The 72,089-nt window shown below is 35.2% G+C and overlaps 2 long non-coding RNA genes and 2 pseudogenes across 5 annotated transcripts; 1 reads left to right on the top strand and 3 right to left on the bottom strand.

The window, feature by feature from the left end:
* Positions 1–2,730, bottom strand: part of LOC147410710 (senescence-specific cysteine protease SAG12 pseudogene) — a 3,218-nt pseudogene extending 488 nt beyond the window's left edge.
* On the bottom strand, positions 2,517–6,156 carry LOC147410709 (glyceraldehyde-3-phosphate dehydrogenase GAPCP2, chloroplastic-like; annotated as a pseudogene). Its single transcript, XR_015170992.1, has 7 exons — positions 6,112–6,156; positions 5,969–6,014; positions 3,441–3,538; positions 3,211–3,354; positions 2,979–3,062; positions 2,759–2,855; positions 2,517–2,614 (listed from the first exon to the last, which is right to left on the bottom strand). The product of XR_015170992.1 is annotated as a glyceraldehyde-3-phosphate dehydrogenase GAPCP2, chloroplastic-like (transcript).
* Positions 6,157–18,116: 11,960 nt separating this feature from the next.
* On the bottom strand, positions 18,117–19,515 carry LOC147410708 (uncharacterized). Its single transcript, XR_015177530.1, has 2 exons — positions 19,393–19,515; positions 18,117–19,310 (listed from the first exon to the last, which is right to left on the bottom strand). It is a non-coding gene; the product is annotated as an uncharacterized LOC147410708 (long non-coding RNA).
* A 22,647-nt stretch (positions 19,516–42,162) lies between these two features.
* On the top strand, positions 42,163–46,234 carry LOC147410707 (uncharacterized). 3 transcript variants are annotated; one of them, XR_015177526.1, is made up of 4 exons: positions 42,163–42,683; positions 43,538–43,945; positions 44,054–44,114; positions 45,907–46,234. It is a non-coding gene; the product is annotated as an uncharacterized LOC147410707 (long non-coding RNA). The 3 variants fall into 3 exon arrangements; XR_015177527.1 differs by lacking the exon at positions 45,907–46,234 and having other exon boundaries at positions 43,555–43,945; positions 44,054–44,685; XR_015177525.1 differs by lacking the exon at positions 45,907–46,234 and having other exon boundaries at positions 44,054–44,685.
* Positions 46,235–72,089: the final 25,855 nt, after the last annotated feature.

Below are 72,089 nucleotides of genomic sequence, written 5' to 3'. Positions count from 1 at the left end.
CCCAGTAATTTTAGCTGCCGATGAGGCTGTCTTCTTGGTGTTGCAAGTAGCATCAACTCCCTTGTAAGGATAGTTAGTTTCAGTGGTGGGGCCCTTGTTGTGTTGGATGAATTTGAAGGCATCGTCCATAAGACCACCCTCACATCCTTGGTCCACTCCACTAGTATTGCAGTCTACTAGTTCTTGTTCAGATAGAGAGATCAGCTTACCCATTGTGAGCTGGTTAATGCCTTCCATAGCTGCCACTGCTGAGAATGCCCAACAACATCCTACATTTCCATACAAGTTAGAAAACAGAGAGACAGAAACCAAATTCACATTCTTGGGTTGTGTATATAACATTCTTATACCCATTACGAGATGCTTTGAATTCTTCATTAGTTTGATCTGCAAATTCATTCACGCTCAACTTATATAGTCGGTCCCCAGCGTTGTTGAGCTATTCAATTTTTTCCACATTAGCCTTAAATATCTGGAAATGCCTCTCCTTCTCCATGGAATCCTCGTAAACACGCCCATAACTAGCCATCCTTTGTTCATGCCTCTCCGACATAGACGTCTCATGAAGACTACAAGCCAAGGCCAACCAACTTACACACCCCATGTTACCTACTAAATATTCTGAATGGTGTACAGAATTCAAAAACAGAATCTAACAATAATCTGAATGCAACTTACTGATTGAAAAAGCTATACGAAGATCATCGAAATTGGAATTCAAGCAAGGATTACAGAATTCAAACACAGAATCCAACAATAATCTGAATTAAAGCAGTATATGATATATAGGATTCATGTTGCTGACCCCAATAATTGGGATGAGGGGTAGATGATGATGTGTGTATGTCATTTGGAAGCATAGCCACAAAATTCGATGTTTTTTACAATTGAATTTGGGTAAATCTGCCATGTATAAGAATTTAATAGAAAATTACTTTAAAGACCATGCAATAGGGAATTCCAAATTACTTTAAAGGCCCCATAGTTGGGACTTTCTTCTAAATGCACACGACTTGTCAATCTTTGTTTTTCCCTTAATTCCCTTACTGCAATCTATTGTGCAAACTCTAATCAGTTGGTTTTAATGACTATCATAACTCTTCTACTTTTACCAAAAAGCAAACCCATATTTTCACAAAACAACGAGCAAGCTAAAATATAAGAAGTAGACATAGGTCTTTTTTCTATTCATCATATCCAAGCTGAATTGTTTTTTATTTACTTGAATCATGAGCAAAAGTCTGGATAGTGGACAATCCATCCTAAAGTCAATATGAAAATTTGAAATGCTAATCAACATTTGAAACATGCATTGAAGTACATCAATTCTATTGTGAACTAAAACTTATAAGGCTATAAAGGAGTATAAGGCTGGTTTAAAATTAAGTTTGCCTCCTCAGGACCAGGTTAAGGCTAAACAAAACCTGTCCAAAAAATTTGCACCTAAAACTGTGCTCACAGAAATCTGGGATCCACCGATCACGTGTACCCACGTGTATTAATGGCATTCCACCGATCAAGTAATTAGGATTCTATATGACCTAATCCTCAAAGACTCAACATAAGGGCCTGACTCCGGCTTGGCTTGAGATAGATAAAACAGATGATGGGAAATAGGAGTTGAAGAAGAAATTGGTGAAGCATAAAACTGCATGTGTGATGGGGGACCAAGTTCAATACATTCAAGTATTTTTCGGTCAAAATGTCTCTGAAAGCTACCTAAGTGTTAGTAATACTCTGCAATCTATTTTGAGTTGGTTGTAAACAAAGCTGGTTTCTCATTCGCTGTTGCCGGTGCTTGTGCAAGGGAAGTTCCCAATCTTGAAAACAAGAGGTAGGCTAAGATAGAAACACAACACCATGAACCCATTTTCTAGAGATGGTAATGGGAAGAGAGAGAGAGAGAGAGAGAGTATTATGGAGTTTATATGAACCCAGCGAGAGACAGAAACTAGATTTGAATTTTCTAGATATGTTATTACTAGCTTTACTATGTTTCTTCTTGATATTGTTCTAGTTATGATCTCATATATATATATATATGTGTGTGTGTGTGTGGTATAATTTTAGGAGGTTAATTAATATGTGTGATCATTATCATTAGTTAGCATTATAAAGTAAGTTTCATAATCTTACAAGAGAACTGAGATAAGTATTTTGGAAAGCAGTTGGGGGACCACTTCTCCATCTTCGTAATGGCCATAATCTAACTACGATGATATACTCAAAGTATTTTGAATGGTGTGTAGTTGTGTCCAGATTCTGCTATTGTAATGGCCATAATCTAACTACAATGATATACTCAAAGTCAAAGATGCATGATGGAGCCTCTCTTACAGTGATAGAGAATCAATCAGGTATTAAGTTTTAGTGTTAATTCTGTGCAAGAAAAAAATAAAGAAAGAAAACTCACTGATTCTTTGTTCGTGGGCTTTGAGCTTGAATGAGGTTTCTATAAAGCAAGCCTAAACTGACCCAATCTCATAATTTGGACAATTAAGGATAGAATAGTTTAGGGACAATCATAGTGAGCCAAAATAATTTCTTAAGACCCAAAATGAGCTTGGCAGCCATGTTTCATCTTCTTCGTTGTATGCATGTGTATCTGTGCAGCCTACTCACTAAAATGTCATAGCCAATTTGCAGATTTGCTATCCATAGGAACAACTTCCCTATACTTGGCAACCATGAAACATAACAGAATTATAAGAAAGATAGTTATGACTTTCTATTTTGTTTCAAAGCTAATATAGAATACCTCTTTCAGTGCAAGTATAATTTCAGTCAAGAAAATGACACATTTCCTTTGTTTTGATTGATCCTGTAAGTCACATTTCCTTTGTGTTTGATTGATCCTGTAAACACAAACAAAAGTTCTTGCTTTTAGATGCAGGTGATTTTCTAATGAAATATTCAATGCATCCAAATCCAAGTTTATTCATTATAGAAAAAAAGAGTATTTTAAACAGGACTTCTACCTTGAGTCACCAACAAAATCATTGGAAACAACATCATCCTCCGTGTATCCAAGGATGCCTTTCAATGGACCCTCTGATGCATACCTGGGAGAGAATTTAAAAGTTCATCAAAGTTTACTTTGAAATGAGTATGAACGTATTAAGGACCAGAAAGGTAGAGGGAAAGAGTAATATTGTAAAGGATGATTCACATGACATGAGATCTCTGTTTAAACTATTAGAAATGACATACTTTATGGCTGCTTTGACATCTTCATATGAAGCACTTTTCTCAAGTCGACAGGTTTAAGTCCATGACTGATACATTCGGTGTTGGAACACAGAAGGCCATTCCTGTGAGCTTGCCATTAAGTTCTGGAAGAACTTTTCCAACAGCCTACAACCACAGAAGCATAATTACAATTCACATAGAAAACTCCAAACCAAGAGAAGGATTGTTTAAAAGTTAATTCGGAGTAATACCTTTGCAGCACCAGTCGAACTGGGTATGATGTTTTGCGCAGCTCCACGACCCCCTCGCCAGTCCTTCATTGAAGGGCCATCTACAGTCTTCTGTGTTGCTGAACAAGAAAAGGAAATTGATATTACCAGGGCCACAAAAACCAACCAACCCGAGCTCGACAGATCCAATCTAACCTCAGGCCAGACTTGGGCTGATTTATTTTAAGTTCAGGTTGAGCTTAGGCACAAATTACTAAGCTCAATCAAAAGTTGGGTTGGGCATGAGTTGAGGCTTTGGCAACCCAAGCCCAATCCTCCTGAGTTGCACCTTATGTGTTACCATGATTGATGTTTACATTTCCACTCAAAAAATAGTGAAACGAAAATAACAAAATGGAAAAGAAAAAAAAAACTCACAAGTGCACATCTATGTAACAAGGACACAGCACTGAAAGAATTTTGGCATATACCATACATGCATCGCTACAAGGATCCAGACTAATATGCATCTAACATATAAATCAGTCACCCTTGTTTTTCAATACAATAAGGTGGTTTCACAGTTTATTGGATGACTAAGAGTTCATCATTTGATGATGGAAGAAAAAAAATCTACTTTGATGCCCCCTACTTTCTGCCAAGCACCTTTTCTTTTTTTCTTTCATCAGTGATTACAAAGAAACATCTGAATAATGTTAAGATAAGATGAAGCCCATCATGTTGTACCCTAGATCAGGGATCAAGGTGCGGTACACTCCATAGGTCTATTTGCCATGTTGGTCCCTACTTTTCAACAACAATCATGTTGTCCACAATCCTATCTATCCAAACCACTCAATTGATGGACCACTTATGGAACAGAGCATAACCCTATAATCACTTTATTTCCCCTCTGTGTGACACTTTATTTTGATATAAAATAAAATAGTATCACCTTTTATTTTAATGACTTTCTATGAAACATGGATTCTAAAAAGAGGATTGGTGTAATCCCTCTTCCTTACCTAATTTATAAAGTTCTTAAACACAATCATGATCTGATATTAGAAGTCTACTGTTATTTTTATTTTGTTTATCAATAGAAATGTTTGTTTATTAGGTTATGGAGTACACAAATGTTTATAGATCCACAGATGTTTTAAACAACAACTCATACTCTTCTTTCCTATCAAACGAACAACAACAAATAAAAATACAACTAATATAATGTCTTTTGTCAAAATAATAGTTTTTTGTAAAACATAATATTCTCAATGGTCCATGGGTTATTACGTTGGATGCTCCATGCTTCATGGCTGTAGTGCCACATGCAAAGAACCGATCTTTGCGTGAGGAAGTCTATCGTGCCTATGTAACTCGTGCCTCTAGTGGAGATCTCGATAATTCACCAATTATAGAACTCCTGAAGCTACTTCAGAAGAATTCATCAGAGTCGTTCGAAACACACTTTCTTTTGAACTGAACATGAGAAAGCAGAAAATTTTACTCGCCTTTCAGGTAGTTTTTAAAAAAATTTATAATTGATTGAAACTTATTCTTTACCTGGCCTTCTTTTTCAGTGTCTTGCTTGTCAATCCAAAGATATAGGTAGCTGGAACTGTTTTGCCTGATTTGCTTTAAATTATCAACTATCTAAGCCTTGTGCCAACAAATTGCAGCTGGCTACATGAATTGTGTTCTGTTTCTCTATTCTATCTAGTGCCATATCGCCCTTGACATATGTCAGTGTTATTGAGACTGCTATCAATAGCCTTTCCTAGTTGACTATTTGATCAACCCCTGGCTGCTATTGGTTGATACTCCGATACAGCAAAGGTATGAGACTGTACTGTATGTATACTGCATTTACACTTAAACTAGAAGTAACCAATAGTGACATCCGTTTTGAAGTTTCCTGGTATCATAGTTTGTAACTAAATTACCTCAACATCTTCCTCTCAGCATTTAGTATATATACATGTAGTGATAAAATTTCTTTGTTATTCAATATTTTGCTCTATGTATTTGTCCCTATTTACGTAAAAATTTCTCCTTGACATAATATTGTGGTAGGACTTAAAGATAATTTCGGGGGACGAAATACTTCAAATCAAAATTAGGGGAGCAAGGACTGATACCAACATTACAAGAGCATGGTGAGAACCAGTAATGAAGCAAAAAGAGTAGAGAAAACACAAGGTCGATCCCTCATATTATGAATGTTGATACTCATGCCAAACAAATATAACAAGACAAAATCAATCTAAAAAATTACTTCATATATGCATGTAGACTTAATATCAATGGGTTAAAACATATGCTTAATTTAAGATATGCTAGAAGTAGAAGATTATGAACAACAACCAAATCCATCTAGAATGGAAGTCTCCACAAACTTGAGCGCATTTAAGGTACACACCATCCAACCACTTTACATATTAAACAGGTCATCCTCAATTGCAATGGGCTCAAAAAAAAAAAAAATATATATATATATATATAGCAGGTTTATACAATACAAAATGTATTGATCTACTCAGTTATAGAAACAGTGTGAGTAGTCAAGATACCTTTGGAACGAGGTGCCAATACTTCAATGGGGAAAAGACGCAAGAGCTATAACCCATTCACGCTGATAGGAATCCAGAACCCTTTCATCACCAACAAATGCCAACTTTGATCTTTCAAAATCACTAGTAAGAACCCATCTTACCTTTTTGACAAAGTCAAAGTTTGAAGACGATATTTGCCTGTTCATATTGTTCTAGTTTAATCCATTTGCTTCACAGGGCTTAGAGTTATCCAAAGACTGTAAAGGAAACACTATTGCATGCTAGTTAGAAACCATAAAAGGAGCAAATTCTTGATGGATCTGCTAAAAAATAAGGAGTTATTCCTCAGCTCACCACAATGTTAGCTTTAGCATTCTTTTTTTTCCCCTTGAATGGATGAATTCCAGTTTTCACGTAAAATTCCATCTCTTTCAATGACCTAAATTGATGGTCTTCAATTGGATCATAGTAAAATTGCACAAAATAATAACATTTTCTAAGCTTCTTAAGCACATTAACAATTGTAAAGGGAAATTTTACAAGATTTGGACATTTCTAAGAGTAGAAAAAATATACAATTGAGTGTGATATGAAATTCCATGATGTTATGCCAAGCTAGAAGAGTAGTTCCTTGGGAGGCACCACCTTTGTATCCAACTGTAGAATGCAAGACTGTCAATCAATATAAGTATAGGTATGAAAAAGCCTTGAATGTTGCAGCTGCATCAGATTCTAGCAAACCTATAATTTTTTCTAGGAGTATAAAAAGTGAGCTTGGGGACAACTTATTCTCCAGTCTCCACAGCCCTCACAAGTACAATGATCATTTTTACTGATATGAGTTTTTCCAGCAAGGATAAGTTGATCTCAAGGTATGTGAGTATGTGTTGGCATCTATTAGAGAATCATGCAAAAGATCCTCTCCGTTTTCACCAATTAAATGTATGATTGGTCACATAATTTTGACATCATTGCATGAGGCTTGTTATGATTTTTCTATATGTATTTATAATAAACCTTTAACATGAGAATCCTATATAAGCTTTAATTAAGATTATTTGATTCGTCGAATGTTTGAGGTTTTAATTGACCAAGGTACCGGGCATTTTGGGGATCTAGTCGATCACATGATGGTGACAATATGGGATTCCACAAGATGGTCATCTCCATGTATTTCCATATCTCAAACAATTTAATACTTGATGAACAAGTAAAAAAAGCCAGCCAACAAGTTTTTGATCGAATTTTTTTATGTATTTACTTCTATTTTTAAAATAGAATTGAAATGTAGTTTTGGTCAACCACTGTAAATCATATAGTTGAGAAGGTAGAAAAACTCCTAATGATCCTAATCATCATACTTGAGCCTTGTATTTGGTTAACTAAATTTGTGGTATATTGTTTATACTCCATTTGGTAATTACTTGTCATAGCAGTGAATAGGATATTTTCAGAAGAAACACAAAAATGTGTTTTTGGCAAAAGTCATGACCCAGCATGTCATGTTATCTTCTAATAATCATAAAAGATACAACAATCTGAACCAAGATAAATAAGCTTATTTGCTCCTAAGAAAGATTATCAAATAAGCTTGCCAACATCACTACCAAGAACACCCAAACCCGAAGATGGTTAAAGACAATAATAGAAGAATCCACTAGTGATACTATAAATGAAGGGAGTAGAAATCTAAACAAATTACAAAGTAACACTATAACAGCACGGGAATGCAGAAAATAGCATCATGTTTATGATGTTTTCAAAGACAATAGAGTACGAGAAGTATTGAAACTTATAATTTAAAACACCGGTTTAAAAAGCCTCACCTGAGAATGGGAAGAAGTTGTTGGATCATCCTTTTCCGTCTTCTTTTATCCGGACTTGGGACCAATAAAGAACACTAGTCACCAACCCTTATTATAACCAAACTAATGAATCAAGAAGCCATCTAACACTATGATACCCATGAAAGCAATGGAAAAATACATATGAAGCTCTTGGCTACTAGAATTTTGCCTCAGTTGGTGGGCGCAATAGCCTATATTGAGCAAAAAATAAAAATGATGAAAAGATATTAGACTTCTAATTCAAATAAAAGAAGCAAACTTGAAGAAGATCAAGACTATATAAATAGAGGAACTGTTTGTGTAAGTTGGGAATCATTTAACAATTACATACGGAACCAGATCAGAATAGATAGTGCCTCCAATTCACTTCAACAGAATACTAGCACGCAAATAGCGAACAAAAACATATAATAAAAATCTAAAATACATAAAACATCACATAAATGATCTATTTTTATCTAAAATATTAGTTAGAGAAATGCAATTAATTTCTAGAAAATCAACAAATCTAATAGCAACGTTAAAACAATGAATCTTATGATCATCAACGAAAAAAATATATGAAAATTAAATAAGGAATCAAATAACCCTACAACATCCATCCAGAATCATCGACATATCACCAAACAACCCTAAAACATGATAACGAAGCAATTGAATCGAACTCTTTTAGAGATTAAGAACATCAACAGACGATCAAAATCTCGCAGATTTCAAGAAACTCTGAAAAAGATCCACAGGGAAAGAAATAGTGTCGATGTACATGTATCTCACTATTGTAAATCAAATTAAAATGATATGAAATCCTAATCGGTGGAAAAAAAAAATCAAATAACAAAATTACCTTTCAACTTGAAGAATCTGAAAACAACTCTTCTGTAAATACATCAAATTTTGTTTTCTTCTTAGGTTTTGTTTCGTGCAAAATTAACACATTTGGGAAATAGAAAACCAAAACTAATATGTTTTGTGGAATCAGAAATCCTAGATCTCATCTTCAACAACCTGAACAGAGTTATGGATCCACGAACCTAAGAGAAAGGAGAAAGAGAGACTCACCTTAAAAAATAATAGAGAGCTTCTTCTTCACTCCATTTTTTCTAATGTTGAAAGATCGAGAGACCAATTCGAGAGATCAGAGAATGAGCGATCAGATAGAGAAAGATCGAGAGATCAAATAGATGGATAGGTGAGATCGATCAAGAGACGAGATCTAGGGAAATAGGGAGCAACAGGGATAAAGAGAGAGGGAGAGAGAGACATTCGAGAGAGATCTGAGAGAGACACATATAGAGTGAGTGAGTGAGAGAGACGAAGAGTGGCAATCGCTGTGCTCTGTGGAGACGAAATTTGTGGTTCATGGGCCGCGGAATTTGAGTATTAAAATTCGACGGGCCCGGCCTAACAATTTTTTTCGTTAAAATTTGAGAATTTCACGTAGTGGTTGTCAGGAAGATAAGCTGACCTTAGCTGATTTTGAAAGCATTCTAGTGGAGAGACCTTTAGAAAATGGAAGAGTGTCTCATCGTCTTGATCGGTTGTTGACCCTTCAAGATTCAAATATTAATGTCAGAAGATCTAACCTTAAAAATTATTTTTCCAACATCAATTGCTTCACCTACATCAGAGTACCTTGGAATTCTATACCATCAACGCTAATGAGCCTATTTGTTGACCTTTCTGAGTTCCCAGGAAGAGAGAGATGCAATAACGGTGTGCAATTGCATTTTTTGTATCGAAGAATCCAGAAGAAAAGGCTAGTGGTGGAATAAGATATGTCTCTCTCAAGGACTCATGAGTCGCAGACTTGCATGTGATCTGGCAAACCAAAAAAAAAAAAAAAAAAAAATTTCTTGCTTGACAGACCTTTAATTTTTATCATAAGAATCTGTGGCTTTATTGAGTTTGCTACAGAGCAAGACAAACCCGCTTCTTTGAAGCAGGCTACATTGGACCGCCAAATAAGCTTGTGGTCATTCTGTTATTTTTTTGGAAAGTATTAGTAAAGTAGACACACACCCCTCATAGAAAACTAAGGTGTTAGTCATGAACACCTCTCTCGCATGTTGATCACTCCTAATATTGCCGCTTAGTATTTAAAAAAAAAAAAATTTCTTCAAAAAAGATAAAAATAAAAATATTTTTTTTTAAAGTTTTGTAACTCCAAAAAAACTTTGGATGGGACCCCCTTGTTGGTTTTTTTTTTTAGATTAAAAATCCTTCAAATATGATTTTTTAATAGATATTTAATTCTTTACAATACCGTGGGTCCTACCCTAAACTTTGGGAATCACATTCTTTAGAGGATTTTTTTTTCACAACGGTATAAGCTAACTCAATAAGATTTTACATTTACTATAGGTCAAGCTCACACGTGGCATGATCCAATGTCATCAATTCAATGAATTTTCAAAGAGAAGTTTTCAATGTATATATTATTTATCTTTCATAGATAGGACTTTGGTCAAAGTCAATAGCTATATTTTCAAGAAATCGAATCTAACACTACTTTTTTAATATTATTTTTGGATCCAAACATTTTCCTTGAAATCTAGAAAGCCGTGGTATTGGATTATCGATCACGTTGGCCTAATGACTCTTTGTAAAATTTGAAATCTTAATGTGTAAGTCGAGATAATCTAAGTTCATCACTCCCCATTTCCACAACTCTCATTCTATCCTTAGTTCAATATTTGTTGAAATCTCGATGTGTTTTGGGTCACCCAAAGTGATCTTTGATTGGACCAAACAAATAAAAAATAAAACAAATTTGTACGTGTTTCAATCTGACTGATTATTCTGTGTTATATCTGATGTATTGCCTAGCTAATATGCCATGATCTAATTAATATCTCTCTATGATGTTCATGCTTTAATCTCGAACTGAATGTTATGGATGTTGTTTGTATTTCTTGATCAATATGTGAAATCCATACTTGTGAAATATGATCTGGCCCACCGGCCCATTTATTTGAAAAATGCCTCGGGCACACCCAACCCTACTTTGTACACACCACAAGCACATTTATATTGTTGCATTGCACACTTGCATGTCCCTTCTAGCCAATGTGGCATTAGTATGTGGCCCAGTCTCCTCAGAGATGCGATATCATTCATGAAATCCACAACTCCAGTCACGTACCTTAGGGTATATAAAATTGGGGCATCAGTACCGTTTGATCAGGTGACACTGAAAGGTATATCGATGCACCCATGCTGGAATGACCTGAGTCTTTGTCCTATTGTAAGTTGTAAAGTCACATGTCCTAATCGCCAACCCTGGACTAGTACCTACACAGTATATCAAAATTAATCTAAGATCACCAACTGCATTTCTTGGTTAAAATCAGTGCCTAAGTGAAATCCTGTCTCGATGTACTACGGTACAAAGGGAATAGACTACGTCTATTCTAAAGGAGAGGTGACTTAAAAGTGCCCTTGCTCAGCATTATGCGCTACCTCTCATCTAGGGATTAAACTGGCTTCTTTTGACTTTAAAGATTTGAGTTGGAGTCTTAAATTATCACTTATATGTATATTAAACTAAGTTACTACGTACCGTTCGATTGAGTACGCTCGAGTGGTATATAGGTGCACTTGGGCAAATGTGGCCAAATAAATTGCATTGCACATAGTAAACCTAGAGTCTAGAAACCTCCCTATACTCGAACTTATCATTGGTGTTCCTTGGTTATTTTTCAAAAATGGATATTACAAATTGTTGAGATCAGGAAGTTACAGTTTTATCCTCAAGATACCAAACTTTGGTTTAATTTGATTCAAGGCTATCATATCACTGGGTGCACCAACCCAATAAAGAATCCATTCTAAATGTGGTAAGGGATCATAATGACCCAACCCATCTCGATCTAACAATCACGAAGGGTCGAACTATTTAAATCAAAGTGGTATTCAAACTTTTTTTCTAATTCGGGTCTCAACCCATTTTTAAAGAAGGAAAATATTTTCCAAAAAAAAAAAAAGAAAAGGAAGGAAAAATGATTTACAAAAGATCAATTTTTGCATAGAAAACTTTTGAAATATGTTTTTCCAAAGAAAAAAGGATTTTTACAAATAATCTATTTTTTGCATGGACCTTGAAAAATTAATAAAATTTATTTTTTTGAAAAGAAAATAATTGCAAAAAATAATCAGATTTGTAAAAGTTTTTATTCAATGAAAACATTATTTGTCAATAATTTTCTAGAATGCAATAAAATTATTTTCCTTCTGAATAATCATTGCACGAATGAATTGTTTAATAGATTGGTGCACATAATTCAATAAAATCCCAGGATTTATTAAAATGTTATCAAGGGGATAACACTAGAATTCACTTTTGATAAGGTTGTCATTGTACCTAACTTCAATTGTTCACTGTTTTGCTAGGGTCGTAAGTTTGGTCAATTAGAATGAACGTCAACACCAAGTGAATCATTAGAAATGACCTCAAAATCTTTTAAAATTACACAGTTATTCCCTGAAGATAATAGTACCTCAATCATGCCAGTTGTAAGTAATGTCTCAGTCCTCAGTCCTAATCAAGCCTGTTGTGGGTAGTTGTCTTGAGTTTTTATGAGTCATTTGGGTTAGCTCGAGTCCCTTTTTTCCAGCAAGGTCATGTCTTTTTTAGATCGAGTCTACTCTTTTCCTGTCGAGTCGAGTTAGTTTGCCAAGTCTAAAACGGCGTCTGTCACCCCATTTGAATAAATGAAAATTTTGAATACCTCAAGTGCATTAACAAATTAACTAATAATTTGACTTCAAGGATAGATTTGTTTCCTAAATGAGAATATAACAGTTGGGCTCAACCCTTAGGTCATTGACCTCAGAACAAAAAATTTCCAAGAAATTTAAATAAAAACCATCCTATCCCTAGAGGAACACAATGGGATAATGAATTTACTTAGAAATTTCAAAAGACTTGTTCACGTGACCCTATGAGGATACGTTTGGTGCAAGCTTGAGTGTTATCCGACACAAAATAGATACTCGCTCGATAAAATAGAAATATCAATGAAATCAAAGAAGATGTTACAAAATGTATCAATGCTGTCCCATTGTCTTTCTAGTTGCAAAGTTCATCCAAACAAATATCATAAGTTGAAATAGGGTGCCTTTGAAATTAGTTTCTGATGATGGGTTACATTAGATATCACTCTGCGTTCAAAGTTCAAGATCCGGCATGACAAATCATCTTCCTACCGTCCTTAGACTAATGGAGTGGTTGAAATAGCTAATAAGAGTCTCAAGACAATTATTAAGAAAATGTGTCAATCGCACCAGGATTGGTCAAAGAAACCATTCATACTATGGGGGTACAGAAATAGTCTTACTAGTTGAAAGGGAAATCCCATATCTCAAGGTATTCATGGAAAGTCAATTGTTAGAAACATACTAGGTCCGCCATCGGTACGAAGAACTAAATCGGATTGAAGAAAAACAACCTAGACGTTCTGTACCACCTGTAAACTTATCAGAGAAGAGTCACTCATATGTTTGACAAGAAAATCAAAGTTTGCCACTTACAAGTCAAGAAATTAACCATCAGACTACAAAGAAAATTGAGCACTCATCCTCGACCATAGGAGAAAGTCTAAACCCAATTGGAAAGATTCATTCATTAAGAAAATTCTGCCTGAAAAAATCGTCAGATTTTAAAATCATGATAGAATTGAACTACTAGAGTCAACCAATCTTGATCAGATCAAGCGGTACTACATTTAAGAATGCGATCTTTGGTCAAATCAATTTTCCTGTTACCTAGTTCAATATCTCATTTCTTAGCCCTTTGCAGCATTTTCAAAATAAATAAATAAAAATGTATTTTTTTTCTCAGCCCGATCACCCAATCTAGGGGAGGGAAAATTCGAACTATGTTTGGGTCTAATCCCAAAATTCTGGGGTACGTAGGCAACTTGAGAAGTTACTTCAGGCCCGACCATATCAAAATAAAAAATAGATTTCCCTACAAAAAAAATCAAAATATTTTTTTTAAAATATATTCGAAATGGGGAAGAAAATTAAAAAATAAAAAATAATTTAAAAGAAATGCCACACAAGGGGCATTTGGGTTTTGGAGCCTCAAAATTCCTTTCATTTTATGCTCAGCCCTAAGCTTACCCATGAAAGTCCTCTTAAGTACCTTGTGAAAAAGTCAAGGAAGGTAACAAATCATGATCAGACAGTAAATCCAGAAGTTCAAAAATGAAGAAAAAGAAAAATGGGACCTCTTAGGTTGAAAATCCGAAAGGGTGACTTAGGCAAAAATTAAGCTAGCAAGGTTGAAAATCCAAAAGGACGGTCTTGGTAACAATTAGAGCAAAGGAAAAAAACCTGTTAAGTTGAAAACCCGAAAGGGCGAGTTAGGCAAAAATTAAGCAAGTTCGCAAGGTTGAAAATTCAAAAGGACGACCTTGGCAACAATTAGAGTAAATAAAAAAGAAAAATTATAAGCTCGCTAGATCGAAAACTTGAAAATGAGATCTAAACAAAAGCTAGAGCACGCTGGCTAGATTGAAAACCTGAAAGGGCAATCTAGGCAAAAGTTAGAGCAACAAAAGAAAATCTCTATTGAGTTGGAAAACAGTCTGAGCTGAAATATCATAAGTCCGAATGACCATGTTTTAATACCCAATTTACACCAGGCAAAGACTCAGAAAATTTTCTACTTCTCCAAGTGAATCAAGAGGGAAAATGGTGGATTTTGCAATGAATCTCAAAGGAAAATATTTGGTTTTCTTGAGCCTGAGTCAAAATCTTCAATGTAAAAAGTTGAATATTTATTGTGCTTGTGGTAATCAAATATTTCAAACCTTCATAACATGGGGCACTTTCTTTTTTTATATAGCATGTAGTGTTCCCCCTTACACTAGGAGTATTTTTTTTTTCAAAAAACTGTGTTCAATTATCTCTAATGCAATGTTTTCTATCAAACTAGGGGCATTTTGTTCTCAAGCTTGATCAATGTTAATCCTAAAAGATAATGGAAATCCTGAATTTAAGGTTACACTTTTGATAGCAATTTTTTGAAAACCCCTGAGGTTCAAAAAAATTTAAAAATTCATAAATTTTTTGAAAGACTTTGAAGTTCAAACAGAAGCATTTCTGATCTCATATTTGGTTTTGCCCAGAGATTAACTCATTACCCTTTCATATAGAATAGGAGATAGGACATTTTTTCTTTCTCAGATTCATTAAATCCTTTCCATATTCATTATTTCTCTCCCAGATTCATTAATTCCTTTCCAAATTTATTCATTCCTTTCCAAATTCATTAATTCCTTCCAAGATTTACACATTCTTTTCAGATTCATCCATTCTTTCCCAGATTTATTTTTTGCTCAGATATCACTGAAGATTTTCTCAGAATTATACTCTGATATCGTCGAGGGTTTTCTCAGATTATGCTCAGATACAACCGAGGATTTTCTCAAAATTATGCTCAGATACCACTGAGGATTTTCTCGAAATTATGCTCAGATACCATCAAGGGTTTTATCGAAATTATGCTCAGATACCATCAAGGGTTTTCTCGGAATTATGCTCACATACAGCTAAGGATTTTCTCTGATTATGCTCAGATACCACCGAGGGTTTTCTCAGAATTATGCTTAGATGCCATCCTCGGAATTATATTCAGATACCGTCAAGGGTTTTCTCGGATTATGCTCAGATACCACCGAGGGTTTTCTCGAAATTATGCTCAGATACGGTTGAGGATTTGCTCAGAATTATGCTTAGTTTTACGCTCAGATTATGCTCAGTTTTATGTTTGGTTTTATGCTCAGATTATGCTCAGATTTTACTTAGTTTTTGTTGAGATTTTGCTTAGACCTTCTGAGATTTATCTCAGATTTCAAGTACACACACTTGCATATTTTTAGTTAGGGATAATTTTCTAAAATTCAAGGATCTGATGCCAACAGTGAGAGCTCGCGCTTGAGGACCTGACATTCTTTTAGTTTGGGAAGAGTTTTACCCTCAAGGATTCAAATGCCCTGACGAATTACTAAATCAGGCTGCAAAATGAACTGTCAATAGCTTTAGCATTCGGATATCGTACTATCTACCAAAATAGATTTTTTTATCTAGTTTGCTTCAACCCTCTATGAAAGAGGGGCATCTGTAGACACCCCATTTTTGTACTTGCCTAATTAATCAACTCGTCAATTCGATCGCGATGATTCCCAATGATGGATGCTTTATTTGTTACTAGATATCTTTCAGAATTTCAAATGAAGTATCTCAAACTAACAAAACTGTAGAAAGCACACTACGCTAGGAAAATATAACCCCAAAAACATAGAAATCGTTATTTTTCAAACAAAAAGAAGCTTTACGACAAAAATCACTAAAAAATGACCCAAATTACCAAATACCCATAACATCAAAACATCCTTAGAGCCCATATTACACTTAAGAAAATCCTTTCGAACGCATAAAGCAACAAATTGAAACCAAATAAATCATTTCATCAATTTTTACCAAATTCGACAAAATTATGAAAATGCCCCTCATAAGGTTCACAATTGTTTCATGCAAAAAATTCGTAAATGATACAAACCCATAATCCCATTGAATTCCTTATGAAAAACCGATTAAAAAATATTCTGGAACATCGAAAAATGACTTGAAACGCAAAAGTTCTCTTCCGGGTCAAAATAGTAATTTTTCAATTTTAATAATTTAAAATTCTGAAATTAATAATTAAAACATTAATTAATGTAAAGTGAAACCTTAATAAAATTAATTTAACAATTTGAACTAAGAAAATTAATCAATCAAGCCCTCAGGCAAAATTGTTAATGGTTGCCCATTTATTTAAGTGGAGCCCCTTGATATTTATTAAAAGACCAAAAATATATTATTTCATTATACGTAAGAATTAAAATCCTAATATAAAGAAACCTAGTCAATCAAATAAGACCTAAGTCAAAACCTTAATTAAAACCTTAATCTAAAGAAACCTAGTCAATCAAATAAGACTTAAATCAAAATCCTAATCTAAAATGAGACCTAGTCAAATCTTAATTCTTCCAAAAAAATCTATAAATTGGAGTCTCCACAACCTAATTTCGCAGGTCAAAATAAATCCTAGAAAAAGTAGGTCAAAAAGTCTCCCTAGCCTTCCCCAAATCTTGCTTTTGAAGTTTTAATTCCCTACTTATCATCCAAACCCTGGGTTTTGTAGAAAAACTTCCAAAAATAGTCAGAAATCCATCAAAAAATTTAAGAAATATTCAGATCTAAGAAGGAAGTACTTCATCTTGAAGATCCGAAGTAGATCGAATGACGAAAACAAAGCGAGGAATATTTTACGAAGAGCTATTCTACCAATTCTGAGGGAACAAATTGTTGGGGATCATCGTATAGGTATATTTTTATTCTATTTGTTTTAGTATTTTGTTTTACATCTTTTAGCAATGTAATCATTTTTTGAAAAATAGTAGAGGCCAGTGTTTGTTGGGCGGGGTTGGTGCCTAACACCTTCCAACCCCATAACATGATTCCTGGACCATAGTTTCTTTTTATTCGTAGATTAGTTGTTTTTAGCTATTAGAGTCAATACTCGATTCCTAGACTGTAATAACAAGGTGGCGACTCTCAAACCTTAAAAATCAAAAGCAGATCAACACACCTCGCGGATCGAGGGCACTTTCATCTACTTTCGAAAATAGACGAATTGAGTAAGTATCTGGAAAAGGTGTTAAGGTTCTATATTATTGTTTGCCACTTACACACTAAATTTCTATATATATATATATATATATATATATATATATATAGATATTGTTTTACAATCAAGAAGAGTTGAAAATCCCACAATAGAGATTTGAAACAAGACTCGATAATTAAATTTCCATAGAAATGAAATGGAATTAACATAATATATATACTTAAAAAAAAAAGGATACAAAAATGTCAAGAAGAATGCATCCTCCTACGTCTACCAGCCATGGTAGATTTGGTCTGATTTTATACCAGTCCAAGCTGCTTACAAGAATGCTACAAAAAGATGTAAATATATATATTGGTATATATTTCATCCATAGAAGACTGAAATCATTTTATATACAACTACATTGTTGTAATTTGAAGTTAAATTGAAAGGGAAGAGCCACCTCGCTACATACGTCCCATTTCCAACTAGCGCAAAGCTGAACATTAATGGATTAAGCCCCTGCATGTTATGGTAATATCAGAAGTTAGAAATATTCACAGCTTCCGTAATACACATGAAAGAACTCAAGATTGAAAGGAAATACCTCAACATTGCCCTTTCGGATTTGCAAATTGATTAGAAACCAAACATCAAGTTATATTCAATCATATGTTTTATAAATGACAAGTTGTATACAAAATTGTAATTTTATTGGTGAAAGACTTAAAAAATATAAGCCTCACATTTAAGTAAATCTATGGAAGCCGTCCTCTGAAGTAAATAGCTGCCATTGCCCAACCAAGGAAGCTTCCAATCTCATTGCTTCCTTTGGCCCCTTGTCTCATAATTAGTACACCATTGTTCTGAAGAACCCAGACAATTGAAAAGAAAAGAAAAGAAAAGGAATCATTATTACTAAATTTTCAGCAGCATTACCAAATTCCTATCATTTGAAAACTCATTGTCCAAAAATTCTTAATTATCAAAAAATATGTAGCAACTTCAAGTAACCAAGACAATTAAAAATCTGAAGGAATGTTTGGAAGACAGAGTTGGAGCTGCAACTTCTACGACTCAATTTCATTTTGCCACTTGAATTGCAAACCCTCATCGGTCGCAACTCCCAAAACCCCTCTAATTCCCAAATTTGTGGAGAAGCTACTCCCACAAAAAAGAGATGGAGTTATTACTCTCCATCCATGCCCATGCCTCCAAACTCCCAAGCCATATAGGCTCATATCGCCCCATGCCATCACTTAGGCCGACTGTGCTACCTAAAGCACCCCGAAGTGGCCGATGCTAACATTTGCATTGGGCACTCTATGATGACTCCAATGCCTACTGAAAATTGAACACTAGAGTTCATTTACGTAGTTTTTGACAACTCTCAATAGTCTAAATTGCATTTGGGAACGTAACACAATATGAAAATTTCATGCTTCCTCTACTCCAACGTGACACAATCAAATCCAAACTGACCAATTAATGAGTCACTTATTGAATTGGCCAAAGCCCAAAAATCAATTGAGTGGGATGATCCTAATCATCTAATAAATTGCATTATTTCTTGACAATTAAACAAGGAGGAAAAAGAAAAATAAAAGAATGTGACCATTTGAATGGGGGAGGAACCATGATGTTTGCACAATATGGTTCATAAGAAATATTACCTCATCTAGATTCGGCTTGATATTTTATTGAGAACTTTATAGAAAGATCAGATTACTGTGTTTTCTTACCTGCAAAAGTGTTCTTCCTACTTGGATTACAACTCCTTGGGGTGGTTTTTCTAACACCACATAGAAAAGTGGAGATTAAAACTGCTAACAACGAATGTCACTGCAGAGAACTGCAACAAAAGAAAAGTTAGAAGATAATAAAATAGAAGGAATGCCAAAATAGATCAACATGCCATTGCCTTTTAAGCTCACCACACATAGCAAGCTTTTGGTGTTAAATGGTGGTGCAGATTGTGTAGAAAGATGAACATCAAACAAAGGCTCGTTAACGAAACGTGGATTGTGACATGGGATGGGAGTTCTCTTCTGATCATGCTATAGGTGTGTGACTCTTTGCAAGATATCTCGCTGACCTGACAAATTCATTAAAGTCCAAATAATAGAAAATTGAAAATTTGGAGAAAATTACTATGAAATGAACAATTCCACATGGTGCACATGCATACATTTGGATTGGCACTTATCAGGGTCCCGAAACAGTTCATAAGTAAAAAAAATCCAAAGAAGAAAATAAATGAATTGAAGCATATGAAACTATTCATAGAAAGTTCATTAAAATCAGATGTTAGATACAAGATACAACATCAAGTGGACCCTTGATTTTCTCAAATGTTTCAAGGATTTCTTAAGATATAATATTTTGCATAAAAAGCCATATAGAACTTCCTAATGCCATGTTCAGTTATTTTAACAAGCTAAGATTGGAAAGAAACCAGAAATCTGATTTGGTGAGTCACCAAATCAGTAAAAGTGCCATCCATTTCAATGCAAGGAGACGTCAAACTCAAATGTGTTGAGTAATAGCGAGGGAACAGAAATATGCATTTGCAGCACCTATATAATAGTTAAAGTGTAATAATTATATGGAGATGCAATCATCCCCTAAAATCCCAACATACACACAAGCACAAAACTTGAACTTGTTAGGATAAACTGAGATAATAAAATTTACAATAATGATGGACTAAGCTAAATACTTAGTCTATTACAATGAAGATTGAAGTTTCAACATAACAAGAACTAAATAAAAACCTGAGTATTAGATAATGAAAAAGGCTTCATGAAAGGACATAGTACATGATTTGTTACCAAGCAGTCCAAAACAGATCATCTTTCATATATTAGTCCATCTTCATTCATAATTCTCGAAACACATCTTAAGCATCCCAACTTTGTGAGAAATAGCTAGACGACACACTCCCAAGCATCCTTCATCGACTAGTTTAGCAAATATTTCCCAACTAACCCAATGAGTTTTCATCCCATAAACACCGTCACCCCCAAAAATATTTTGCAAGGTATTGTTTGTAACACATTTAAGCAAGGGAAAAATAAAGAGCAAATAAATTGGAAGAGAGATCAATCTGATCAAATAGAGTGGGATAAACTGACGCGCTAAAATGTACGTGGTTAACATCGCAAGTGCATAGTGAAATTGCCTCGACCCATTTTCCACCAAATTGTGGATAAAGGTCCGATTTGTAAATTAGGGACTTTTTGGGAATAAGGAGTCACCACCTAGTTTAGGTCTAAGAACCAAAAATAACTCCAAAATGGATCGGGTCGGTCCACAGATCAGAGAATTGGGTAAGGGGTCTGATTACGGGTTTCGGAAGGTGTTAGGCATCGAACCCGCCCGATCGAGATGATCGGTCTCTACTATGATCCAAGCTATCCTACGGTCAACGGGTGGAGACTAAAGTCAAGATTATGGTCCCATCATCATCACCATCATCATCAAATTATCAAGGCCAATATTCCCCAAATATCATATAATTTCTCGAATTTCGCATAAAGATGAAAATATTTGAAAAAGCCTTAATTCCGGTCTATGCTTCAAAGTCCACATGACAACATTTCAATTACAAATCCAAATATGTGAAGACTTTCCAAATCAACCAAAAGGAATTTGTGAAAACTTTCTAAAATGGAAAATCGAGAATATGAAACTTCTAATTTGGAAATTCACGAAATTTCTAAATTAAAAATTAGAAATTTCCTAAATGAAGAGTTTATAAAAATATGGGAAGCTTCCAAATTGAAAACCTGGAAGAATAAACTTCTCAAATAGAAGTTTCCAAGTATAATGAGTTCCAAATTAGAATTTTATAAAAATGATTTCCCAAAATAGAAAATTACCACATATGATAAATTCATAAATTAGGAATTCATGAACTTACGAAAATGATTTTCCACAATAGACATTATGAACATGGACTTTTCAAATTGGGTAACTTGCAAGTATGAATTTTCTAAAATAGAAAACTAGGAGCAGGCATTTTTCACTTTTACTTTAGAGAACCAAAAATCGTTATGAGGGCCATGTGCCAATTTTATGGAAAGCATTAACCGTGAACTCCCTATATACACTAAAAATTAGTTCTCAATTCCACTTGTAACATCGACTAATCAACCCATATGCACCCTCATATAAAAATTATCCCGACCCTCTCCACATGCACGATAATTAAGGGATCACCCATTAGATTTTCATGGGATAATTAATTCACCAATGATCTAGGAATGAATAATTACAACACCAAATTCACGTATATCCTTCTTTGAAATCAAGATTAAATTGACCATAATGCATGGATGAGTTATTTTGAATTAGAAATAGGAGGTGAATTGATTAATCACGTAGTTTCAAGGGGAAACCAACAAGCCTAATTTGTTATCAAGGCATAGACATCCCGATCATTCCCTGCATGTCAATGTTAAAAAAAAATTACAAATCGTCTCTTGATTCGAATGTCCATGCCTTGATATCATATGTATACTTCCCGAGTCCTATTTTTTTTCCATAGAATATACGCCGCCACCCACTTTTATTTAACCTGCTAGGATAACAAGATAATCAGCATCATTAAACAAAATACTAAGAAAAATCTCACCTTTAGATAATGATGGTTGCTAAATTTCCTTCAGAGTTCGAGAGTGTGCGTGAGACTAAACTTGAATCAACATGAGGTCGACATGAGTCCGAGATAAAAATGTTGCTATGTCTGTGGAGACGAGGATAGAGTAGAGATGTCCTTGTAGATGGTGCTGGTTTTTAAGATAGATAAAAGATAGCAGGCTGAAGTGAGGACGTCAGGGAGAGAAAGAGAAGTCTGTGAAAAGAGCTCGAGTTCAGGAAAAAGAGAGAGGAAACGTGGGATTGTTTGCTGGTTAAGGTGTGGCAACACCAAAGATTAACGCGGGGTTAAGGTGCTGTAATGGTGGTGTTAGAGGATAGTTGGAGAGGAAGGGTGATCGAAAGAGAAGGATGAAGGTTGCTGTGTGTTGGGACTGCTAAAGAAGGTGACAATGGGGCAGTTTTGAATGGTAGTTGGGGGCTGCTGGAGAAGGTGATGATGGGGGTGTTTTGAATGGTGGTTGGGACTGCTAATGGTGGAAATAATGGGGCTGTTCTACAGACTGAACAACCAAGGGAATGGGGGCTGAAAACGTGAGGAAGGAAGGTTATTAATGGGGCTGTAATGGAAGGTGTTGAGACAATGAGGTTGCTGGTTTTTGGGGCGGCAAGGGAGAAGAAAGGGAGGGTGATTGGGGTTATTGAAAAGAAAGGAGGAAGAAGGTAATGGGCTGGAGAGGGGGCTAAAATGGAAGTGACGTGGGTTGCTGTGTGGGCTGAACGTGAGAAAGAAAAGAAGAAGGTTGGGGTGTGCTATGGGTACTGTAATGGAGATGGGGCAGCAATGGCATTAGAGATAAGGGTTGTGAGTGGTAATGAAGCAGAAGAAAGTGCTGGGGAGAGAAATATGAGGGTTGGGAAGGTTGGCTGGGTAGTGGGACATTGTAGGTGCTGGAATGGGGAAGAAGAAGGCTGAGAGGCTGTCGACTGCTCCAAGGAGAGAAGACCGTCAGAAGAAGAAGACAGGAGGAAGAAAAACAGCTTCTGAGTTAGTAGAAATCAAATTAAAAAATAACAGCTTTTTCCTTTTGGCTGTTATTTTGCTATTTTTATGCCAAAATGTCAGCCCTTCTTTTATGGTTCAAAAACATCTCTCTTTGATCGGTTTAAAAATGTCCCCCCCTCCTTAAGAGAGAAAACTCTCTCTTTTATAGCAATCTCTTGCTATTTTTTTTATTCTATATCTTTCTCTCTTTTATTTATTTCTTTCTCTTTTTGTTTGTTCTACTTTATTTGTTTCTTTTTTTTATTTGATTCCTTTTTTTATTTGATTACTCTTTGACCGAACCCAAAGAGAGAATGTCTCTCTTTTTGAGTTTAGAAAGAACGGGACCATGATCCCACGCTTTGCAACCCATGGTACGTTGGTGGTGAATTTTTGATTTTTAATGTTGGTTGATGGATTAAGTTACAATTTTTAATTTTGGATTGATTTTAATTTAATGGATTAATTATGTTTCACTTTTCAATCTTGATTGGTTGATTAAATTAAGATTTTAATTCAATTGGTTGCTTGTGTTTTAATTTCAAGTTGATTGGTTGATTAAGTTTTAAATTCAATTTGATTGATCGATTGGGTTTTAATTTCGATGTTAATTGGTTGATCGGATTTTAATTTCAATTTAATTTAAGTATTGATGGGTTGATTAAATTTTAGATTGAATGTTGATTTAAATTTTAATTGTTTAATTTTAATTGTTTGATTTTTAATTTGAGTTTTATGTTTAATTGTTTGAATTTGAATTGTTTAATGTTTAATTCGAATTTTATTTTTAGTTAGATTGGATTTTTAATCGGGTTTCGATTTTTATTACTTTTTCCTAAGGATCGGGATCTCTAAGTCGAATTTGGATGTTTAAGGGGCATTTCGGTTATTTTTTGATTTTTTTCATAAATTTCTCTGATTTCATCGATTTGGGTCCTGTTAGACTCGAAATCCTATTCTTAATGCAATGGAAATACTTTCGAGACCTTTCGGAGGTCCGAAATTTATGAGGGGTATTTTCGTCATTTTTTCAATTTTTATTCATTTGGGTGAATTTTGGCATGAAGTTTCTTTCAATCGCAACATGATTATTTCTAAGTGTCGAGGTCATGTTTTCCTAGCGTAGCGAGGTCTCTGAGTTGTCCAAATGTGTAACGAGCCTAAGTGTACGTACTTGCTAAGTTGAGTGTATGGTGTAGCGATCTTAAGCGTGCGTAATTCTATGTCGCGTGGCAAAGAGAAAGAATAGAATAAAATTAGAAGGCAGAAGGAATTGGAAGGAGACTTCTCACAAACTTTCGAGTTTTTTTTATGCTCATCATTAGGAATCCACAGCAACCGGGTGACGGATTGCCAAGTCAGGCGGATGCAAAAATGAGGTGTCTACACATAGAACCATAGATCTTTTCCTTCAAGATATACAAGGAAAAAGATCTAGCGTTTTGTGCACTTGCCACGTCAATTGCATACAGACCGCATATGTTTTAACGCATTAGTTTATCATTAGTCTTTACTTCCTAAAAGACCTTCAAAAACTTTCTTTATTTCCTAAAAAATATTATTTCATAAGTGTATCAAATGCATCTTAACATGTGTCCTTAGGGAGTCGTTAGCCGAACCCATCTTTGCAATATTGTTAAGGGTATTTCAAACATTATAATATTACTTCGACGAAAGATCTTTGTCGTTGCTTCACGTTAGTTGCGTGTACACAAAAAATCATCTCTACCATATATACGGCACATGGGAAAAAACAAGAAAAAGAGGAAGACGAACGAGATGAAGAGACAAACATGGGAAAAACAAGAGAGTATGCTATAAATCGCTTAAACAATACAGTACAAGTATTAGGGACAATGTATTATTGGCTTATAGACACTAAAGAGGCCCTGTTTCATGGATAATGAACCCAAGCTTTAATCTCTGCTTGTACATGACTTCCTGATATGATACATTTGGCCATCAATCTGGACCATCAGAATGTGCCTTTGGATTGTGTTTCGACCATACTTAAACTATCTGATTGAGAGTTTTATATCAAGAGAAAATATGGATAAACAACTCATATCTGGGTTCCTCTAGACAAACTTACATTTCTCAACCACAAAATATACTTGAAAATAACAGTAAAAATAAATAAAAATGATTTTATTGTCTCAATCAAAAGGTTAGTGCAGTGGAGAAAAGACATTAAACAATAGGTATGTAAACTTGTTGATCATGAATGAAAACCAACAAACAAAGAATTCAAAAGATACAAATAAATCTCAATTACCAAAACTTTGAATAAATAACGCAGTTTCATGTGATCAAGCATTCACCTTAGGAATCACTCTAAAGGAATCCATAACTTGGTGAAAATCATTTTCCTCTTCTAAGAATACATTTTCAGGTGTTTGCTCTCTTGTGACCAATCTGATCACTTCGGACAGGTAGCGAGATCGATAAGTTACTTCGAGCTATTAGATCTAGATCGAGATCGATCGATCAAATAGAGTGGGAGATGAGATCTATTGAGGGAGATAGATCGAAAGAGAGATCGATCGAGAAAGATACTGTGAGAGAGAGATGGAGAGGTCGATCGATCGAGAGAGCGACTGTGAGAAAGTGATGGACTGCGAAAGATCTATCGATCAATGATTCTGAGAGAGCGAGACTGTGAGAGAGAGAAAGCATGAGAGGTCGATCGATTGATGATTGTGAGAGAGAAAAAGAGAATAGTGAGAGAGGCAGAAAGAAAGAGAAACAGTGAGAGAGAGAGAGAGGAGAGAGAGAGAGTGAGTGAGAGTGAGAGTGATCGACCGAGAGTTGAAATGTGGTCCACGGGCCGTGGATTTGGATTTAAAATTTTACGGGCCAGGCCCAACAAATTTTTTTTAATACAAATTTCGAATTTTCACGTAGTGTACAAAGACCTCTCCACCCATCATCATCTGCAAAATCAGCTACCTTAGCATCGAAATGACTATTCATTTGGAACACTGGTCTCCTAAACTTAATCTTTTTGCTCCATCGAGGCCTAGGTGATTTGGAAGCATTGGTTTGGATCTTAAGAGTAAGGGGCAAAACCCAATTTAATTAGTGAGTCTACGAATTAATTTACAATTTATTGTTAACACCATAGATGGTAACATTTTTTATCACTCAACCTCACAATGTTATTTACTTCAACCTTCAAATCTCAGGAACAAGATAGGATTTTGGGAGGTTAAAGATGATGGGATGGTTTTTGGGAAGAAACACAAAACAACAATGTGTAGTCCCTTTTCCCAAATATTTTACGAAACTTTCTTGAACTTATCTGAACGAAATTAATTGAACTAAACTCCCCATCAAATAGTTACCGAATAAGAACTTGATTACTGGCTCCATAAAGTAAGTTAAATGTGTGATTTAAGAAAAAGAAACAGATTCAATTAGCATCTAGATGCTTAATATGTCCCCAGCAGGAGGAAACATTTTTCCTTTTATTATGAAGTGTTCTCTCATTAAAACCGTACGGGTTAAATTCAAATCCACCTTTAATATAACCTAGGGAAAAAACTTAAAGGCCTTAAATAAAAGTCAATCATTAAAAGATGGGTAAATAATAATTAATTAAGAGATGGGTGATGCTCTTGAAACTTAACTCTGGATTATCTTATGGGAAATTTGGTTGATTAGCAACCTTACAATTTTTGAAAATAATGAAGTTTCTTTTAGGTTTATGAATTTAAAAGTTCTGTCATTTATCAAAGAAATTGAGTATATGATCTCTTCGAATATGGCCATAAGTCAACAGGAAGATAACATAATTAGTGAGTTGAATTTCCATTTAAAATTCAAGGTAACAATCTAGTCCAATTTGTCTATCTAAACCAAGAAAGGAGTGGATTAAGTAGAATATTGACGATTCATTGTTGGGAAGGGTGTAATGGCTTAAGTTTTACATATGTACCTCGGGGAAATTGATTCTAATATTTTGCGTATCTCGAGTAACTTTACTTAAGATTGGCCATATATAGGTTTTTTTATAGGAATTGATTTTGAAATATCCAAGGACACCATTAAGTTTGTATTGAAAAATTACCCAAAATGGGCAATAAGTTTGTTAAAATCAAAGCTCGGCGCATGGGGATTTTAAATTCAAGAATATTTTTTGAAAATGACCCTTACATCCCTAAGTCACTATAAATACCAAATTTATAAAAAAAACTTATAGATTTTTATCTCTTCTTTAACAAAAAAAAACCTTAACCCTAGCCTCCTAAGAACTTCAAATGTAGATCTAGAGACATAGAACAAGATCTGAGACCTGACGAAAGAGAAGAAATGTTTTATCTCGCCAAGGGCTTCACATTGATTGAAGAGAATCGTGATTTCTTAAGAGAGGAAAAACGAAAAGTGAACAAATAAAGCCATTGGGTGTTGATCTTGGTGCTATTGTATTAGAGAAGATGGTAAACAAGTAGGAACTCTTTCCTTTTATGATTTAGTTATAAAATTTTTAGAAAAAATAACTAGATTAAGGTTTCAATATAGAGTTAATGTTCTTAAAAAATCATGCATGTTTAGTTATTTTGCATGCTTAATATTTTGATTATATGTGTTAAATTTATTAGAAAATATGTGATTTTCTAGAAGTTTCGATGAAATTTAGTTCTAAGAACTCTTTTTGTCTACTTTTTATTTGATAAGTTTTACTAGAAAATCATTTTACATTAAAGGATTGATCAATTATTCAAAATATATTGAAACGATATCTCTTTGTCGATCCAAAAAGGTTTGGTCGATCCAAGAATGTTTGATCGGTAGATCAAGAGCTTGGTCGCCCGACTGGTTGCCCTAGAAAGAAGTATAAAATATGCACTTTGTAGGTTTGATTGAACGAAATATACATGGTCTCCCCAAGAAGAAAAGATGTTGGGTCAACTGATTGATCACCCTGTGAAGAAGTGAAATTTGTGCATTACGTGGGTTTTGTTGATCGGACCTATGTGGGTCGTCCAACTTTACGTGAATAACCTTTGAGCACTCATAGAGCTCCATTTCAACACAGTATATTCTAGCATATTTTGAAACAAAGAAACTATATATTAGTACACAAATAAAATATTTATGTGCTCTTTTCAGGGTCACGATACACTTTTTGTAAACTTCTCAGAGATAGTTGTTCTTTCATTGCCAACGAACATTTGTAATAGAAGTATTCTTTTCAAATCATTTCTCGATTAAAGAAGACTTGATTTTAGGATGTAACGTGAATAGGGTTGAGGTTCGCAACAAAATGGTATAGGTTCGAAAATGAAATTTTATATAATGGATAGGTTGAACCGGGGGTTCGTCTTTTATTCTCTTTTTTTGTAAAAAGAAAAATTAATCTCTTTTTGCATGAGGTAGAACTCGCTTACACACTTTTGAAAGCATCAAATGGGATAGTAGATTTAAAAGACGACTATCCAAACACAAGGTTCAACGAGGTTTAGCCTCTTTGAATTCTTTGATTTCGTGGCACGGAGCTCATTTGAAATCTTGGATTTGATGAAATTGAATGATTGATGGAAAATGGCTACCTAAGCACGAGATCTGATATGGTTTACCTTATTAATTCCTCGATTTCGTGGTGTGGAGCTCATTTGAAATTTTGGAATTAATGGATTATGGGATGATTGATGCTTTAACCATACTTCATTGAGTTTGATCCAGGTTACTTTGAATGTCATCTTTTTTTTTATTTGAAATGATATTTTTTTTCTTCAAAATTACCCCAGTATGGGGTGGCATGCCCTGGTTCTAGGTAATTGAAGGATAATGAAGGTTCGAGTGGGTTGACTAGCAGTATGTTAGAGTAGTAGAAGGAAGTCCTCTTATTATTTTGAGATTTTATTTTTCAAGAACATCTTTAGATGTCACTTAATACTTGTCGAATCCAGAGACAGAACTTTTGCATATTTGAATCCTTAACGGTAACTGATTATTTGTAATTAGACTTAAATCTTCTCCTTACGTAAGGGCCAGACTATTATGCTAGACTTTCATTTGATGTTCTTCTTCATTTGTTGATCATTTTCGGTAAGCTTTCCACAAATGCATAGGACTGTTCATTTAGATTTGCCTATGAATCAGCACATATATTTCTCATTATCTTCTTCAATAAGTCTTGTGAGAAAAAGCTTTAAAGAAGAACAAATCATTATATTGTTGACATGAACTTCTTTCCAAGTTGCGAGTTCTATTTATGAATTGAAAATTGAAGTAAAAGTGGTTGATTGAAATTGGACTAAATGGTTTTACAATGAAGGCTTTTGGTGGATAAATGTCATTTTTGAGTATCTTAGACTGAAAAATATGGGGGATGCCTTAGTTTAAATAGATTTTCTTTTGTTTGTTGTTCACAATTTATACTCATGTGGGCTAGGAGTAATCAAAATGGGTCGAAAAGAGTATGACGATAATCTTTAGGTTTTTGGATCATCTTTAGTTCTTTAATCGAATCAAGTCTAACTCTTCAAAATTTACCAGAACACTCATATCGTTCATAAATTCCAAATTCTTTGTAGTCATGAAACTCATAATTTAAAGATGTTTTTGAAATATTTTAATTTTTTTAAATATATATATATTTTTGTTTTTGAGATGAATAATTATAAATTTTTTTTTTTGTTGTTTTTAAAATAAACCTTATATATTAATACCCTTCTTAAAGACGAAGGTATAATAAATATTCCTATGAACGGAATGCATATTTTTTTTTAAAGATATACATTCTAAATTAATACCCTTTTTGAGGACGAATGTCTAATAAATATTCTCAAGAAGGGAATGCACTTTTTTTTTTAATTTTTTAATTTTTATTTGAAAGATGGACATTCTAAATTAATACCCTTCTTGTGGACGAATGTCTGGTAAATATTCCTGGGAAGGGAATGCAATCTTTTTGAATTTTTTTTTGTACTTTTTGACTTTGTTTGGGTAGATCATAATGCTCATACCTCAAAGTTTGCAAAATCAAAGATCAAGTCTGTTCGGATCCTGTCCACAACTTGATCTACCACTTGAACTAAAGTTGATAAATTAGTAGTTGTGTGACCCACAAGTTAGGTCTAGAATGAATGCGCTAATGTAAATATAAACGTGGTGTTCATCTTTTGTTCAATCATTGTTGGTTTCATTTGTGAAGCTGACTCTCGCCATCTCTGAGAGTACTATTTTACTATTTTATTTTGTTTCTGTGTCATTCTTGCCATGTAGTTCCAATCCATCCTCACATCCGTATTGAACCTGTAGTTGTGCCAAAATATTTCGGCCAAGTCTTGCCAGGCTTTGATGAGTGTATGGTCCAGTCCCAAGAACCATTTTAGGGCTAGCCCTGTCAACTTTATTTGAAATAACTACATCAGTAATATGTCATCCTCATCATGTTGGCACATTAATCCGTAATATAATTTCAGATGTGACAGAGGGCACCCTACCCCGTTGTACTTCTCGAATTTTGGGCATTTAAGTTTAGTCGATAGTTGCACATAGGGATAAAAATAGAAGTCTTTGAACCTAGTTCCCCCCAATGTGTTGATGCCTTTGATTCTCCTTATCTCTTCGTAGAGAGACTCAGTCTATTGGACCATCTTCTCATATGTCGTACATTTGGCTTCTGTGGCCCCGTAATCACACTTGTCATCGTGAATGACCACAGAGGGTGGTCGATTCTGTAGAATATAGAGAGAGGGTCTTTGATATTTAGAAATTATGGAGGGTAGAGTAGTCTATTGCCCTTTTGGTGGTTGCTCTAGGGGATCATGATTCGATCCTGACACTTGGTGTGGTACTGTCTAGGCTTGTATGAAGTTGGTGTTGGCCAACACGAAACTTAGCATCTTCTCTTATCATTCTGTGATTTTCAATAGTGTCACAATCCTTACGTTGATGTATGTTACTTCAACTATTGCTAGTTGTGGTGCTTCAAAGGTATTCATGGTGGCTAAAGATAAGAGGAAATACGAAAGCTCCTCTAGTTGTTTATACTTCTTTCACCTGACCATATGTGGACACAAGAAACTAAGTGGTAGTATATTGTCTACAAAAAGGTAAGATGCATGATGTTTATTAAGTCGAGTTAAGTTATGTATTTTAAAGTAAGTAAATTTTAAAGAAAAATGTTTTTCAATGCGGAATCGACATCAATATGGAGTTGGCATCAGCACAGAGCTGGATAGCATACTCTTAAGAAAAAATGTTACATCAGCATGGAGCTGGTATCAGCACGATGTTGGCATCAACACGAAGTTGGATTGTGTACTCTTGAGAGAACGGGTTACATTAGCATGGGACTAGCATCTACACAGAGCCAGCATCAATGCGAAGTTGGGTTGTGTATTTTTTAAGATGATTACATTAGCACGGAGTTAGCATCAACACGGAATTGACATCAACACAGAGTTGGATTGCGTACTCTTGAGATAGTAGGTTATATCAACACGTAACTGGCATCAACCCAGAGCTAGGTTGCGTATTTTTTTTTTAAGATGGTTACATCAGCATGGAGCTGGCATCAATATGAAGTTAAAAATTTGATTACATCAACATGTGACTGGCATCAACATGATGTTGGTAAATTTTATTTTTTGGATTACATCAACACGGGACTTGCGTTAACACAGAATTGGTATTATTTTGAAAAAAAAGATTACACCAGCATGTGACTGGCTTCAACATGAAGTTAGTATTTGAAAATTGGATTACATCAACATGAGGAGGGCATCAACATGGAATTGAAAAAAACATTTTTGTAAAAATAATTTATTATGAACGAATTTAGTTGGAAAAATACCTTTTTTTTAAAGTCTCTAATCTAGCTCTCTGAAATCAAGATTGGCCAGTCACATCCCTAGGGAAGAGGTGTCACACAATGCTTTAACAAGGGCACTTCTAAGTCATCTCATTTCCTTGAATAGATATTGTCTATTCCCTTCATTTCAACAAGGCAAGATTGTTATTAGGCATCGACTTTGATCAAAAAGTGCAATTGGTGCTTTTAAATCTTTTTATTTATTTTTTATTTCTTTAAAATCTAATTTACTAGAAAATAATTGAATTCATTTCGGTTCATTGGCTAATGTCGAACTTATTAGATCGCATATGGACCATAGACACGATTCAGGTCGAAATTGGAGGATGTACCTAATTCGGATAAATTTTTTTTGTTGTGGACCTAATTTGGGTCGAAATTGGATGGTAGACCTGATTTGGGTCAAATTGGATGGATATGGACCTGATTAGGACGATCGTGGATGGAGTCTCGATTAGAGTCAATTGGATGGATGTGGACCCGCTTGGGTCAATCATGGATGAAGCCTCGGTTGGGTTGATCGGATGATGGTTGACCCGATCGAGGGCAATCGTAGATGGTTGCCCTGTTTTGGATTGATTATGGATTGTGGACTCAATCTAGGTCGAATTCTTGAATTGTGGACCCAATTCAAGTCGAATATGGATTATGGGCCCTGTTTGGGTCAAAATTGGATCTTGGACTATGGACCTAGTTTGAAATGGATAGGAGTCGTGGATTTAATTCAAAATAGACTTGGTTGGGGACCCAATTTGAGTTGATCCTTGGTAATGGATGATAGTGGGTTTGATTGTGACTATGGTTGATAGTGCATCACGTTGGGTCAAGATCAACTTTGATTGGTAGAGAATAGGCGGACTTAACTTGGATTATATATGGATACTTAGGAGAGTTGAGTTCCTATTTAAAGATAGTTACTGAAAGTGCCTTCGATCCGCGGGGTATGCGGATCCGCTTTTGACCCTTGAGGTTTGGGAGTCGCCACCTAGTTATTACGGTCTAAGAACCGATCAATGACTCTAAATAGATAAAGAACTAAACTAGAACAGAAAAAAACTGAATTCGGGAATCATGTTACGGGGTTGGAAGGTGTTAGGCACCAACCCCGCCCGACCAAAGTCGGTCTCTACTAATTTTCCAAATAAATTACATTGCTAAAAAACCTAGATAATAATAAAAAAATAAAAAAAAAAAAAGAGATTATACCTTTCCGATAGCAAAGACTTTGTTCCCTCAGATCCGACAAAAATTACTCTTTCTACCGTACTCCCTTGCTTCGTTCTGTTTCCGGATTTGATTTCTGATCTCCGAGGCAAGATATCTCCTTTTTTTTATCTAGATTCTTCAAGTTTGTTATGGGTTTTGAGGTATTTTTGAAAGGCTTTTAGATGTTCTTTAAGTTAAAATCGAAGGAGGGATGTTAGGTAAGGAGTTGGGACTCCAAAACTAGGGTTTATGAGAGGCTAGGGGGGCTTTTAGACCTACTTCTCTTAGGATTTTTGACTTGATACGAAAATAGGGTGTGAGTACCTCTATTTATAGATTTTTTTTAGGGGTTGATTTAGATAGAATTAGTGTTTGATTGGAGTTCTTTTAATTAGAGTTGTGTTTTAGTTAGACTTGTTTTAGGTAGAGTTGTGTTTTAATTAGAACTGTTTTAGGTGGAGTTATGTTTTAATTAGAACTCTATTAGATTTTGACTTTTGGTCTTATTTGATTAACTTTTAATATTTTGACTTTAGTCTTAATTGATTGACTTTTAATATCTTGACTTCAGTCTTGCTTAATTGACTTTAATTTTGACTTTAGTCTCACTTGATTGACTTTAATACCTTGACTTTAGTCTTGCTTGATTGGCTTTAAATTTTTGGAGAACCCCCTTCTATTATATCTTTAATTCTTTGGACCCCCAAATGAAGGTGTCCTTAAAGAAATATGTCACGAACCCTCAATAATTTTTCCTGAGAACCCGATTGATCGATTTCTTTAGTTCAAAATTTTAAATTAATTTCATTAATGTTTCACTTTAATTATTTAATGTTTTATTTATTAATTTTAAATTTTTTAATTATGAAAATTATGAAATTACCGTTTTACCCCTGGAGAGGACTTTTCACGTTTTAAGTCTGTTTTTAATGTTCTAAGATGTTTTAGAATCGATTTTTCATAAGGAATTCAATGAAAATATTAGTTTGTGTCATTTATGGAATTTTTTGTGTGAAATGGTTGTGAACTTTATGAGGGGCATTTTCATAATTTTGTCGAATTCTGTTAAAATTGGTGAAATGATTTATTTGGTTTCGATTTGTTGTTTTATGTGTTTGAGAGAGTTTTTCTAAGCGTAACGTAGGCTCTAGGGTTGTTTTGAGGATATGGGTATTTTGATAATTTGATAATTTTTTAGTGATTTTTATCGTGAAGCTTCTTTTTAGTCTGCAAGATGATGATTTTTATGTTTTTGGGGTCGTATTTTCCTAGCGTAGTGTGGTTTCTAAAGTTTTGTCAGTTCGAGATACCTCATCTGGATTTCTGAAACATATCTGGTAACAAAATAAAGCATTGGAATAAACATCCATTATTGGGAATCATTGTGATCGGGTTGACAAGTTGATTAATCAGGCGGATGTAAAAATGGGATGTCTACAGATGCCCCTCTTTGGCAGAGGGTTGAAGCAAACTAGATAGCAAATCTATTTTGGTAAATAGTGCGATATCCGATTGCCAAAGCTAGTGACAGTTCATTTTGCAGCCTGATTTAGCAATTCATCGGGGTGTTCGGATCCTTGATGGTAAAGCTCTCCCCGAACTAAAAAAATGTTAGGTCCTTGAGTGCAAACTCTCACTGACGGTGTCAGATTCTTGAATTTTAGAAAATTCTCCTTGACTGATGTAACAACTGTGCAAGTGTGTGACTTAAAATCTATGATAAATTTCAAAAAGTTTAAGTTGGAACTAAGTAAAATATGAGCATAAAATGAATATAAATTGAGCATAATTTGAGCATAAACTGAGCATCGACTGAGCATAATTCTGAGAAAATCCTCGACGGTAACTGAGCAAAATCAAAGTTAACCCTTGGCGGCAACTGAGCAAAATCTAAGATAACCCTTGGTGGCAACTGAACAAAATCCAAGATAACCCTCGACGGTAACTGACTGAGCATAATCTGAGCAAACCCTCGGTGGCATCTGGCTGAGCATAATTCGAGCAAACCCTCGGCGGCAACTGGCTGAGCAAAATCCAAGATAACCCTTGGTGGCAATTGAGCATAATCCGAGCAAACCCTCGACGGCAATTGGCTGAGCATAATCCGAGCAAACCTTCGGTGGAAATTGGCTGAGCAAAATCCGAGCAAACCCTCGGCGGCAACTGAGTAAAATCCTAGATAACCCTCGGCGGCAATTGACTGAGCATAATCCGAGCAAACCCTCGGTGGCAATTGGCTGAGCAAAATCCAAGATAACCCTTGGTGGCAACTGAGCATAATCCGAGCAAACCCTCGACGGCAATTGGCTGAGCATAATCCGAGCAAACCTTCGGCGGAAATTGGCTGAGCAAAATCTGAGCAAACCCTCGGCGGCAACTGAGTAAAATCCTAGATAACCCTCGGCGGCAATTGACTGAGCATAATCCGAGCAAACCCTCGGTGGAAATTGGCTGAGCAAAATCCAAGATAACCCTTGGCGGCAACTGAGCAAAATCCGAGATAACCATCGGCGGCAACTGGCTGAGCATAATCCTAGCAAACCCTCGACGGCAACTGGCTGAGCAAAATCCAAGATAACTTTTGGCGGTAACTGACCAAAATTCGAGATAACCCTTGACGACAACTGAGCGAAATCCGAGATAACCTTTGGCGGCAACTGGCTGAGCATAATCTGAGCAAACCCTCGGCGGCAGCTGGCTGAGCAAAATCCAAGACAACCCTTGGCGGCAACTGAGCAAAATTCGAGATAACCCTCAGCGGCAACTGGCTGAGCATAATCCAAGCAAACCCTTGGCGACAATTGGTTGAGCATAATCCAAGCAAACCCTCGACGGCAACTGCCTGAGCAAAATCCAAGATAACCCTTGGCAGCAACTGAGCAAAATTCGAGATAACCCTCAACGGCAACTGGCTGAGTAAAATCCGAGCAAACCCTCGGTGGCAACTAGCTGAGCAAAATCTAAGATAACCCTTGGCGGCAACTGAGCAAAATCCAAGTTAACCCTTGGCGGCATCTGAGCAAAATGAATAGATCTAGGAAAAAGTGGATGAATCTAAGAAAGAATGAATAACTTGGGAAAGAGAAAGTAAGGAAAGAAAAATTGAATCTGGGAATGAACAGATCTGGGAAATAATGATGAATTTGAAAATGAATGATTGAATCTAGGAATGAATAAATTTGATAAATCATTAGTGAATTTGGAAAGAATCATGGAAATAATGAATGAATCTGGGAATAAATCTGGGAAATAAATTCTGAGTAGAATAAAACTTAAAGGTTGAGAAAATTTCCGGGAAAAGATCTGAGTTATCAACAAGTTTTGTGATACTTTTATCCCCAAAAAAAATTGAATAAACACTAATGGAAAGAAAGTTTAAGAAGAAAAACCTTGAAAACTTCTGTTCAAAACATATTAGGCATCTCATTCTCTTTAGGCACATGTTCTAAAATGATATTTAAATCAGAATTTCTTTCTTTTTGATAAACCTGGTTTGACAATATCTAGATTTATTGAGATGGTTAATTTTTATTAGGTCAAGATTGCTCAACAGACAATTTGAACACATGAAACATAACAAGAACTTCTACGACTGAGATAAAAAAAATGCCTTTATTTAAATATGACAAAGAATAGACGAACATGCTTGACTCAAGTGACCTCATCCTTTGAAATTCTGAGACTCTTAAGAGCATCATATGTACAACTTTGAATAGATAAACATTGAAAGTTTGGATTTTTCTTTCGAAGTCTGAAATTAATCTGTCTTTCTCCCTTTCAGATCATTTAATCTAATAAACAATCCTTCGAAAATCAAAGATGATTTCGATGTCTTCTAAGTTTTTGTCCTTCGTCTAATCTTTCTACTGCGGCATGAACCTTGAAAGAAGTTTCGTAGATTCTCCTCTCGGATTCTTCTTTGATGGTGTCTTAACTTTTGTCAAAATTACCCTTCTGGGTTTTCAATCTAGCAGGTTAGGAATTTTATTTTTTATATGTTCTTCTTTTTGCTTAAACTGTCCTTTCAGATTTTCAATCTAACGAGCTTGCCTTGGCTTTTGTCCAGATCGTCTTTTCAGGTTTTTGATTTAGCGAGCTTCTTTTTTTTTTTCTTGGCTTTGATTGTTGCTAAAGTTGTCATTTAAGATTTTCAACCTTGCGAGCTCGCCTTAATTTTTGCCTAAGTCACCCTTTTTGGGTTTTCAACTTAACAGGCTTTTACTTTTCTTCATTAAGAGATCCTTATTAGCGATAGCACAAACTTCCCTTGACCATTTTACGTAATACCTAGGAGGACTTTTTAGGTGGGCTTAGGAGGGTTTAGAAAGAAAGGATATATGGTTCAAAATCCCAAAAAAATGCCCCTAGTCTAATGTTCATTTCCTTAACACCCGGGATGGTAAATTCTGAATGCTGTGATCTTGAAGTGTTTAATCCAATTTGATGGATTACTTTGAGTATTTGAACTCATTGGTGACATTCGATTCTTTTGAGTGTAATTCACGCTCCAAATTTTCTCTCTCTTGACCATGACTCCCTCGCGATGTGATGTGTCTTCGAACTGTCAGAATAACCTCTGATTCTAGAGATATATGTCGTACCCATATCATTAGACCAAAGATTCATTGTTGAAAAATATTAATGTTCACATTAGGTGTATCCTGATAAGATCATGCGAAAACATCTCTGAACTCCTTAAGTAAGTCCATTATTTTTTCATGTTCTTCTAGGGATTGGACAGTTTTGATTCGCACTTCTCAAGAATTATCCTTATATTCAATTTTTAATCAAATTCATTTTCAAAATTTGAAGACTTGTTGCACACATGATAATCGAAAGAATCTTTTTATTTCATTGGAATAGAAGGATTTCATTATTAACCTAGAACAATGACTCTTGTAAAAAGAAATATTCTTTGAAACTTGATACTATGAGACAAAAAATAATGGAAAGACTAGGACAACTAAATGGTGTTTTATCCAGCAGACTCAACATTTCACTTAAAGGTTATCTTCCCTGCGTCGATGAGGTCTTGAATAGCATGGCGGAGAGATATACATTTGTCGGTGTAATGACTTGTAACTTGGTGAAACTCGCAGAACTGGTGACTTTCGTCATTACTTTGAAAGGCATTGGGAACGGATTTAGGCTGTAATAGTCTTTTCTTTATTAACATCCTCAATGCGATACTTAAAATCATTCCGAGATTATCAAACTTTCTTCTAGGCTTGGATTGTTTAATAACATTAACTGTCGATTGTGTTGGATTTGAGTTAGCAACCTTCAGACTAAAATGCTTCATAAACTCTTCCATGATTTCTTTCCAAGTATGAAGTCGAGACTGTATTAACAATATAATCCATTCAAGAACGGGTCCTTTGAGAGTGGTGCAAAATAATTGTGCCATTTGTTCACTTCTTAAACCTCGAAGATGCATGTCCCCAACATACGAGCATAGGTGAGTTCTTGAACAGGAAGTTCCGTCGTATTTAGGTATGCTTAATAATTCATATTTTTTTGAAGTATTGATTCTAATCGTCAAATCCCTTCTATGTCTGTCTTCGTTATCTTGGCATGCCCCTATCGGGTGGCATTGACAATCATGATTCATCTGGTTCACAGAATCTTGTATGATTACGTAGATTAACCGTGTTGAAGATTGATAATCCTTCGAAAATAAATTAGAGATCACGATCAACAAGGGTAGAGGATTTGACCAAACAATAGAGACTATGCTTAGGCAGTAAGTTAGATGACTTGACAGAATGACCGGGGTAAAGACACAAAATAGGATGATGTAGAATGTCTTAGAGCAATTTCGACCAAATAAAATATTTTATTTTTTATTAAATCCGGATGCATCCTTTATCATTACCAGGTTTACCAAAATAAGAAATTAATATAATGACCTACAGTCCGATGGACAAAGTGATGTGACCAATTTAATTCATTTGATCATATGCAAGCATAATGAAATAATAGGAACCCGTTGATTTGACTGGTTCCATGAATGACATCACGCATCCAATCAAGTTGTTAGTTCTATTTAAATCGATCTAACCGAATAGACTAAATTAGATTTTTCTTTGCTTGTAATCAATTGATCCATTTGATCATGTAAAAGTTAATTAAAAAGTTTATTCCAAATAGGTCAATCGATTTACTACAAACTAACTAGATCCATAAGTATTTTAATACGTTTCCAAGGTCCATGCAAAAATAGATTTTTTGTAAGTCATTTTCTATGAAAGAATAAATCATTTTGTAAATTATTTGTCCCTTATTTTCTTTTGGAAAACATTTTCTGATAAATATTTTTTTTTGAAAAATCTTGTTCTTATGAAAAATATTTTCTGAAAAATATTTTTTCTTGGAAAACATTTTTTCTCTGAAAAATAATTTTTATTTGGAAAGCATTTTCTCTTAGAAAATCTTGTTCTTATGGAAAATATTTTTTGGAAAACGTTTTTTCTTAGAAAATATTTTTTCTAAAGAATAACACTTTTTTCTGGAAAACACTTCTTTTGGAAAACATTTTTTTTGAAAAATACTTTTCTTTTGTAAGCTATTTTTCTTCTTTGAAAATTTGATTTCTATTTCGATTTAAATGGCCCAGTCCATCAGGATTATTGGATCGTGTTGGGCTGGGTCATTTGCAAGAGATGAATTCTTTATTGGGTCGGTGCACCCATTTTAATTTCAAATCAAGTTAAACAACAAAAAAATTTATCCTTGAGGACAAACCCGCACATTCCTGATCTCAACATTCATATACATTCATCTCATCATTCACATGCATTCTGATTTCATCATTCACATACACTCATCAATCAAAAGGTTTCATTCAATAAACAACCTGGGAATACCCACGATAAGTTCGAGTCGTACCTACAAGGAAGGTTTCTAGACTTTAAGCTTACTACGTGCAATGCATTTTTATCTAGCCACCCTTGCCCAAGCACACCTATATACCTCTCGATACATGGTGACTTGATTTGATATACCGTATAGGTGATAATCTAAAACCTCAATTCACTTCTCTGAAACCAAAAACAGCCAGTTTGATCTCCAGTTGAGAGGTGGCGCACAATGCTGAGCAAGGGCCCACTTAAATACCTCTCGTCTAGAATAGACATAGTCTATCCCCCTCGTACAGTAGGGTATAGCGGGGCAAGATTTTACTTAGGCACCGATTTTGACTAAGAAGTGCAATTGATATACTTAGATTATCTTTTATACTTATGGGTACGAGTCAAGAGTTGTAGCTTTCATAAATGGTTTGGCATCCCACGAGGGGACCGACCACATACTAGTACTACGTTGGCAATCGGGACGTGCGACCGTGTGGCTCACAATAGGTCAAAGGCTCAGGTCGCTCCAGCCTGGGTGCATCAATATACCTCTCATGATCAAACGGTATTAATGCCCCAGTTTGATATACCCTAAGGTACGTGACTAGAGTTGTGGTTTTCATGAATGACGTTGCATCTCCGAGGAGACCGGACCACACACTAGTGCCACGTTGGCTATATGGGACGTGTAAGTCAGTAAAACAGTAAACGTGCATGTGGTGTGTGCAAAGCAGGGTAGGGTGTGCCCGGGGCCTTTTTCAAACAAAATGGGCCAATGGGCCTGATCATACTATTAACATATTAAAATACATAAACCGTAGCATCTAAATCCAAATCAGGGCATGTACATCAAAATTAGGATCATGGCATATGTATGAGATATCACATAAATATAAATGAATTGATCGTCAATCAATGGCATGTGATCAAGGTATTAAAGAAGGTTGGATATACCATAGGCATCAAAATATGGCATATGATAATTAATTAGATCCGATCATTGCAAAAGGCACAATTTTGTAATTTTCATAGTCCAATCAAAAGTTGCTTTGAGTGATCCTAAAATAATTCAAAATTTCAAGAGATATCGAGAATGAAATAATGATTAATGAGATGAGAATTTTTTTTATTTATTTTATTATTTTTTTGAAAAACATGCATGGCAAATCCTTTGAGAACATAGGCTAGTGTGACCAACTCATACGGTTTCGAATTTTACCAAGAGTCATTCGGTCACGTGGTTCATCATATTGGTAACCCAATGTCATAAACTTCTAGTTTTAGTAGAAACGTTTGGATATAAACTTCACTTTTTATTTGATCCAATGTTTTGAAAATGGGCGATCACAAAATCAAATTTAAAATAAAAAGAATTTTCTTGAAATATTTTTTTTTATGAAAAAAAAATAATTTCTTAGACTTTCACCCTCCATAAGTACGTGACATTGAATCACTCTTAAATGTCACGTGATTATTTAAAAAAAATCTTAGACTTTTGTCCTCTATAAGTAGTGACATTGAATTACTCTTAAATGTCACGTGACGATTTCAATGACTCGTAGTAAAAAAAATAACTTACTAAGCTAGTAAGACTAGCTTATTCATAAAAGAAATTAAAACAACAAGTTTTATGTTGCTGTCAGCAACATTCACAGGTTTATTATAAAAAAACGTTGCTAATCAACACCTCAAATTTTTTTTTTCTTTTCTATATGTTGCTGCAGCACCCCAATTCACACCACCTCTTTGTTTTTTCTTTTTTTTTTTCTTGCTAACAAAACCACCCACTTATAATTATTTTCTTTCTGCATCTTTTGACTTTGCTGCCAAAGGACAGACCACACACCTATAGCCATCACTCAGGTAGCAATCTTGACGGATGATCATTTGGTGATGTCTGGAAGTTATGATTTGTTCCAAGAATGAAGTTTCAAAAGATGAATTTGACGCCATTAATGGAAAATCAGCAAAGAAGAAATCGAAACTATGAAAGAGAGAGAATTTATTATTATTATTATTATTCACCATATACAATGGCAAACACGTTCATGATGCGAACCTCATCCGTTCCCCTTTATCACATTTTATCGATTTTGAAACTTTTGGGATTGAAATCCCTCCAGAAATATCTCGACTTTGATCTTCATCAAGCTCAATCGAACATGCATTAGTTCACTACGTCAAAAAAGTTAAAATTCGCTACTATTATAGCGGTAAACTCGGCGGCCCAAGACCAACGTTTTTTTTACAGGCCGAATTAAGCCCAAGAACAAATTTCGACAGCCTCGGCCCATCGAACCACCGAATTTTTTCTTTTAACAAAAAAATAAATAAAAATTAACGTCTTAACAGACTTCCTTCTCTCAACCATTTCAGAGCAAAACAGATCGAAGAAAGTTGCAGACGAATCTCACTCTCTCTCACAGATAACCTTCCCTCTTGATTTGGTTCGATCAAACCAAGAAGCATTCGAGAACACCGAGCGATCGAGAGCACCAAACGATCTCTCACTACGAATTGATTTGTATGCAATCAATTTCGGATCTATCGAGAGCACCGAACGAGCTCCTGTCACTTCGTCGATGGATTTTTAATGTCTTAGAACTCAAATCGAAGAAGATATTAGAGCTCAAGTAAAAAACCCTACGAATTGAAGCTCAATCATCAGTGCCATCGATCAAATCACGTTAGATCTCAACTGTAAGTCCATCTCTCTCAAAAACCCTAAAAATCCCTAATTTTTTTTATTAGTTTGTTTCCAAATGATGTAATTTCATCCCTGTTTTCCTCGACTGTGTAATTTGAGCATGTTAAACTACTTTTACTCAAGGGAATCGTGAAGGTGTTTCTTGATCTTCTATAGATGAACAGCAACCTTGTTTGAAATCGAGAAAAAATCTTCTCTTCTTGATGTTCAATAAATAAACAATATTGCTGGGGTTAAGTTTTAATGTTTTAATTTTTGATCTTCTTTGAAATTTAGGCATTTTAGTCTTTCTTCTCATGTTTGTTTGGAATTTTGAACTTATCTGAATTATATCTTCAGCTCTGAATCTCAATTCTCAATTCAATTATTGAATATCTAAATCTGACAATAACGTGGAAATATGAATCAGCCAATATGGATAATATGCCAACAGAGCTGTTTCTGATCTTCACTTAATTGGTTTCATGTTGTATAGATAGGTTATCCATATCAACAATGCTATGATTTGTGTCGCCCGTGAGTGAGTGAGTGAGCATGTGTGCATGTGTTGGGGGAGAAGGGGTCGATTGCTGGGATCTGTCGTGAGGCAGGAAGACATAGTTACATGATTCTTACTTTCAAGGGTCTATTGCCTGGCTTGCTTGGATAGGGGCTATTTTCTTGCTTCTATTGGTAGCTCTGACTAAACATGTTGTGGTTTTGCTCACACGCTTTACAATAGTAGTGTGGACTGCATTCAAGGGGATGCAGTCATTTAGACAGTATAGGACATTTATGTTGTGTAATACTAAAATTTTACTCTCTTCAACTTTGGAACTACTGAGTATTACACTAGCAATGCTTACAGGTGGTCATTCTCTTCAGAGTTACTTTTATTATCCCCGATGTCGCTTGTCAATTAGCTAAGAAGATCATCTACCATTGTTGGGACCTATGCCTCTATGGGGCAGGCTTGCAATTGATGCCTATGGCCCTGTAAGTGACAATGCTGGCGGAATTGCTGAGATGGCAGATGGCTGGAATGAGCCACAAGATCATATTGGCAAGGTAATTCAAAATCAGCAATGCTGTCGGGAGATTTAGACAAGGATTCAACACTTAGAGGGTATGTGAAATTTGGCAAGATTGATCCGGCAATGAAAATTTTGAAACAGAACCAGAAAACTTTCCAATCTAATAGACCATCCAGCATGGTGAAGAAAGAGGCTTTACATTCAAAATGGTTGTACAAGCATGGCCACAGCGTCCATCATGAGTAAGTGATCCTGCTGAAGTTTTTTATAAAATGTTTAGTTTTTAAAACTCCAATTCAAATGTTTCCTTTCTTTTTGGCACTCTTATTGTTGCCCATCACTACTAGCAGAGCTGTTGGAGACGATTGTTGTGGTGGACGAAGAGTCGAGCCTGCTGTTGGAGACGAATTAGTATGTTTTGTTTTACTTTCTACTTGTCTTATTATTTGAAGTTCATGGATGAATGCATACTCTGATATTCTGATGATAGTAATGAAGTACTGCAACATATGTTACTTATCACTTACAAGGGAAAAAAAGAAGAAAAAAGTGAGGAAAAATTGATCTCACATCATTTCTAGCCTTTCTTACAAAGTTCTCACAGACGTGGCTTTCTTTGTGTAGACAACAATGTTGGCCAAAATTTTAATGGTTGAACCATTTGAATAAGGTAACCTCAATGGTAGAATCACATTCTACTTAGCTTAGAAGAATATGAAACATTTTTACATAAACTAGCCTCGCTTTAATTTTTTAAATTTCCTTTCTTGTAGGGTAATGTTTGTTATTGGTTGAGTTGCAAGTAGGATTGATGTTTTCTTTGAGGGTGTTTGTACATTGGATGTAGGAGTAGTAGTAGTAGTAGTAATGTGACCAATTGTTGTTATTTAGCTTTTAATTTCTGTTCTATTCTCTATAACCGATTTGCCCGTTCTTTTTTCTAGTAAACAGAAGTTGTTTGAGTTTAGTGTGGGGTTGCTTGTCGTGGTGTTTGCTTATCCTTACATAAAAAAGGTTACAATATCAAACAAATGTTCAGCTGTGTGAGCTAGATGCAGCCATTGATAAGTGTTCAATTAGGGGTCCATATTCGAAGTGTTCAGCTTGCTTTGATTAAGAATGGTTTGACGAATTAGACTTGCTGGAATGAGTCAAAGAATGGAGGGAAGGCTTAGAACACATAGTTTGAGAGCTTGTTTCCCTCCCATTTCCCCTGGTTGATTGGCCATGACTACCTTTGATTATCACCTGTTTGGGGACATGGTGTTCCCTCAACTTGTGCATAGGCAAAGAGGGCAAATAGGTTACTACTAATGGCCCTCATTGCAATGCAATGTTTTGGTCAGGTGAAAAACTGAAGCAATCTCAACCAAAACTTTTTCCAAAACATTTAATGTTTTGGGTTCAATATTTTAGTCCAAACTCGAGCCAAAAACATTCCAAAACAACATGAAACTTCGAAACATCGATGGGAATATGGGGTTGGCATCCCAAATATTGGGGTTGGCATCCATCACGATTTCTTTGTCACCATTTGACTTTATTTTGAGCCATGATATCTCCACACATTTTTATATTGCAAAACACATTAAATGCATTGCAGGCTTTCAAACGTTTCTGCAATTACATTTAAATGTTTTGCCATATAAAATAAGAATGTGGCCATATGTCATTCATACATTGAAACTAGCAGACTGCATGTACAATGCACGTGTTGCTTAATGATATTATTTTTCTTTAATGCTTAGTAGAGTTTTCTGAAAAATAAGAGTTTTTTGTTGTAATGGTAGTAACAGAAATGTAATTGAAAAGATATTTGGGTAGTAAATTAACTATTTTACTTCTGTGTACATCATTTTTGTTATAAAGCATGAAGATTTTTAAGGATAATATAGGAGTTTTTCTTATTGATGTAATTAAAAATTTTGTATTTAAATTAATAATTGATGGCATAGGGAATTTTTTGATAGAAAGTGAGCAAAATGTCGAATGTCAAGGGTCTGTTCTCTCTGGATCGTAGAATGTTTTTTTATTGATCCAGTGTAGAAGCACGAGGCTTATGCCTTGCTTTTCTTATGGTCCCAGTGTGTGACTCGCACCTTTACATTCAAAACAATAGAAGCTCGTAGCTTGATTTATCTTCTATATACAGGGTTTATGCACCTTTTCCGCCAATTAACTTTAATCTATTTTTGTTTTTTAGGTATTGGAATGATCCTGAAAAAACTACATCACAGCTACCTTGTGAGGAAAGTGAACATAGATGCCAAGATGTAATACCCAATAACCTGCTATGCACGTCAAGGGAGCCTAATCCTATTCCTACCATCAACAGTTTTCAGGGTCAAAATTTGATTTTTTGCATTGTTGGCATATGAACTGTGCAATCCATCTAGTTATCATGAATCATCAAAGCTGTTCAACAGTGACTAACTGTCTTAATTGGTCTTGACTTACTCCTTTTATGTACTTCTACTTGTTGGACCTTCTTGGCAGTCATATATAACTGTCTGTTATTTACTGTTTTTCTTTGATCTTCAGCTACAGTTTGAGAAAGTCTTCTATGAGAAGTACTTCCCAAAGGCGATGCAGGATGAGAGGATAAGAGATTCCATGGACTTGGTATAGAAGACTCTGACAATAGCAAAATACAAGGCTAAGTTTGCAGATCTTTCACATTTTGCATCCCACTTGATTGCTATAGACGAGTTTAGGATTGATCAATTTAGACATGTTCTGAGGCCTACCATCCAAGAGAAGCTTGTGGCGATTAGAATCAATACCTATGCAAAGATGGTTGATAAAACCCTATTAGTAGAGAGTGAGTTTGAGACCATCAAGAAGATATGAGAATAAGGAAAGACCTAGAGGGATGGACAACTACAAGTTGAGTAGAGCAAGAGGCAGAAGACTACACCACAATATCGACTAGGTTAGGGGCAAATTATGGGAGGCTAGTTGATCGGAGGTTGGGACAACTGGTGTACTGTATATAGTTTTGGCATATGCAAAAGTGTGAATATACAACTAGTTTTGGCATATGCAATTCTCTCTTTTGAAAGTTTTCCTCTTAGTTGTTGTATACATATTTCTATGCTTAGAATTAGTCATTGCACATATGTATATATGTATCTCTAATGGAAAGGAAATATACATGTATATATAACAATAAAACAGAACAAGAGACTCCATTTGGTGGTTAATACATTGCTTTTGAAACTAATGAATTAGTCGTTATATAATTTCTTTAAGAAATATCTAAAATGCATATATAATAATAAAATAAATATTCATGTAGAGGTTTTTTTGGGATTTCGCTCTTTGAGATTTGTGTACTTTCTTCGTGTACTTTATTTATCCCAAAATAAGCCTGTATTTACCATTATGATATATCATTTAATTTGCAAAGAACAAGAGGAATCGTTTAGAGGGCAATTCACTACGTCTTTAATTTGGCTAGGCAAGCGATGATTAGTAGTTGTTTACGTGTGATAGTTTTTTGTCAAGTAAATGTTAGTCTCATTGTTTCCGACATTAATATGAATGTATTATAACTTCTGGATCCTGTTTTTTTTTTTTTTTTTTTCCTGATTTACTAATATGAATGTATTGTACCTTGTACACTGGCCAGCCAAATTGAAGGAATGGGCTTCATATGTTGTGCCTAATGAAGAAGACTTCGAAGAGTTGGACATGGAGTCAACATGGGCTGGAATGGAAAAATGTTTGGATATGGGGATATGTAAGTCCATTGGTGTGAGCAATTTCTCTTGTAGAAAGATCGAACGGCTGTTAGAACATGCATCGGTCCCACCAGCCGTGCATCAGGTACCATTGATTCCATGGGTTACTATGATCGACACATACATCATCATCATCATCATCTTGTGAAGGATCTAACACCGAAGTCAGTTTTGGAGTTAATGAATGTGAACATATATTGTGATGATAGAACAGTGAAGAGCACTGACAAAGGAGCAGGAATGTGCAGTTGCTTGCATTCACGAATAAGAGAGTATCCCTGGACTCATCAACTTCCTTCAAGCCTCTCATTCAAACAAAGATAGCCCAATCTCAGTGTATGCCCTCCACCTTGTTGAACTCAATGGTGCAAATGCCATGTTTATAACTCATGACAGCCATCTTAGATCTTCTAGTATTCCCGCTCCAACTTCATGGTAAAGGCCTTGAAGATCTATGAGCAAACACGTAATCACTATGGTAGCATTCAGGCATTCACAGCTGTGTCCCCTTTCAACACGATGTACCGTGATATTTGTGAACTTGCACTAGAAAAAAAGGCATCACTCATTATTGTTCCCTTCCACAAGCCAGGATGGAGAGACTATACTCAATATAATGCATCTCACATGGTGAATTTTAGCCTCCTGGCCAATGCACCTTGTTCGGTTGGAATCCTTGTTGATCAAGACCCACACATGAATGTTCTGCCCCGTTCCTTGGCCTCCTCAATGAACCATGTTGCTGTTATTTTCATGGGTGGAGCGGAATCTCGTGAAGCGCTGTCCCATGCAGATTTCATTGCTAGGAAGCCGAGCACTAGCCTCACTATGGTACAGTTCCTTTTGGCTGATAACATCAACAACAACTATGATGATGAGAAAGAGATGAAGTTAGATGATGAATTTGTGGGACAGTTCATGATGAAACACTAGTGATTGATAGAATCAATTTTCAATTTTGTTGATTGTTAAAAACATGTTCATATTAACCCATTTATGTCATCAAACAAACATGAGTATTTTATGGAAAATCATTGTTTTTATACAGGTATAATATACAGGGATTTGAAACGTGAAAATGTATAACCTCCAGCGAGTTCCAGATTGGGCGAGTTCTAGTTGGGGAACCTAATATTTTTTTTAAAAAGGAATACTCTATAGCGACGATCGGCGACCGTAGCTAAAGGTTTAATATAAATATATAATATTTTTTTAATAAAATACCCTATAGTGACAGTGACGGCCAATAGCGGCTCTCGCTATAAATCCATATACATGGCTGTTGTTTTGCGACGGGTTTTTCCTCTATAGAGACGGTCGGCGACCGTCGCTATATCCCTAAATTCTATGGTTTTTAACTGCCGAATATTTTTTCGACAAGGCCAAATTCGATAGACTAATTCGACGGTCGAGACTGTCGAATGGTCCCATAATTCGACGGTTTTGGACCGTCGAATTTTTAAAATTTTCACGTAGTGGTTGTAGTCCCTGCAACTTTCAATGGTGGAGCCTTTAAGCGCCATTATTTTCAGTAAAATTCAAAGAAAACCTCTCTTTTTCTTACTGGCAACCACTTTGATAGCCCACATTGGGCTGATCCAGCCATTAGTCCAACCATACATAATTCCGCAGCCTTATAAAAGAAAGAGTGGATTTGAGTTGGAAAATCTGACTCCATGAACATGAATCGATTCAGATATTTCTTTCATAAATCCATTGTTTTCGATTGACTAATCGAAACCTTAAATCTGTGAGTACACAATAAACCTTTAAAAAGATTTCAAATTTACAAGAGAGAGAGATGGAGAGAGAGAGAGAGAGAGAGAGAACGTTTCTCTCTGCTGTTTTCCGTCCTTCTTTGTGCAGAAGAAGATAGACAACAACAAAAGCCATTTTCTGCTAATGGCACACCACGTGTAAAACAATTTTTTTTTCTTGGAATTCTCTCCTCATCACGAACAACATTAAAAAAGGCACTTTTTTTTGTTTCTTAACGTATTACTCACAAATAATTTATTTTCACAACTCGTCGCCTATGCCTAGTAACGTGCTAAATTAAAAAAAAAAAAAAAAAAAAAAAAAAAAAAGAATATCATAACTCTCATCCCAACCACCATCATTCCATCCTCAATTTATGTCAACTTGAATATTTCATTATTTAGGATCATCCCAAAATGACCTTACATTGAATCAAAAAGAAAAATTATGCCAAATCCGAAATATCCAAAATTGAACCAAAGGGTATTAATAAAGGATAATACCAAAATAATAATAATAATAATCCAAATAAAAAATGAGTCAACACCAATTATTTTAGACCATTACCTTCCTGAAATCCTGCATGATTTTAAGGTCATTCCGAATAACCCTTGATGATCCATAAAAAGTGTCAAAACAAAATATTCAACATCCAAACCAATGCTCAATAATTGAACAAAAAAGAATGATAAAAAAAAAAAAAAAATAAACAACTAAACAAATAACTAAAAATAAAATAAACTAATTAAAAAAACTAGGTCCCACTAGTAATGTTTCCCATACTTGGGGCTTTTCAAGTCTGATCCTCAAATGTCCCCAGTGGAGTCGCCACTGAAAGCGCCCTCGATCCGTGGGGTATGCGGATCCGCTTTTGACTCTTGAGGTTTGGGAGTCGTCACCTAGTTATTATGGTCTAGGAACCGATCAATGACTCTAAATAGATAAAGAACTAATCTAGAACAGAAAAAAACTGAATTCGGGGATCATGTTACGGGGTTGGAAGGTGTTAGGCACCAACCCTACCTGGCCAAAGTCGATTTCTACTAATTTTTCAAATAAATTACATTGCTTAAAAACCTAGATAATAATAAATAAATAAATAAAAAATAAGAGATTATACTTTTTCGATAGTAAAGACTTTGTTCCCTCAGATCCGACAAAAATTACTCTTTGTACCATACTCCCTTGGTTCATTCTATCTCCGGATTTGATTTTCGATCTCCGAGGTAAGGTATCTCCTTTTTTATCTGGATTCTTCAAGTTTATTATGGATTTTGGGGTGTTTTTGGAGGGCTTTTAGATGTTCTTTAGGCTAAAATCGAAGGAGGGATGTTATCTAAGGAGTTGGGACTCCAAAGCTAGGGTTTATGGGAGGTTAGGGGGGCTTTTAGACCTACTTCTCTTAGGATTTCTGACTTGATATGAAAATAGTGTGTGAGCACCTCTATTTATAGATTTTTTTAGGGGTTGATTTAGATAGAATTAGTGTTTGATTGAAGTTCTTTTAATTAGAGTTGGGTTTTAGTTACACTTGTTTTAGGTAGAGTTGTATTTTAATTAGAACTATTTTAGGTGGAGTTATGTTTTAATTAGAACTCTATTAGATTTTGACTTTTGGTCTTATTTGATTAACTTTTAATATTTTGACTTTAATCTTAATTGATTGACTTTTAATATCTTGACTTCAGTCTTGCTTAATTGACTTTAATTTTGACTTTAGTCTCACTTGATTGACTTTAATACCTTGACTTTAGTCTTGCTTGATTGGCTTTAAATTTTTGGAGAACCCCCCTCTATTATATCTTTAATTCTTTGGACCCCCAAATGGAGGGGTCCTTAAAAAAATATCTCACGAACCCTCAACAATTTTGCTTGAGAATTCGATTGATAAATTTCTTTGGTTCAAAATTTTAAATTAATTTCATTAATGTTTCACTTTAATTATTTAATGTTTTATTTATTAATTTCGAATTTTTTAATTATGAAAATTATGAAATTACCGTTTTGCCCCCAGAGAGGATTTTTCACGTTTTAAGTCGGTTTTTAATGTTCTAGGATGTTTTAGAATCGATTTTTCGTAAGGAATTCAATGGAAATATTAGTTTGTGTCATTTATGGAATTTTTTGTGGGAAATGGTTGTGAACTTTATGAGGGGCATTTTCATAATTTTGTCGAATTCTGTTAAATTTGGTGAAATGATTTATTTGGTTTCGATTTGTTGTTTTATGTGTTTGAGAGTGTTTTCCTAAGCGTAACGTAGGCTTTAGAGTTGTTTTGAGGATAGGGGTATTTTGATAATTTGATAATTTTTTAGTGATTTTTATTGTGAATCTTCTTTTTGATCTGCAAGATGATGATTTCTATGTTTTTGGGGTCATATTTTCCTAGCGTAGTGTGATTTCTAAAGTTTTGTCAGTTCAAGATACCTTATCCGAATTTTTAAAACATATCTGGTAACAAAATAAGGCATTGGAATAAACATCCATCATTGGGAATCATTGTGATCGGGTTGACGAGTTGATTAATCAGGCGGATGCAAAAATGGGGTGTCTACAGTTACATCAGCACGAGACTGGCATCGACACGGAACAGACATTAAAGCGAAGCTGGGTTGCGTATTTTTTTTATTGAAGATGGTAGCATCATCACGGAGCGGGCATCAATATGGAGTTAGAAATTGGATTACATCAGAACGAGACTGGCATCAACATGATGTTGGTAAATTTCATTTTTTTGGATTACATCAGCATGGGACTAGTGTCAATACGAAATTTCTATTATTTTGAAAAAAAATAAAGGATTACATCAGCATGCGACTAGCATCAACATGAAGTTGGTATTTGAAAATTGGATAACATCAGCATGTAGCTAGCATCAACATTAAATTAGTATTTGAAAATTGGATTACATCAATACGAGGTGGGCATCAACACGGAGTTGGAAAAAACATTTTTTGTAAAAATAGATTATTGCGAAAGAATCGAGTTGGAACAATACTCTTTTTTTAAACCTTCAATCCAACTCTCTGAAACCAAAATCTGTCAGTCAGATACCCAAGAAAGAGCTGGCGCACATTATTTTAGTAAAGGCACTCTTAAATCACCCCATTTAGTTAGTTTATTCCCCTCGTTTCAACAAGGCAAGATTGTTCTTAGGCACCGACTTTGATTAAGAAGTGCAATTAATGCCTTTAAATCTTTCTTTTTTTTATTTTTTTTTAAATCTAATTTACTGGAAAGTAATTGAATTCATTTGGGTTGATTGGCCGATTGTCGACCTTATTAGATCACATATGGATCATGGACACTGTTCAGGTCAAAATTGGAAGATAGATCTGATTCGGATCAAATTTGTGTTATGGACTCGTTTTGGGTTAAATTAGATGGATGTGGACCTGATTAGGTTGATCATGAAAGAAGTTTCTATTAGAGTCGATTGGATGGGTCTGGACCTGATTGGGTCGATCATGGATGGAGCCTCGATTGAGTTAATCAGATGATGGTTGACTTGATCGAGGTCAATCGTAAATGGCTACCTTAATTTGGATCGATTATGGATTGTGGACTCGATCTAGGTTGAATTCTTGAATTGTGAACCCGATTCGGTCGATAGTGCGCCACGTTGGGTCAAGATCAACTTTGATCGGTAGAGAATAGGCGGATTCAATTTGGATCATACATGGACATTTAGGAGAGTTGAGATTGTATTTAAAATGGTGATGAGTGGTAGGCCCTAAATTTAATAATAAAAACTATCCATTTAAGCATTTTTAGGCCTTAAAATGCAAAATAAAGATAAAACTGAAGAGAAAAGTTGTCAATACTGATATAAAGGATGAAATGAATAATTTTTTTCTTTTAAGTTCGTATTTCAAGTATGGACTAGGGTATTTTATATTGGTCCGTGCCAAATTTTTTTTACTAATCTATGTTGCAAACACGGATAGCACATTTGCTTGCTTATTCGTACTTGATACACAGATAGTACATTTGTATGCCTATTCGTGCTTGGTACACGGACCAGTAAGTATTGAATTGTCATTTGAGGGACATTGCCACTGGTTTTCTGTATTGGGCTAAAATCTGAGGCACATTGCCTCTGATTTTTGGCTTGAGCTGAGAAGAAAACACATTTTTTTTTATTTTGATGATATGCAAAACTAAAAAAAGGATTTTCCCCTCTTTTCTAGGGGAATAAGCAAAGGAAAAAACACTTAGGACTATACAACTTGCCTTCGTGGGCTTAAATCTTTGGCTTCAAGGCCCTAAAGAAAATACAACTTGGCATTGAGGGTCAATGCGTTCATTTAGAACATGGATCCTAGAACATCTAGTCGGGCATATGCATGCGGCTAATAGGTGGATTGCGGTTACCCGATCTTCAAACCTCGAAGCATACCGGAGTACACATGTCGTAAGTTGGTGATCGAATTTGATGTGTTCATCCTTGGTACTTGAAATAATTGATCTTAAACCGTAGAACTACTAAACATTGGGTTTGATATTTTTAAGGGTGAGGTGATTGTGAAATAGGCTATGAATTGCAAGTGCTTGTGCATTTTTTTTCCTTTCATTCTTCATCGGCCCCCTTACAAATATTTGATTGAATACAAAAAGAATAAGTAAACATTAAAACATACCCCACGTGGTAAAATAAACACATAAACAACAAAAAAGATTAGAAGGCAAAAGAGATTTTTTCTTGAAAAATGACCAAGTTAACAAACGGGTTGAACTTAGCATCCTCAGAAGAGTCGCCAGTTGTAGATACATAATTTTCAATTTCCAAAGATCATTTCTACGAGGGTTTAGAGTTGTCATTATTCCTTTTTGTAAATGGGTGTGAATGGTCATCCGGAATGCATTTTTTTTAAAAGAGTGTCATTTTGGTTTTTAACGACTCTTGTACCGATAAAATACCAATCCACCTAAGATCTAGGTAAGCGGTTCGATTAGAGAGAGGGGAAGGTATTAGGAACCCCTTTCTCTCCACCAATTGTTGGTAACTTTAAAAGAAACTCGTTCGTTTGAAAGAAGTAAAAAGAAAAAAGAAAACAAAAAAGTTGAACGGTCGACAACTTGTACCCTTACATGTAAGGGATTCACTATTGGTCTGGTTCATGAGGATCATCTTATGGAAAGAGATGATCCTTGTAAGATCATGCGTCAAGGGTGAAAATTTTTAAAAGAAGTGTTGGCTTGTGGCCATGATTCGATTCTCATGAGGTTAGAAAGGTCTCATGACTGGTTGCCTTTAAAACAAGTTGTTTTGGGGAATTAAAAAAAATTCTTTTTTTTATTAAAAGCGATTATAACCTTTACACTTTCAACCAAACTAGAGTTCGATCTACCAGAAGTAGGAGAGAGGGAGCCTTACATCTTAAGGGCTTGCTAAAAAAAGGAGAATGGGAGAACAAAAGAGGGAGATAGAAAGGGTAGAGAAGGGGGAGGTGCAATGCTTATGCTCAACCCTACCTTAAGGCTTGGGCCTTCTTTTTCTTCTTTTTTTCTTATTCCTCTTCTTCTTAGATCCTTAGTAGAATGGTGAGAGTAGATGTTTTAAAGTAGATGAAGTAGGGTAAATAGAGAAGAGTTGAGTTGAGACAATCTTTTTTAATTCTTTTTAAAGACTTGATAGCATATCTACTTTGAAAGGTGAAAGAGGGCATTTATAGGTACTGAGGATTACTTTAGCGGGTAAGATGGGGTGAAAAGGTAAAAAGGTGAGAAATGGCATGAGGTTTGAGGGTGATGAGTGTGAAATTTAGGGTTGAGATGATGGTATTTGTGGAAGGAGAGGTAAATGGATAACTTTTGATCTACATGGGTTGGATTTCTCAACCCATTTTGATTGAGTTATAGATGGGGTGAAGGGTTGTAATGTTTGATTAAGAGAATTGGGTTAAGTGTTAGGAAGGATGAGGGGTTGTGGTGTTTGATTAAGAAAATGGGTTGTGTAAGGGATTAGGTGGTTAGGTTTCGGAAGGGTGAAGGATGTTGTGACATGTGTCTAAAAGGTGTGAAGATGGAGTGTTTAGATAAATTGATTAGGGTGAAGGGGTATGGGGATGGCTTGTGAGGATGGGTTTAAAGGGAATCATGAGAGAAAGGTGTGGGTTGTGCTGTGGGTATGTGATTTTGTTAGAAAAAGGTGATGGAGGTAGGTAATTGAATGATAAAGGTGTATTAAAGTGATGACAAGTGTCCCCCTTAATGATCAAGGGTTGCATGGACCTTGATTGGTTGAGATCATGGGTATGGGTATAGATTAAGTTATGGACTTTTGGGTTTGGGCTTAAGGGTGTTGGGCTTTTGTCTTGATGAAGGCTTAGGTTTTAGGATTGACTTGGGTTTAGGGTTTGGGTTGCATGGGATTAGGGTTAGGTTAGGTTTGAGCCTTATCTAGGGTTAAGTTTATTTTAGGGTGAGGTGGACAATGAGTTTTAGGAAATTAAGGGTTGGAGGGCCTTAAGCGGGCTTAGGGTGATTTTGATTTTGAGAATGTAGCGGTGAGAGATGAAGAATGTGGGAAGCATGAAAAACCTCAATATGGGTGTAATAGACCTTTAAAGGTCTTAAGAATCTTTGATTCTATCAAAATGTTGAATTTCGATGATTTGGGCTTTTTAGGCCCATTGACGGATTTTATTAGAAAAGTCTATTTTTAGGATCCTTTTGAGTGGGGAACCATTCAAATTGGGGTGTCTACATGATATATCGGTCTCTCATGTCTACTTCATCTTCTTGGGCCAAAAGGACACCTATTTCTTTGTCTAACGCTGCGATATATATGAAAATGGTTTTTGAGGAATCTATGCCATCATATTATGAGTAGTCTCCATTAGCCTTTTATTTTGTCAAATGTATGCTAGTGAGCCTTATTGCACTTGTAATGTGCTTATTCTTTTAGCAATGGAGAGAAGGAGGAGACCAAATGAGCCAACCCAGGGATGAATCTCTTGATATAAGATAATTTTCCCATTAAGCTTTTCAACTTTTCTAATGTATGAGGAAGGCTCATGCTTGCAATGGCAGTAGCCTTGTCAAAGTCGACCTCCACTTCATTTTTATGTACCATAAAGCCTAATAAGCGATCAGAGGGTACTCCAAACACATACTTGAGAGGGTGCGCAATCTAAACTTTTGACATCATTCAAACACCTTTTTCAAGGTTTCTAAATGATTTGTATGATATTTACTTTTAACAACAATGTCGTTGACGTAGTCTTCTATGTCTAAATGTAACATATTGTGAAATATTGTGGTCATGGCACACTAATACATGGCTTCTACGTTTTTTAACACAAATGACATCATAGTAAAATAGAAATTTCCAATTGGTGTTTGAAATGTTGTTTTTTCTTTGTCCCTAGTTTCCATGTGTATTTGATTATACCCACTGCTCGTTCATGAACAAAAAGCATGATTATCTGTCGCATCCACTAAAAGATCGATTTTTAGCAGGTGAAACTCGTCTTTTTGACACATTTTATTCAAGTTTCGAAAGTCTACACAATACCAAAATTTTCCATTCTTTTTATTCACTGGAACAACATTACCCGACCATAACGGGTGCTGAATAGGTTTTATGAAACTCGTTGACAGGAGCTTTTGTATTTCCTCCTTAATATGTTCTTCTATCGCATGTCGGAACTGTTTAGGCACTTGTTTGACCGAATGAGAGCTAGTCTTGACATAAAGGCGTTGTATGACTATCGTTTCTTCTAGGATGAACATCTTATTAAATTTCCATGCAAATACGTCTGAAAATTCCACTAGTAGCTTTATCATTCTATCTTGCTTGTTGGGCGCAAGCATTTTGTTTATAAAAAAAGGGCGTCTGTCGCCTTTTTTCCCAATGTCTATCTCCTCTTCCATGTATGGGGGAGTGTCCACTACTTCACTTTTATCATCTACAACGGCATGTACATCACTATTTTTTCTAGAGGAGGTGCCGCCATCCCCCTCTTGGAATCATCATAAATGATACATAACCTTGACACTAGACAATGTAATCCTTTCAACCTTCCTTGCCTTTGTCTTCTTCTCTGTTGTATTTGCAATGTCCCATACAGGTAGCGACATAGAGTATATTTGACTAGTCATTTCTCCAAGCAAGGCCTCTTTATAAAAGAAGGTGACCTGTAGGAAGTGCACCTCCTCTGGAGCAAAAGGCCGAAGAGGTCGAAATCATCAGCACTTTCCCCCGAATAAGTGTCTTCACACACTGATGGTACGTTGAGGCAATTGTCTTATTCACATGTAGCCACTGATGCCCTAACAATATGTGATACAAGACGTCTGCGTTTAGTACCTGAAAGTGCATTGAGGATAAGAATATTCGACATGCAAGTTAACTGTGATATATCCCGTCATGCTAAAGTTGTGCCCATTGAATCCTTGTATCTTTGTTGGTATTTGAATCACCTTATGTTGTGATATGCCAACAACACCTATGTTCCAACTAGGGGTGCACATTGGTTCGGTTTGAGGGCAAATTGGAACCGCATCGACATAGATTAGTTCCACTAAATAAGAACTAGAACCAAACCGAACTAAAATCAATTTGGTTCGGCTCGGTTCTACGGACTGTCAATATTCTATAAATTGTAAGTAATATTTTTTTACTAAAAAAATAAACATATATAATAACATAAATTTTATACAATAGTCACTGATTTATCCATAAGAAGTCATTAGTTATCCACAAAAAATACTAATCAATGTCCTAACTCCTAAAATAATTCATAATAATTATTATTTACATATAAATTTATTTATTGCAAATGGGTTCAATTCTCGTTTTGGTTTGGTTCTATACAAGCTTGATCCGAAGAATGAATCAAATTGATCAGTTCTCCATTTTTGTAACTTGGAATCGAACGGCAACTTGTTCCAAACCTAACCAAACCACCTCAAAGCTATTGGTTTGGTTCGATTCTCGATTTGAACCGGACCAAGTTGTACCCCTAGTTCCAGCTATTAGTAAGTTCAAGGAAGAACCAGTGTCAATAAAAGCCCTTCTTTGTTCGCGCTCATTTAGTTGGGCGGTGACATACAGTGGGCACATGTAGTTCGTATCCATTGGAACCTCAGAATTCGTGAAAATGATAGACCCATGAGATTCATAATCAATTGCTACTACCAATTGGCCCTTGTTTTGAGCCGATATCGTTGTTAAAGCTAGCGCAACCTTGTAACATTTTTCTTTAGTTAATTCAAACTTATCAAAAATTGTTGAAATACTACTATGTGTTTGAAGCTTTGATGTGATGGGGGCAAATTCCTTTGTCACAATGCCCAAACTTGACTCTCCAGCTATGATCATCGTAGCATGGCTTTAATGATTTGTCAATGGATTCTCATTAGTCATTTCTTCCTTGTTATCCTTAAATTGTAATTCTCCATTCGTGTGTTTTTTCAAAAATATTTATTTTAAGGCAATGCATTATTTCGTCGGATGCCCAGAAATCTGTGATACCAACAAAAATTGAGAATTAGAGAGCTATTGAGGCATGACTTCCATTTTAGTAGGGGATAAACGTATGACATTGTCTTGAATCCATGCTTCCAAGATTTCTTCAACCACCTCCATGGTGGAAGAAAAGCCAGGGCCATTGTTATTATCACTCCTCAAGTTTTTTTGAAATATCCTCAGGTCATCATTCGATCGCCACTTTACTCTATCATTCGTGACGGACAAGTGTTGGGTGTGGCACTTCTCCACTCACGGACTCTCAAGTGCCTTCCACACTCTTGCCCTTTTAATGTTGATGACCACTGATGTTGTCATGAAGGGTTGAAAATACACATTTCCACCTATCGAGACTCTTCAATAGCTAAATGATAATCCATAGCAGTCTTTTTGAACCATCTTACATATGCATTGAGATTCTCATTGCGGTTTTTTTGAAGATGAGTCAAATCTGCTAGAGTCACCTGCTCATTGACATGGAAAAACTTTCTCCGAAAGGCATTCGTCAAGTGCCTCCAAAAGGCATAGTACCGACAGCTAGAATATTGTACCACGTATATGCTCGCCCAGTAAGTAACTTTCAGAACTCCCGTGGCCATAGATCTACATCGCATTCATATTCCCCCGGGCGCCTCCAAAAATGAGATATGTGATCACGTACGTTTCCTTTTCTATCGTATAAGAGAAAAGCGAGAGCCACATAACCTTTTGGGTAAGGTTTGTGTTATAGGTCTTCGAGATATGGTGGGTGATACTTGTACACCTCTCCTTCCTTGACACCATGCACTTTCTCTATGAGCCTTATCAATTCATCAACCATGACATTCCCAGGGTGCCTATTGTCTTGTTGCATATGTACGTCGGGTTCCATGCTTCATGTCGTCCATGTTGGATCTGGCGAGACAATGGCGCCAACCAACGGGAGACGAAAGAAGAAACTAGATGAGCCTTGTGGCTCAATGACTTCTTCGAGTGTAGGTTGATCATTGGCAAATCTTGAAATGATTTTCCCAAGTGTTGTAGCCTTGCCAAGATTTCCAAATTCGTCTTTGTAAACCCATGAAAGACCTACCCTAAATGCTCTATGACATTCGTGATTGCAGCACGACCCTCCTCGGGGATTGTTGGTGTTTCCATCGCACCCAATGTTCGGTTACGCGTTTGTTCACAATTAGCATCCTGGTTAGTTTCACCCTCACGAGTGGGCTCAATGTGGTTTCTTGTTCTCATCTTGTGACGTGAGTCTTAATTATTTTTTCCAACGGAATCACCAAATGTTTAATAGTACGGATAAGGTCTTTTTGATTATCAAGTGGAGATTATACATCCTAAGACTCCAAGGTCTCACTAAGATTAATGTCAATAACCATGGGAGCCCTGTTGTGTACAACAACTTGTAAACAAAATAAAATACAAAGAGAGATAGAGAGAGATTCAAGAGGTGGGGGTCCAGCCCCTTCAATGGTAGTATCGAGTTCCTTTTATAGTGGGAAGAGAGAAGTTTCTCTTTAGTCAACTGTTTTAACATGGTTGTTGTGGGTTGTCAGTATCAAGTCTGAAGTAAGGTTAGGTCTTGATATTGGACAATGACCTATCTCTTTCAAGTTTGAGGTGAGCCCGTACTCCTGTCCATGTCAAAGGTCTACAATTACTAAAAATATCGGCCTCTATATTATGTTAGTTGTCTACATTGCCTTTACGGGGTCCAATGCCTTCTCCCCATAGGTAGTGCACCATGTGCGAGATGTTAGGCCAATTCTCTTTTCACACTATCAGAGTTAGAACTATCAAAAAATGGCTCGTGGTGGCCTTGGAAGCGACATGTGGAAACTTTAGCGATGCTTCATGGGAGATGCATGTGGTGATACAAGGTAATTATATCACCCATGTCTACTATAAAGGGAAATAACCGCGTAATTATCTACACCGTACATGTGTCCAGGCCAGTTGAGTGGTACCATACATAGATCAGCATACGGAGCGTTGCCCAGCAGAAGGGCAGGCCAAGGTAGTAAGTGCCTGGCCTGATCAGAAAAGTAGCAGAACACTGAACAAGACCTGGTCTACAAAGCAGGTCAGACCTGGTCAAAGAATATTCGTAATATTGTTTTGCACATGTCAAGCCCCGAGATCTTCGAGGAAATATCCCTAGTATAGCATAACCAACCTAGAAGATCCCCATTCTATTTAGGATCCTAGGAATTAGGGGATTCTCCAGGATCACCTCCTGTGAGAAGGGACAATCCTGATTCAGAGAAAGAATGTATAAATAACACAATTTGCACAGAACGAAGGATCTTTATACGGTCTAATTAGTATATTTAATTATTCCTTTGCGTCTATAACTTGAGCGTCAGAGAGTTTTTGGTAGGTATCACGCTAATATTAACAAGGAGGTGGTAGGAGCCACTTCAAATCCATGAGGTAGAGTCCATCAACACCGTTCACTAGAATCCAACCCCACATCTACAATAATATTCTAATAAAATCCTATCTCTCACATATTTAGAACCCATTTGGATACACTTAAAAAAAATAACATTTTTCTTTAGAAAGTTCAAAAGTTAAAGTTTGAGTTAATGTTTAAAGAGACTTTTAAAATGTAAGATGAAATTGTTTTCTAAAATTTATTTTTTTGAAAACTACTTTCTACTTTGTACTTTGTATCCAAACAGATAAAAAATATATATAAATTTTTTTTCAGCAATAAACACTGAAAAATAACGCAAAGAAACACCGTCTAAATTGAAAAGGTTGTGTGCAAAGAAGTCCAGTCCAATCAACAAATATAGGTATCCCACAACTATCAATAGTCCTAATTTCTACCTTCATTAACTTCGATAATATGGTTTCTTGGAAAATGTGGTTGAACAAAATTTGGGACAGCCTCGTAAAGTCCGCAACGAAAATTTAAGAGGCTGCCCAAGAAAGTTAGGGCGATTTTGTTTGTTATGTGACTCAATATTATATTATTACTCAAATATGGGCATCCTCTACCGTTCATCATTACTAAATAATGGGTCTTGTTAATGTGTGTCCTTTGGCTACACGTTAAAGAGTAATAAATACACTTTGGAAATTAAAATTTGTATAAAAAATGACCTTAAAACATTTATTTTTTACCAAATTGCCCTCAAATTCCAATTTTCAAATACAATCCTCAAATAATTAGGCGTGTATGTATATCGTAAGGATCTTCTAATCATTAACTATGAAATCGTTAAAAATTAGGTTGAGCCAACTGTTGAAGCTCTCTTCAAAAGTATCCAAGTAAAATTAAGAGGGTGGCCCAAGAGCCTTTGTTAGGTTGGACTTTATTTTATCTCACTATCAGTTCTGAAACTAGTTCAAATCATTGTTTTAAAACTATGAGAGTGGACTCGTAAATCATCTGAGTCAACTCGACTTTGTTGGAGTTTGATGTTATTTCGCCTTCAAACTAATTTGAACAAACTCGTTGAGTCAACTAAGAAACTTGGAGTAATCAAATCGAAATTGAACGGAGTTACATATGAAATTCCAATTTCAAAACCACTGATTTTTTAAAAGGTCATGTTCAAGATAATCTTATCTTCAAATCCATTGGCATTGGTTGCTTGAAGATAACCATTGATTTTTCTACCCAGAAATACATTATCTTCAAATCCTTAAACATATTAAAATTTGTATTCAATCAATGTTTTTCAATCCCTTGAAGAAAATTCTTTTAATTAATTTAAGTTCACTTGTAAGTAAAATTGAAAAGAAAATGCTCAACTGTGTTGAACACTGCCCTTTAAATTCCGCTAATGTGGTAGTGTCTCAAGAACCATAATTTTTCTTCAAATCTTAAGGAAAAAATATATAATTGTGATAATCTGACTACTCACACGTGACAAACTCAATCGACTATCCGTAAATTTGTACTCCTTGGGATACACGCTTCCCTCGAGATACACTTTTTTATGGGTAAATGCAACTGTGTATCTCATGGAGTGCATATCTACCACACCGAACTTATCACGTCAGAATAGTTAATTGAGTTTACCACACGAGTAGTCAGATTATTAAAAATAAAAATATATGGTCATGAGAACACTGCCACATCAGTGATGTCAGTTCAGGACGACTTTAATGGAAGACGAAGCTGGCCAACCTGTGGTGCGACACTAATCCTAAAAGAATTGTTCTACACAGACTTCGTTTGACACTGTATTTTAACACTTTGCTGATGTAGCAGTACACAGAGAAACATAGATTTCATTTGAGTCGTGCTAGGCTGACACGAAGGGAGACTCAAGGGTGACAAAAACTTGTGGTGTCTGTGCACATTATTGTAAATGCTTTTCTGTGAGATATGAGTAAAAAGCATTTACGATTATGTGCACCACCCCCATCATTTTTGTCACCCTTGTGTCATTCCAGCATTTTTCATTTCATTTCTCAAGTTACAAGGAAAGAAACCTATGGCTGTCTGCTCATTTCTACTTCAGTGCAGAGTTGAAAGCAGTGTGCAAGGAAGCCAATTTATTTCTGACGTAGAACTGTTTATAGAGTCATGATGAGATGGCTACCGACTTGTCAAACTCAATCTTCTACTGACGTGATAAGTTTGAGAACAGCAGATATATGCTCCTCGGGATACACTGTTCTCTCAAGGTACACTTTTCTTTTTTGTTCTTTTTTTAAAATAGGATACCATACCAAAATTATCACGTCAGGGTAGTCGATTGAGCTAGCCACATGGGATAATCAGATTATCACGATTCCTATTTACATATATTATAAACCCAAGGTCAAGGTGAAGCCAAGCCATAGCACTGTCAATACAAAAGAAACTTAATTGATTATAGCTTACGTTGTTAACCATTCACTAAAGTAAAATGGGGATATAGCGACAGTCGTAACCGCCGCTATAGGCATAACTACCCGTCGCAATATCCTATGCCGATAGCCACGCTGACTCTCGGTGGTCGTTGCTAGAAGTCTCATCGCTGTATGTATTACCGACGGGTAAGTGTTATATATGTGACTTATAGCGACGGTTAATTGCGGCCGTCGCTATAGCATGTATTTAAAATAAATAATTTAAGTCTTTAGTACGGTCGCGACCGCGCTATGGGTGTTTTTTCTGAAAAAAAAAATTCTTTTTTGTAAAATACCCAAATGCCCTCTTTATTGTTTCAACCTAAAATTTTTTTACATGCTTCCAAAACCTTTGCATTTGCACATTTAAGACATGCCCCCTTGACCCCGTCTTCTAAACAGACTAAAAGAAAAATACTTAAATGCCCTCATCTTGAATTCATTAAATTTTTTAAATTCTAAAGAAGAACCTTTCATCTGTAGCCATAATCACATTAGCATTCTCCAAGGAAAATATGTCACATATATTCCCCTCCCTCTGACATGCTAAAATCAATACAAAATTGTCTAAGTAGAATAACATTTGATTATATTCTATGACTAGAAAAAGAAATCCAGTAAAGTTAAAGAATGAGAAACATTATTATGTAGATTAACATATAAAAAATAACAATATATCCATTTCCCGTCACAATTATTAAAGTACACGTATATTTCACCTCAACTTCTGGATCCGCAAAGTAAGCAACAATCTTCTTGCTCTCCATCCTAAACTGATCTTCATCAATTATCACCTATTAAAAGACACAAAAAATGAAAAAGAAAAAAAAAACCTGAGTTATATGAAATGGTAACAAGCAATCGTGAGGGACTGTAATTGTTCATAGTTTTAGAGTTGAGGTAAAATACTCTGGGAACCCGTACGAGAACCTTAAGCATGATACCATCTACAACAATCCATGAAAAAAAGTGTCCAAGATGTGAACTTGATATGATCTAAATTATCCGAGAAATATAAGGTTGACATTAGGCACTCAGAGTAATCAGTCTACCAAAATGTTAAGGAAATGTTAAGAACTGTATCACCTGCCAATGTGACTTCCTATCTCAACAGGCAACTCCGAGAGACCATCAAATTGACGAAATCTCTTTAAGTTACCTAAATTGCACAGACCAAAGGTGCAAAGTGAGAGAGCAAAACTCCTATGTTAGAACTTAGACTAATGAAAAACTGGCGCTCTAAAACCTGACAATCTTTGTACACTTTCTGACGTGGCAGTACATAGAACCATAGATCTTTTCCTTGTGTATCTTGAAGAAAAAGATCTATGACTCTATGCACTATTACGTCAGGGAGCCTACAAAGAGCATTGGTTTTAGAGCGTCAATTTTATCACTACAACTAGAATGGTATAAATATTCAACAAAAATGATGCCCATTTAGTATGTAAACTATAAAGAAGTACATATCAAGAGACATATAATAGAAGACCTTATTGAAATACTTCTTTAAAAAAAAACAATTACAAATCGAACTCCATCTAAAGAGTGTCTTAAAATAAACCCCCAAATTTATACAAGACATAAGTTACAAATTTACAAATACACTTATACGCACCACACAATATCTACACCTCAAAACAACATAGACATTTGTGCATAAATGAGGTTTGATAATTAATAACTAAGGGGAAAAAAAATCAACCAAGCACTAGAAAAGGTCATAGATCAAAGAGGGTCAACCGTGAAAAATTCTCTATTCCCACAAGAAGCATGCTCTATAAATAAATTTCATTTGAACCCATTAAAATTAAAAGGAGAAAAAAAAAAAAAAAAGATTTGAAACAAAAAAACGAATCAATCTCCAATTGCAAGTGTAAACTTAAATTTTTGGCAATGAACAATCCTAAATCAAATCAATTTAATTCTTTCATGCAGTATTAGATTTTACTATCATGAAACACAATGAAAAGACACACAACAAAACATGGAACCAACTTAGATACAATGAAAAGACACAATGAACCAGTTTGAGTTTTTATCCCATTTTACTTTCAAAAATTTAGTCAATTTCTGCAATGTTAATCGAAATATATAAAAAAAAAAAATAATATATATATCTATATATATATATATATACACCTTTAAGTTTGAAGGTGGTACTATCAAGCACAGACTTTACCACCTCACTAAGGAACCAACTTAGATATTTTGAACATTTAAACTAGTATTTTGGCTCTCAAAAGTGTCCATATTTAGATACATACTTCTTTAATATATACATGTGGTATTAAATTTTGACATATTTGTTATGAATTATACCAAAATACATCTACCCACAGGGACCGAAAAGGCACATCACTAAAATATTTCTAACTCCACATCATACTTACTAATTTTATTATTTAAAAACAGGGAAATATCTATTATGAAATCAATTACATTCTAGGTTGGATAAAACAGTCATCAAAATCAAATTTAAATAGTGCTGCCAACTTGATCACCATGTCAACTTCTTCACCCTATGCGGATAATAAGAAATGCTATTAAACACTAGTACTCACTTTATATGACATAGGCGAGGAGAACAGCATAATAAAACATTCAACTTACCAAGATCTACATAAATAGCTGACACAAGAGGAACAAAGTTGAAATTAGACTTTCTACTTCAAAAAGTTGAAACCTCTTCTCACGAAATGGCATTGCTTAATATGTTTTAAAGAATGAATAATCACTTAACATAAGGAAAAAAAATGCTTAATGGTTGTTGATAAGAAATGATAAAATACCACATTATGAATAATTTGTATTCCACCATAGGGAAGAAATAATAAATGAATATAAGAATTTTAAATTATAATAAATATAAATTTAATGGTAATATAGTTAATGATGAATATCAATATAGAGATCTTGACAAGTGCTACCTGGAGGATCCATTTTTATTGCAAGCCAATTTATGGAAGTTATGTGCTTGTGAAAACTTTGAGATGCTAATTCAATTTTGAAAACTTTGAAATGCTAATTCAGTATTTAGATTCATTGCAGTATATATATATATATATATATATATATATATATATATATCATTTTTTAACGTAAAGTGGTAGTTTCAATTCCCATCAAGAATGTTTTTATATCATTTTCAAATTTTTATTATGTTTTCTTCGTATAAAATCCATCCTAAATTTACTCACTAGACTTCATAATGGATTGGCTTATATCCATCATTTGATTGATCATTTGACTAAGGAAGGCACTAATTATGTGATTGAAAAAAAAATTAAAATACTAAATTCAAAACAAATCGGAATGCACAAAAGGGGGGGGGGGAAAGAAGTAAAAAGTAAATACAAGGCAATATCTCAAATTCTTATTTGAAGAAAAGAACACTTACTCCGTAGACAATGGAAACTCTTCAGGCATGGAACAACTTCACTTCTAGATTAGTAGAAGGTCAAGATCATGTCAGCATTACCACATCAAGTTACATGCGTTTTAGTGTAACAAAGAGCTAGATTGAAGTAGATTTTCAGAAATATTTATCATCATCTAAAAAAATCATGATGCAATTCCAACAAAGCAAAAAAAAAAAAAAAAAAGACAAATAGAAGGAGTGAGACAAAAAGATATTTGTAATTTACAAGTTGTTTCCTAGTGAACTTCCAAACAAGTTTCTGAAGAAAATTGTGCAGAAAAAAGTTGTGTTACATAAGAAAGTTAACCAAATGAAGCTAGAAATTAGAAAGAAGCCAAAATGTAACAAATGAGCATGATAAGGCATATTTACATATCATATAAGTGATTCGGTTTGGGCATTTTCAATTAAACACACGACACAAACTTAATGCTCCCAAACCAACCAAATATAAAATCGCACAAGGAAACACACAATCTACACCATACTATACAATTTAAGAGGTGCAAATGCTGGAAATCGAGTGAAAACAATATTAGCTTCACTTCACAGTACTAATGTGGATAGAAATCAGTCCCTATATATGAGATTTCTATAGTTGGTTTGCCTAAAATAAATGAGATTGAGCCTTCACTACTAAACTGCAAGGGTAAGATGAAAATTAAGCATTACGGAAGAGGAACTCGCATTCCTTCTCCTTTCTTCAACATCCAATCAGGAATAGGTCCAGTCAGCAAATTGCCAGTCAGGTACCTAAGCCATCTCATTAGTTTTGTTTGATTGCCAATTTTTTATTACATACTAGCATACTAATTAGATCACTTACATGAAATCTATCTTTGACAAACTATCAAAGTTACTTAGAATTTGTCCTGCTAGCTTGTTAAAGTTGAGATCTCTATGAAAAACATATCATCACAAAACATTTAAGGAAAAGTTTGCAGCCCAAAAGAACATGTTCAACAACATTGTTTGAAGCTCAAACAGAGCCTTTGACTTATGAACCAATAATTCAACACATGGTCTTGTGAGAAGCTCAAACAAAACTTACAAAGAATAGTTTCGTGCCTCACGGGCACTGATCTACCCCCGAAATATCCATAAAGGAAGACGACATTCTTAAATGTATATTAGCTTATCTAAATGCATTCTTTCTATATAGAATACTTCACACAAACTAAAGTATTCAACGAAAACATCACTCAACATGAAATAATCTGATGTGCTTGTGGGAGTCGATGTGTGCAATACTTTGTACCGGCAATGGACACCAACACATGTGTCCACGTCTTTGTGGGTGTGGTAGCAAATGGTTTTTTGTTAGAGAAACTATTACAGATTCTTAAGGGTGTGGTAATAAGTGATAAGAATACAACAACATATTGGAAAATAGAAATGGCAAAACAAAGAGAAGAGATGGAAAGCAACTAATGATAAAAAATGGCAGAAATTGAAGAAAATTGAGTCCATGGATGAATATCAAGAAAAGACCAAATAACATATCTGGAAGCTCATTTTAAAAAGCACTTAATGCCTGCTTTGAGCTTCTACTCGCTCCTCGCTAGAGTAGAAGCCCAAAGCTAATTCAAACAGGCCTTAGAAAATGAAAAATATAGTAGATATGCAAAAAAACTTTCAGACACAAAACTATACAGCACTGGGATCCAGTAGCTGCTTTTTCAACCAAGGGAGGAGGGGAAATATAAGTCACCCTGAAAAACCCACTTCCGATGAGGCATTCAACAACAGATAAACGAAAGAGCCAACCCAACAAAGAGGCCTCCAATCTTTTTGTAAGATATATTCACATTTTTCCTTAGGAAACACTGAAGAATGAAGCACGTAAACCTTGGTAAAATGTATAAGTGAAGTAAATGAAGACAAACCAATAGAAAAAAGACTATCTGAGGACTTGGGAACCTTTATCCTTGCACTAAGAGAATACCTTATGCAAGCTAAGAAAAATGATTGAGATGAAAGATAGTCAAAAGAGATGGTTTTGGCATGGAAGATCAATGGTGCCACCAAAGGCAAAAAGGACAATATGGCATGGATTAAGATAGTTAAAAAAAAAAATTTGGAAGACACAGCAAAGTGATAGAAGATAAAGCTCAATACAGAATTGAATGCTTAGATGTAAGGGGTCATCTGGTTTGCTTGCTCTTTGTTCTCAGGACAATCTTTGTCTCATTTCTTTCTGTTTGTTTTCTCTATTTTCTTTTATGATTAAATATTATACTTTAAAAAAAAACTACCAAATAAGGGTGTCCCCAAACTGTGGTCGCACCCATACCCATATTTATATCCATATTAGGGCGAGAATCACATCAAAATTAAGCCTTAACCACCACTTTCTCAAGGTTTTATTAACTTTGGCCTAATCACCCTTTTAGATGTCAAAGACATCCAAAATGGTTTTCCTTTTGACATCAAGATCAGTGAAGATTTTGAATGTTGTTGTCCATTTCATTGCTCGTACTGTTGTTTTAACCCAATGAAGACAATCTTATTCTACTTTTTGTTTGTTTGAATAAATTGAAATGAAAGCAAATTTAGTGTCAAGGGTAGGGGGTAAGTAACCAGCTAAAAGTAAAGAACACTTTATGCAAAGGCGAACCTTCAAAAATAGGGCATATAAAAGATAATGAAATGGAATTGTTAATGGCACAAACTATCACAAAAAAACATAGCAATAGAAACAAAAGGAAGAAAAAGACCTAAGAATTACCACATGCACAAATAGAGTGAAGAAAATTCAGTAAAAATCGAAAGTACATAATCAGAGTAACCTTAATCTTTCCATCTTGCGATCCAGATGCAAACATCTCTGAATCTCTACTAAAATCGACACAAAACACAACATCATCATGCATCATAAAAGCATCCTGCAATAGTTTATTGATTTATGTACTGCCCCTTTCGAAAGTACTACGTGCAACTGGTGGAGTCAAAGGTCAATCAATTCCTGGAGGGTGGCACCAAGGAATTCATTGCTTCATGGGGTTTCGAATCCTATAATGTGAGTGAAATGAACAGAAAAATTGGTAAAGAGAATTTAAAATTTTGAAATGAGTATCTCTAACTTGGAATTTCATTGGTAATCCCACAAAACAAATGACAAAGTTGCATGTAAATTGCTACAAACAAAAATTAAGAAAATCGTGCCTAGATAAAATACTAGCAAATGTTTGTAGTAGTAAAAGCTGTAATGTGTTATCATGGTTAATTGTTATTGGTGCAGGAAAGTCAACAAATAAAATATGTAGATTTGAGAGGCATCTCCATCGTGGATATAACAAGTTTAAAAGAACTCACATCAGCCTGGTATTGAAGATCCTTCTTTAGCTTCCCACTTATATAGTCCCAAACCTAGAATGACTCCACAAATTAGACAGAATATGATGAACCAAAACAAAAATACATCCATAATAAGAATATTTTCCTGTAAAACGCAGCCAAGGACCATGTTCTAAATTAAATAACACCCCATACACATAACGGTTGCATAAATTATGCATTTTTAGAATAGATGGCATTGAATGTGTTAACAAGAAAATATATGCGGCTATACTTTACCTTGATTGTGTGCCCAAGAGTAGTTGGATACATATGATCTTCATCTTGTTTCATTGCAGCTGTCCCTCGAAACAAATCAAACTGCGTTCCTAGGGGCAGCAAACCTGAAATAACCATAGCACCATGGTTCATCAAGATGAATGAAAATGCAATTTTTGAACGCACAAGACCCAGAAAACTCATAGAGATTACTACCTTGGTGTTGCTGCTATTTCAAAGCCTGACCAATCAGAGCCATTAATCGTGAAGGTGGCACCACAGTAACTTCAGCATCAAGAGTTGAAAAACTAGTGAGAATTTTTTCTTTTAGGAAAGAGAGAGTGTAAATAATTAGAGAAACATCATAAATGAAAAACATTTGTATGAAATGTAACCATTTAGTCTAATTACATAAACGTAGTTATAACACAACTTGAGGTTCGACTGCAGGGGCAGAGCTAGGATTTTCTTGTGGTGGGGGCAAACTGAGAAAGATGTGGATGGCGATAATAAGAAAATTTATGAACACATATGCTTTACAAATTAGGAACTTATTAGAAAGATGTGAAAAATAAATTTTCAACTCTAAAATTACTTCAAGAACTTGGAAAATTTTAACACTAAATAGAAAAACAGACATAAATAAGTTAAAGTAGAATTGAAATCAAAAGCATCGAAAATAACATATATTAGAATTATAATGCTTTACATTGGTCTACAAGCTAGAAAGGTGAATTTAGTATTTCGAAAAATGACAATGAACTATCAAATTCAAGTACATAGATTTACCATAAACAAAAAATAATAAAGAGTAGCTGCACATTGCATTTTGGGAAAGTAAAAAAAAAAATTAACCATAAACTCACCTGAAATCTAATTTCGTCCAAAAAGTGATTTAGATCATATCTGAAGTACAATAAATAAAATCTTTAAAAACCAGTCTTTCGGTGCTGAAGCTCAACTGAGTTGATCCCCTCTTGATATTAAAAACCTAAAAAATGAAATTAAGGGTTTAGAGTTCGATTGCTACACCGTAATCAAAAGTATCACTTCCAATGATTAAAATCTTAGTTATAAAAATGAGAAATTAAGGTTTTGGTTTGAAACTGAACCAAAATTTGAATAAAAAAATAGAAATTGGGAATTTGGTTCACAATTGAACCAAAATTTGAATCAACACTATAGAAATTAGGATTATACAGAGAGAGAGAGAGAGCATGCTTAACCTATAGAAATCAGCGTCGAGTTTGAGATGAGAGAGAGAGATCGAGAGATTAGCGTTGATGTCGATATTGAGGATGAGAGACAGAGAGATCAGCGTCGATGTCGAGTTTGAGGATGAGAGACAGAGAGATCAGCGTCGACTTTGAGGGTAAGAGTGAGAGACGGAGAGATCAGCATCGATGTCGAGGGTGAGTGATAGAGTATTTTTGTCTGAGACGAGAGACAGAGAGAGTGAGTGAGTGGGTGGGTTGGGTTCTAGATGACTCTACAGCGATGATCAAAATATGATCGTCACTAAAATCGTTGCTATAACCAATTTTTCCTGTAGTGATTTAGTTTCTTTCTCATGATATATTCCATTCTTC

Source organism: Akebia trifoliata, chromosome 1, assembly GCF_017979445.1.
Source record: "Akebia trifoliata isolate Shusen 1 chromosome 1, ASM1797944v1, whole genome shotgun sequence".
In the NCBI taxonomy this organism is placed as follows: Eukaryota; Viridiplantae; Streptophyta; class Magnoliopsida; order Ranunculales; family Lardizabalaceae; genus Akebia; species Akebia trifoliata.
This window is presented reverse-complemented; position numbering and strand designations above follow the sequence as displayed.